At 38.2% G+C, this 72,089-nt stretch overlaps 2 pseudogenes; one reads left to right on the top strand and one right to left on the bottom strand.

Moving 5' to 3' along the window:
• Positions 1–47,404: 47,404 nt before the first annotated feature.
• LOC123324841 lies at positions 47,405–48,346 on the bottom strand (annotated as a pseudogene).
• A 1,708-nt stretch (positions 48,347–50,054) lies between these two features.
• On the top strand, positions 50,055–58,497 carry LOC110591703 (annotated as a pseudogene).
• The last annotated feature ends 13,592 nt before the right edge of the window (positions 58,498–72,089 follow it).

Genomic DNA, 72,089 nt, shown 5'->3' with positions numbered 1-72,089 from the left:
CAAACAGTTGGAATCTTATTCAGGAAAATAATTATGACTCATTTTATTGTTGATTGTTAGGTATTGAAACAATCTTCCTTTTGACATTTATTCTCCCTCTGAGTTCCTAGGGTAACTTATTGTATTACTCATTTGGCACTTACTTGCTGCATTAAAAGTCATTTAACTCTTCCTGTTATTTTTTTCTTTTCAATTGTAATTTAGTTAGAAGCAGATTTCGTTAGTATGCCAGCCAATAGAGGAAATAAAGTGGAAAAATAAAGTGTTTTGGGTCATATATATCATTTAATCTTGTCTTCTCCAATTACCAGCTGCTTGAATTTAGGCATGTTAATTTTTTTTTTTTCAAAATGGGTATAACAGTTCAAATCCTACAAGATTTATGTGTGATTAAACAATGAATTTTAGATTTAAAGATGACCTCAAAACAAAGGTGGATATAGCATCTCTGAATATCTAGCTCTTAGTGTGTGTGTGTGTGTGTGTGTGTGTGTGTATTTCCATAGAAGTGGCAGCAACCTTGGAATGGTGAGGAAGGGAAGGGTATCCCTCACATGGATGGAATTATAGAAACTATGATACACAACCATCTGGTTTTCTATGTTCCTTGGTTCACACAGAAAAGGAAAGCAGCAATAAGTGTCACAATTTCTGAAGAGGTAAAGATGTGTTTTTCTACATGTCTAGATCAGTATTTGAGCAACACCCATCTTACTGAAAGCCTGCTGATACCAGAACAGCAGGTCAGCCCATGGCAACCCTGATGGTGGTCACTGTGGTGGGGGAGGCAGAAGAAACTTTGAGGGTAGCCTGGGAAGGAAGTGGTGACATGGAGATGCAGTCTCTGGAACAAACAGAGCACAATGATTTTAGTAGATCCTGGGGTTGATGTAATAGCCAGAAGAGCTTTTGAAGCCAGGTACCTACCTGTTCACTTAAGAAAGTATTCAGCTTCAAGCCACAGAGAAGATGACAAGGAGTAACTTGAATACTGAATATTTATTTTTTTACACAATAAGAATTCCAAAATAGGCAGTCAGAGAGGTTGGCACAGCTATTCAAAGTGTCATCAGGAACCTAGGTATTTTGTTTTTCCCTAGACATTCTTAGTTGGTGACTTTTTCCCTTATGGTTTCAAAATGGCTGCTGAGCCCCATAGACTTTGCATTAAGGTTCTGGAAAGATAGAATATAGGAAAGCCAAACTCCTTCTCTTCCAAAGGACTTTTTTTTTTTTTTTAATTCAGCAAGAGAAGCCCTTTTGAGAGAAAAACTGGCTGGGAATGAGTGTTGAGTGAAGAGATTGCCACTTTGACCACACAACCCAAACATTATTGATTTACACAGGACAACATAATTAGTGGGAGCTGGTGCAGGTCAGGTGGGTTTCTCCTCATTGTATTAGTGTGGAACCCAAAAATCAATGAAAAATTTATTTCATTACCATTGGAAATAGGTTACATTCACGCATGGATTGCTTTGCTTATTAATGACTCAATAGATGATATCTCTGTATACACTTTAACATAAATAAACTGACATACCTAATAACAAAGCAAATACTGAAAAAAATATCAGCTGTTTTTCTCCCTATTTTTGTGTTTCTGCTTATTCTGCTCATTGTCCTTTTGGTGGCTAAGAACAGAAGCACAATAAATTAGCTCAAGGAAAAGAAGTTACCACTCTTTTCTCTCCACTCCTTTTATTTCCCTCTTTGTTTCACTGTGGGCCAGCTTTCTCTATATATGGGTAATACTGATTACCAACCAGGTCCCCACTACATCAATTTCCTAGGACTCAATTCAATTGTATCAATGAAATGAAAGTAATATAAGCTCTTTCTTCTTCACATGTGTTAATGTGTGCTTTTTAAAAAGCATAAAGTTTATACAAACGTCTGCTTGGTGTTCTTAGCTGTCTCCCACTATCCATTCTTGTTTTTCCTCCTTAGTAATAATCTCTATTTTTAGTTGGGCATATTGTCAATGAGGTAAAAGTCTACACTCCCCATTTTGTCTTACAATCAAGGCTCAGTCATGTGACAAGGTTTTGGCCATTGGGTTTTAGGTGAAACTACTGTGTGTGACATTTGGAAAATCTTGAAGAGGGAGGCCATGTGAGACCTGGAATAAGGACAGGGTGCTGGAGTTCTGGCAGTCATCTTGGACTAAGAGAATGGGGGCTTTATTTAAGGGATGGGGAAGAGAGCAGCCAGGGATGGGGAGAGTTGCTGAGGAACTGGTGGAGATGCCATTTCAGCCCATACATAGGAAATAAAGGGGATTGTTATTTAAGTCCAGCTGGAAATTCTCATTACTAATCAAGCTGACAGCCTAATAAGTAGTACAGAAATTATAGGATGGTCAGCATCTAAACTCTGAAGCTGGAGAATTTTTCTCTGAGGCAGGAGCAGCTGGTGCTATTACATTTGACGTTGATAGTGATGAGTGGTGTATAATGACAGTTTAAGACAAGATGCTCCAGCACAGTGAAAAGAAATTCTCTAAATGTGAATCTCTTGGCACAAAAAAAGAACTTATAAACTCAACCTTTATGGCTGAGTGAATAGAAGGTAAAAATCCTGGCCTGTCATTAATCCTAGAGATGGACCGTAAACTTAGGATTCATTGAGTATTGGATGCTTTATTTTTAGAAATGTTTATCTACCATCATCAGCATTATTTTTGAAGTAACATATAATTTAGTAGAGATTGAATTCATATCTTATTCATTAAGGCTTATGTAATTTAAATACGTATTTTGCATAAAACACTTCAATGCACAAGAAATACTTTTATCTTTAAATCCTCTAAAGCTTTATATCTTAAGACATATACTGTGATTTTTTAAGAAAAAAATGAATAAAAGAAACAATATTTTAAAACATGATATTTAAGTATATTTTAAATGTGGCAAAACATTATTTTTAATTGAACTGACATATCCTTCAACTGCTGACTTGAGAGGTTTTTTTTTTAAATTTTATTTTATTATGTTAACCACCATATATTACATCATTAGTTTTTGATGCAGTGTTCCATGATTCATTGTTTGTGTATATCACCCAGTGCTCCATTCAATATGTGCCCTCTTTAATATCCATCACCAGACTAACCCATCCCCTCACTCCTCTCCCCTCTAGAACCCTTAGTTTCTTTCTCAGAGTCCATAGTCTCTCATGATTCGTCTCCCCCTCCGATTCCCCCCCTTCATTTTTCTCTTCCTACGATTTTTTTTTTTTAACATATAATGTATTATGTGTTTCAGAGGTACAGGTCTGTGATTCATCAGTCTTACACAATTCACAGTGCTCACCATAGCACATACCCTCCCCAATGTCTATCACCCAGCCATCCCATCCCTCCCACCCCCCCACCACTCTAGCAACCCTCAGTTTGTTTCCTGAGATTAAGAATTCCTCATATCAGTGAGATCATATGATACATCTTTCTCTGATTGACTTATTTCGCTCAGCATAATACCCTCTAGTTCCATCCACAATGATGCAAATGGCAAGATTTCATTTTTTTGATGGCTGCATAATATTCCATTGTATATATGGACCACATCTTCTTTATCCATTCATCTGTTGATGGACATCTTGGCTGTTTCCATAGTTTGGCTATCGTGGACATTGCTGCTATAAACATCGGGGTGCATGTGCCCCTTCGGATCACTACATTTGTATCTTTGGGGTAAATACCCAGTAGTGCAATTGCTGGGTTTTAGGGTAGCTCTATTTTCAACTTTTTGAGGAACCGCCATACTGTTTTCCAGAGTGGCTGTACCAGCTTGCCTTCCCACCAACAGCATAGGAGGGTTCCCCTTTGTCTGCATCCTCACCAACATCTGTCGTTTCCTGACTTGTTAATTTTAGCCATTCTGACTGGTGTGAGGTGGTATCTCATTGAGGTTTTGATTTGGATTTCCCTGATGCTGAACGATGTTGAGCACTTTTGCATGTGTCTGTTGGCCATTTGGATGTCTACTTTGGAAAAATGTTCATGTCTTAGGCCTATTTCTTGGTTGGATTATTTGTTCTTTGGGTGTTGAGTTTGATAAGTTCTTTATAGATTTTGGATAATAGCCCTTTATCTGATATGGCATTTGCAAATATCTTCTCCCATTCTGTCGGGTGTCTTTTGGTTTTGTTGACTGTTCCTTTGCTGTGCAAAAGCTTTTTATCTTGATGAAGTCCCAATAGTTCATTTTTTGCCCTTGTTTCCCTTGCCTTTGGTTATGTTTCTAGGAAGAAGTTGCTGCGGCTAAGGTCAAAGAAGTTGCTGCCTGTGTTCTCCTCTAGGATTTTGATGGACTCCTGTCTCACATTTAGGTCTTTCATCCATTTTGAGTCTATTTTTGTGTGCGCTGTAAGGAAATGGTCCAGTTTCATTCTTCTGCATGTGGCTGTCCAATTTTCCCAACACCGTTTGTTGAAGAGACTTTTTTCCATTGGATATTCTTTCCTGCTTTTTCAAAGATTAGTTGACCATAGAATGGAGGGTCCATTTCTGGGCTCTCTATTCTGTTCCATTGATCTATGTGTCTGTTTTTGTGCCAGTACCATACTCTCTTGATGATGACAGCTTTGTCATAGAGCTTGAAGTCTGGAATTGTGAAGCCACCAGCTTTGCTTTTCTTTTTCAACCTTCCTCTGGCTCTTTGGGGTCTTTTCTGGTTCCATACAAATTTAGGATTATTTTTTCCATTTCTTTGAAAAAAGTGGATGGTATTTTGATAGGGATTGTATTAAATGTGTAGATTGGTCTAGGTAGCATTGACATCTTCACAATATTTTTTCTTCCAATCCATGAGCCTGGAACGTTTTTCCATTTCTTTGCGTCTTCCTCAATTTCTTTCATGAGTATTTTATAGTTTTCTGAGTACAGATTCTTTGCCTCTTTGGTTAGATTTATTCCTAGGTATCTTATGGTTTTGGGTGCAATTGTAAATGGGATCGACTCCTTAATTTCTCTTTCTTCTGTCTTGTTGGTGTATAGGAATGCCACTGATTTCTGTGCATTGATTTTCTATCCTGCCACTTTACTGAATTTCTGTATGAGTTCTAGCAGTTTTGGGGTGGAGTCTTTGGGGTTTTCCACATAAAGTATCATATCATCTGCAAAGAGTGAGTTTGACTTCTTCTTTGCTGATTCAGATACCTATTTCTTTTTGTTGTCTGATTGCTGTGGCTAGGACTTCTGGTACTATGTTGAATAGCAGTGGTGATAGTGGACATCCCTGCCGTGTTCCTGACCTTAGGGGGAAAGCTCTCAGTTTTTCCCCATTGAGAATGATATTTGCTGTTGGTTTTTCATAGATGGCTTTAGGATATTGAGGTATGTACCCTCTATCCCTACACTCTGAAGAGTTTTAATCAAGAAAGGATGCTATACTTTGTCAAATGCTTTTTCTGCATCTATTGAGAGGATCATATGGTTCTTGTTCTTTCTTTTATTAATGTATTGTATCACACTGATTGATTTGTGGATTTTGAACCAAACTTGCAGTCCAGGAATAAATTCCACTTGGTCATGGTGAATAATCCTTTTAATGTACTGTTGGATCCTATTGGCTAGTATTTTGGTGAGAATTTTTGCATCCATGTTCATCAGGGGTATTGGTCTGTAATTCTCCTTTTTGATGAGGACTTTGTCTGATTTTGGGATCAAGGTAATGCTGGCCTCATAAAATGAGTTTGGAAGTTTTCCTTCCATTTCTATTTTTTGGAACAGTTTCAGAAGAATAGGTATTAATTCTTCTTCAAATGTTTTGTAGAATTCCCCTGGGAAGCCATCTGGCCCTGGGCTCTTGTTTGTTGGGAGATTTTTGATGACTGCTTCAATTTCCTTGGTGGTTATGGGTCTGTTTAGGTTTTCCATTTCTTCCTGGTTCACTTTTGGTAGTTTATACATCTCTAGGAATGCATCAGTTTCTTCCAGATTATCTAATTTGCTGGCATAGAGTTGCTCATAATATGTTCTTATAATTGCTTGTATTTCTTTGGTGTTGATTGTGGTCTCTCCTCTTTCATTTATGATTTTATTTATTTGGGTCATTTCTCTTTTCTTTTTGATAAGTGTGGCCAGGGGTTTATCAATCTTATTAATTCTTTCAAAGAACGAGCTCCTAGTTTCTTGTTGATCTGTTCTACTGTTCTTTTGGTTTCTATTTCATTGATTTCTGCTCTGCTTTTTATTATTTCTCTTCTCCTGCTGGGTTTAGGCTTTATTTGATGTTCTTTCTCCATCACCTTTAGGTGTAGGGTTAGGTTGTGTGTTTGAGACCTTTCTTGTTTCTTGAGAAAGCCTTGTATTGATATATACTTTCCTCTTAGGATTGCCTTTGCTGAATCCCAAAGATTTTGAATAGTTGTGTTTTCATTTGTTTCCATGAATTTTTAAAATTTTTCTTTAATTTCCTGGTTGACCCATTCATTCTTTAGTAGGATGCTCTTTAGCCTCCATGTATTTGAGTTCTTTCTGACTTTCCTCTTGTGATTGAGTTCTAGTTTCAAAGCATTGTGGTCCAAAAATATGCAGGGAATGATCCCAATCTCTTGGTACTGGTTGAGACCTGATTTGTGACCTAAGATGTGATCTATCTGGAGAATGTTCCATGGGCACTAGAGCAGAATGTGTATTCTGTTGCTTTGGGATGGAATGTTCTGAATATATCTGTGAAGTCCTTTTGGTCCAGTGTGTCATTTACAGTCTTTATTTCCTTGTTGATCTTTTGCTTAGATGTTCTGTCCATTTCAGTGAGGGGCGTGTTAAAGTTCCCTACTATTATTGTATTGTTGTCAGTGTATGTCTTCACATCTTTAGGGACTTTCTTTATATTCATACACATACAAGGTAGTTCTTTACTCCTGAGGACCTTAATCAGGCTATTTAGGAAAATGTTAATGCTTCATTATTTAAAAAGAAATAATTTAGGAGAGAAGCGCTGTGACTGATAGCCTTTTTGATCCCCCCTTCCTCAACCCCCACCCCATCTTGGGACTTGAGCATAGTGCTGGCAATAATTACGGCAGGCATTCTACGTATTACAAAGGAATATAAACATTATACTGCCAGTATTCAAGAGAACTATGGAATATTATGTTTTGCTTTTATCATTCAGGGATTTTTTTTTGTGTGTGTTTGTGTGTGTGTGTATTTTATGTGACATGGCTGCCTAATTCTCTTTTAATTAATACATGGCTCTAATTCTGTCTAACTAGATCCATGTAAAAATATTTTCTCCTTGTTTCTTGAGGCTCATTATATAGGAAGAGCTACACAGTGGACATTTATTCATTCAGTTATTCAGTTATTCAACACTAAATTTCAAATACTGAAGAGTGGACTGAAATCACTTTACATAGTATAAACTGGTGGATTTATGACTGTTTTCACAGAAATCATGCTTTTCTGTAAATTCCATAGCAACAGTCTATTTTGTCCACTACTCTATGCCCAACACTTAGAGTATTCTCTTGTCCATTGTGAGTGCTTAATAAATATTTATTAAATGAATCAATCAAATATTTTTGGCTGGAAATAAGAGAAATCTAAAAGGCAAAAGAGGTTTGGCCAAGGGATCCAACCAAGACTGCAAATTGGCCCCAGGTATGGTTAATATTAACAATAATAGATTCCTGCAGATAACAGATACTGACCAGTCAGTATGGATGCTGACCCAATCAGATTAGGGTTGAGCCATCAACACGTGGTAAGGCTATACTGAAAATTAGCCCATGCCCCAGTAAACCACTGGAAATAGAACTGTAGACACTGACAATTTCTGTCTCTTGTCTTTTATTATATCCTTGTCTCTGTATTTCCTTCCCAATGAAGAGTGGCTGAATCCTAATGGCTACTGACAGCTGGAGAAGCTCACATATATAAACTGTCATTGGACAGATATCATTTCACTCTGTTTTAGTGAAAATTTCTAGGGAAGGAAGGAAGTTTTATTGAGCAGATCAAATGATAGGTGTCCATTATAATATATTTGCCATTAAAATTTTGGTAGTGTGCTTCTCCAAATACAAAAGTCTTTACTTGATTGAAGACATCAAAGAATTCAAATATTAAGCAGTGGTTTAGTTTGACATAGACAAAGTTCATGAAATAACTATTTGTTACCCTGAGATCTTCAGCCTCCCTTGCAATCAAGTTTGGGTCATGTGACTAATTTGGACCAGTGGGTTTTATATGGATATGTTTGTGTGACTCTGGCTGAGCCATTTAGTAACTCTGCACCTTCTCCATCTCTCTTGTGCCCTGCCATGGTGACTGTGGAGTCCATGTGTTCCATTTGGTATAGCTTCAGACTAGAGGAGGACACCTGTTCTATCTATATTAGATCTGATTAGGCTGTCCAGTGGCATCAACCCTCCACTTAAGTCCCTAAAATTCTTTATTTTCCCTTTGTGGCACCTGCCATTAATTATCCTGACACATCTGTTTTAAACATGGAATAGAAAATAATGGAGACGCTGGATTTCAGAGAATTTAAATGAAAATCCAAGCTTTGCTATTTACTGTGGTGTGATCTTTGGCCAGTTCTTTGGTTTCTTTGAACTTCAGTTTTCTTATCAGTAAGATGGGGATGATGATATTGACCATCTCATGAGCTTGCTCTAAACAGTAGATGTAGTAATGATTATAAAACATCTAGCTCTGTGCCTGGTATAACAGTAGCTAGCGTTTACATGACCAGGCACAGGCAGGTAAATATTTTACTTATATTAACATATTTAACCCTCAAAATAGCCTTATGGTGTAGGCAGTATCATCATCTCCATTATAACTGAGGTATAGTGAGGTTGAGTGACTTCCCCTAGGTCGTGAAGTTGAGGTTTGATCCCAAGCTTCTGGTGCCCTCTAAACTAGTGCCTCTTGTGGAGTGTTTTAGAATTAGCGTTCTTAAGTGTGGGTAAGGGTAGAGGTATAGGGAGGAAGGGACTTTTGGAATAAAATTAGCATTCAAGTCTTGCTTCTGGCATGTACTAATCAAGTGGCAGTTGAATAAGTTACTCTAACTTAGTCTGAATTGCTTTCTTTATAAAATGTCTAATATCAAAATAGTACTTATCTTAGATGGTTGTTTTGAGGGTTCAGTGAGTTTATGTATGTTATCTATGTAAAGCACCAGGAACATTGAATGGTAGCAGTGGATATTCTTCTCTGATCAGTGCAGTAAAAATACAGATTGTATTGACTTCTCTCTGGAAGAATCAGTCACATTAAGAAGAAAAATTAATGTATGGGCTTTTACTCATTAAATGCACATGTACTAAAACATAATGTTAATACTCATTTCTGTTAGAATTCTCACTCCATCCATGTTGTTGCATATTTAAGCAGCCCTTTAATTCCCTTAAATAGTCATCAGAGACACAGAAAATGCTTTTTGAACAAGCCTAAGCAATGCAAGGGAGGCAGCTTTCTCTGATGGACAAGTAGCTCTTCAGGTGAAGAGCCTCTCAACTTTCTCTGTGTCCTTGTTCTTTTATACTTAATTTTCTTCATAAGTTATGGCACTGTTGCCTTAGTACAGTGGAATTTGATGGAAACAAGAATGAGAAATAGAAGGAATGTTCTAGATTATCTGACCTTAGGTTGCTGTTTCCCAGGTGGGGAACAGAGGCCTGGCAACTTGTGAGTTGCCTATGAAGACGCAGTTAATGAGCACTGCTGAAAACACCTGTTGTCTTCTCTAGTCTAGCCTTCTCTCTGGAACCACACCTCCCCTTTATTGGTAGCTGTTTTAAATGCTTCTTATGAGTAAATATTCATTGAAATAACGGTCCTTAAAGGTATTTTAGAGCTCAGAAATTTGTCTGTTTTTCTTTGATTCAAAGGATTCATATAGATTCATCTTAGATATTAATCAAAATGTTATCAAAATGTATTAAATGCTAAAAAGCAGGCCTTCACTCAATATATACATACTATCTGAAACTGAAAATGGTTGCTTGTATCTTCCAGGGAGGCTGGAAAGGTTTCTGTTCTAATGTCCAGTCCTATCCTTCTACCTTCTTGGTAGATGTTTCTACAAAGTACTTTTTTTTTTTTCCTTAACAGCTTTATTGAGGTGCTTTAATAGCACCCCAGAGTCAATAAGTCTAAATTAGAATTCTTTCCTTTCTAAAACAGCTTCCCTCTGATCTGTCCTGACTTCCTCATATCTGTCAATAATATCCTCATTGCTCCAGCTGCCCCAGCTGGAAACCTCAGTGCTGTCTTACATGTCTGTCTTCTTCAGCCATATTTAATCAGTCAATATATTCTGCTAGTTTTCATTACCATTCCTAATCCTTATATTATGTTAACCATATTCTCACTGGATTCACTGACCTCAGTAGTATCTCCTTTCTTGCGAACAATCTTAAAACCTTCTTACAAATTGATCTTTCTTCTCTTTAATAATTACAAAACCCACAGTTGCTCCCTGCTGCTTTAAAAGAGTTTCTGAACTTAAGTATGAAAAATAGCTATCTTCTAGGACAAGGTCCTGACTTCTCTTTCTCATTTTGCCTTTTCCATTTTTTTTTTCTTGGACACTGATCTTTTACTTTCACAAATTGTTTTTCTCATTAGTTCTTGAAATTTACCATACCTTTCTAGTTCTGGACCCTAGCTCATATTTGTTATTCCAGCAAGATATTCCTTGTCCTTCTTTTCTGTCCTAGCCTTGATATTTAGCTTAAATTCTGCCTTTTCTAAGAAATGTTCTCCAGTGACTTTTGCACATGCTAATCTCTCTTTCCTTTGAACTGCCTTGATATTTTTAATATATTCTGTCTATTTGGCACTTATTTTGATATTTTTAAATTATATTATTCAATAATTAATTTGTCAATTCCACAAAGGTAGGATTTTTATAATAGGTACTAAAGGTCTTGTCTATAGTTGATGCTACAAAATGAGTTTTTAAAAAGCAAAAAAATCTACAAATCATAAATCTACTATACTGAAAGAGAGATTCTGCATCAGAACACAAAAGATTTCAGAAAGCAGGGCAACTGCAAATTGAAGGTATGATTTTAACGTTTATTGAGAATCTGCAATTTTCTAGCCACTTCACTGGGTGCTGAGGATAGAGAGATAAATTAGACAGTCTTGATATAAATGAAAAGAATGAGAACAAGTAGAATGCAAAGCTTCTGAACATGAAACAGTTTTGCGTGGGGGTGGAGGTGGGTGGCAGGGTGAGGTCACATAGGGTGCTGGCAGACACAAAGGATACAGGATGGGGGACATTTTCCTTTCAAAAGGTAGTCAACGCAGGTTTAGGTTGGTTTCAACATGGAGTAAAATGATGCTGTGTGAGGGCATTACATTCATCTTTATCAAGCCCTGAGCTATGCCTGCAGTTGGGGGCAGCAAGCCTAGTTTTCCATTGTTTATAACAACAAATGATTTACAATGAATAAAAATTCCCTAAGTTCTGTTGTAAGATGATAGTAATAAGAATAACAACACCAAAAAGACACATCAAAATTATCATTAGGTTCAATGTACTTGCCCATCTGTAACTGTGGCCATATTTCAGCATTTTATTGCTTAATTTAGAAAGAGGTAACCTCAGCTGCCAAAAACAATTGAGAATGTCGAGTGTAGAGGGACCAAACATAGCATATGGGCCATAGCCGTGCATCCTAGAGAGTGACCTTAGGTGCTATGCTCCTTTTCATTGCCTGAGAGTTAAAGGTCTCCAGCAACTTACAGTAGTGAATAATTTATCTGCAAGGAAAGAAACTTTATTCATTTTGTATATTCTAAGAACAAATATTACACATTAAGATGCAAATAATATCAATAGTGATTAAGCAAATAATAACAAGAACAGTAATATGCCAACAGAGTGGTGGTTCTGTTTTATAATAGAACTTCTATAGTACAGAAATTTACATCATTCTAGCACTCTTGAAAAGATATTTTTAAGCCCTGATTTCCTTTTTGCTTCATCTGGAGATTCGTTCTTGGTTTTCTTTGCTGACTTTTCTTTCTCCTCTATATGTCCTTAATGTTGCTCTATCCCAGATTTCGTTGTTCAGTTCTTGTCTCCTTTTGCTAGTTACTGTGTCAGTACCAAGGCTTTAAATGTCACCTGTATGCCGGTGATGCCCAAATTTATATTTCCAGCTCTAATTTTAGTACTGAACTCTGTAGAATCTGCTCTCAAACTGCATTCTAGACCTCCAGCAGAATTCATGATTTTTTTCATCCAGAACTATTTTTCCTCCAGTATAACTCTCTGTCAAATGACTCCAGCACCTAAGAGGTATCCCGATTCCTCTGTTTTGCTTGCCTTTCACAAGTGCTGTCAGCATCCGGAATCCAGTTGTGTTGCTCCATCCCTAGAGTTATGGTCTTGTGCCACCACCATCTCTCCTCTGGATTTTGCCATCACCCCTTACCAGCTCTTTCTGTTTTCTTCCTGGCGGGCTGCATTTCATTCCTTACATCACTGCCAAAGGGAGGTTTAAAAATGTATATCAGATCATATCATTTGCTCACTTAGACTTCTCATATGGCTTCTGTTTATACTTAAAGTAAAAATTCCCTACCAGGGCCCCAAACCCCTGCCTCCCTCCCTGTCCCCCCATCACTAAACAGTGTTCCAGCCACACTGGCTTTTTATTCTCTTGGAATATACCAAGCCTAATTTTCCTTAAGGTTTTTATGTTTACTCTCTCTGCGTGGAATCCTCTGCCTCTTCTATTTTTTCATGGCTGGCTTCTTCTGGATATTCAGGGCTTGGCACAAATGCTACAACATCCAAGAGGACCTTTCTGACCATCTAATCTTAAGTGGTCTCATTCTACCCAGTAATCTTTCTTTTTCTTCATAGAATTTAATATTTGAAATCACCCAGTTTATTAATGCTTTTATTTGCTTGTTATGTGTCTTTTTTAAAAAAGATTTATTTGAGAGAGAGAAAGAGAGAAGGACAGGGGGAGATGGAGAGAGAGTCCTCTAGCAGACTCCCCCACTGAGTGTGGAGCCTGACATGGGGCTCGATCCCAGGACCCTGAGGTCATGACCTGAGCCTGTCAAGAGTTGGCTGCTTAACCTACTGAGCCACCTATGTGGCCTGTTATGTGTCTTTTTTCATCTAGAACAGTTCTTCACAACTTTTTTACATGATAGCACACCTAAGAAATAAATTCAGTTGATTTTTGTTATTCATCGTAGTTATATTTAAGAAAGCCACTATAAACACGGACTTAGTGAATACTGACCCATTGCTCCTACGGAAAATATAGGGTTAGGTTCCTGTGAACCTCTGGTCACACCATTCTCAACCCATCATACATAATTTTGTTTTATTTGTTTCTGTTTAAAGAGCCATATTTAAAATATATTGTTGGGCACCTGGGTGGCTCAGTTGGTTAAACGACTGCCTTTGGCTTGGGTCATGATCCTGGAGTCCTGGGATCAAGTCCCACATTGGGCTCCCTGCTTAGCGAGGAGTCTGCTTCTCCCTCTGACTCTCTTCCCTCTCATGCTGTCTCTCATTCTCAAATAAATAAAATCTTTTAAAAAAATATATTGTTGATTTGTAACGTTCAACTCATGTCCAACAGCACTATAATGCCTGAATGAAGCTTTTCTAATACATCCTTTTTTCCCCCTCTGTAAAGCATAATGTACTGAATTAGCACTGTGAGACTGTGCTCGGGAGCCATATTAAACAGCAGACCACCAACTGAAAGCAAAAAAGTGTGGAAGATGTGCCACTAAAACTACAGAAAAAGCACTTATTTACAGTATGAGTAAAAAAAAAAAAAAAAAAAAGACTATCACCTTGTTCAGCCTTAGTCTGGAGTGTTCATGTCACATAACTCAAAATCTTGACTGCTCTGTGCATGTTTGTGAATGACTATAAGAAGCTAGGAGTATTGATTTTGGTGTTAAGAATTTTGATGAGTAAGTATGGAATTATTGAATAATGTGGGTAAACTGTATTTGGTATATGGTGATAAATGTACTAGTGGTTTGCATGCCTACTAAACACCAAGTAATGATGTCTACTATGCAATTTGGTATGTGATTCTAGAGTTCAGTGCTCCAGTCCCCAGACTCCCCCTAACCACCCAAGAGACTGAGAGGATTGATCTTTGGTACAACTCTAGCTCCTTGGTATACCAAACTGGAAAGGAAAGGTCTGCTCTCAAATGTCATTCTCAGGAGACCTTGCCTATCTTCTTTACTATTGTAATCCTACTTCCCAGGATAAAGCTTGGAACATAATATTTACTGAACAAATGGAATGGTGTTGGTTTTTACTCTGTGATGTTGAAATAAAAATAAAGGAGAGAAGAGGAGGAGAGAGAAAGAGGACACTTTTTTTTTTTGTGCATATATTGGTGTATTTATTTGTGTTCTATTTCCCCAAAAGGATAGAGGCAGTTTACAATAAATTATTGACATTATAAATCAAATACTTAATTCTAAATGAAAGACAAAAGCCAGGTAGCAAAAGGGAAAGCAGGAAGAGGGAACTTACCCATCCAACCATCTGTCCATCCATCTATATAGCAGACTGACCAGGGCTCAGTTCTGATTACATCAACACCCTACTGACTCTCTTTCTCTGAGTTCGAGGACAAATTCCTTTTTTAAAATTGTATTTATTTTATAGAGATTATTTCCTATTAAATTCATGCTTCTATAGTATGCTGCTTCATATTGCTTTGAAAAGAGAGGTAGGCATACTTGAATGAAAAAATAAAATAACCTCTATTTGGTTCAAGGAAGAGTAATTTAGCAGAAACAACACTGAGATTTCAGGTAGCTAGGATAAAGAGGGAAGTGCAGTGGATTGCACAGCCTCCACTGTTTGGCAGAAGTGAATATCTAATTTATAAGGAGAGGAAGCTTTCCTGAAATCTTTTTATTTTTTATTTAATAATGTTATGTTAGTCACCATAGAGTACATCATTAGTTTTTGATGTAATGATCCGCAATTCATTGTTTTCTTCATATAACACCCAGTGCTCCATGCAGTACCTGCCCTCCTTAATACCCATCACTGGGCTAACCCATCCCCCACCCCTCTCCCCTCTAATAACCCTCAGTTTGTTTCTCAGAGTCCATAGTCTCTCATGGGTCATCTCTTCCTCTGATTTCCCCCCTTCATTTTCCCCCTCCTTCTCCTAATGTCCTCCATGCTATTCCTTATGTTCCACAAATAAGTGAAACCATATGAAAATTAAAATTGACTTTCTCTGCTTGACTTATTTCACTTAGCATAATCTCCTCCAGTCCCATCCATGTTGATGGAAAATTTGGGTATTCATCCTTTCTGATGGCTGAGTAATATTCCGTTGTATATATGGACCACATCTTTTTTATCCATTCATCTGTTGAAGGGCATCTCGGCTCTTTCCACAGTTTGGCTATTGTGGACATTGCTGCTATGAACATTGGGGTGCATATGGCCCTTCTTTTCACTACATCTGTGTCTTTGGGGTAAATACCCAGTAGTGCAATTGCTGTGTCATAGGGTATCTCTATTTTTAATTTTCTGAGGCACCTCCACACTGTTTTCCAAGGTGGCTGTACCAACTTGCATTCCCACCAACAGTGTAAGAGGGTTCCCCTTTCTCTACAACCTCTTCAACATTTGTTGTTTCTTGCCTTATCCATTTTTGCCATTCTAACTGGTGTAAGGTGGTATCTCAGTGTGGTTTTGATTTGAATTTCCCTGATGCTAATGATGAATATTTTTTCATATGTCTGTTAGCCATTTATATGTCGTCTTTGGAGAAGTGTCTGTTCATGTCTTCTGCCCATTTTTTGACTTGATTATTTGGTTTTTGGGTGTTGAGTTTGAGAAGTTCTTTATAGATCATGGATACCAGCCCTTTATCTGTAGTGTCATTTGCAAATATCTTCTCCCATTCTGTGGGTTGCTTCCTAGTTTTGTTGACTGTTTCTTTTGCTGTGCAGAAGCTTTCTATCTTGATGAAGTCCCAAAAGTTCATTTTTGCTTTTGTTTCACTAGCCTTTGGAGATGTATCTTGAAAGAAGTTGCTGTGGCCGATGTTGAAGTTGTTACTGCCTATGTTCTCCTCTAGGATTTTGATGGATTCCTGTCTCACATTGAGGTCTTTCATCCCTTTTGAGTTTTTCTTTGTGTAGGGTGTTAGAGAATGGTCAAGTTTCATTCTTCTGCATGTGGCTGTCCAATTTTCCCAGCACCATTTATTGAAGAGACTGTCTTTTTTCCATTGCATGTTTTTTCCTGCTTTGTCAAAGATTATTTGACCATAGAGTTGAGGGTCCATATCTGGGTTCTCTGTCCTGTTCCATTGGTCTATATGTCTGTTTTTGTGCCAGTACCATGCTGTCTTGGTGATCACTGCTTTGTAATATATCTTGAAATCGGGCAACGTGATGCCCCCACCTTTGTTTTTCTTTTTCAACATTTCCTTGGCAATTCAGGGTCTTTTCTGATTCCATACAAATTTTAGGATTGTTTGTTCCAGCACTTTGAAAAATGTCTTTGGAATTTTGATCTGGATGGCATTGCTCTGGGTAGCATAGTCATTTTAAGAATGTTTATTCTTCCGATCCATGAGAATGGAATATTTTTCCATCTTTTTGTGTCTTCTTCAATTTCTTTCATGGGTATTCTGTAGTTCCGAGAGTATAGATCCTTTACCTCTTTGGTTAGGTTTATTCTGAGGTATCTTATGGTTTTTGATGCTATTGTAAATGGAGTCGTTTCTCTAATTTCTCTTTCTATAGTTGCATTGTTAGTGTATAAGAAAGCAACTGATTTCTGTGCATTGATTTTGTATCCTGCCACAGTACTGAATTGCTGGATGAGTTCTAGTAATTTGGGGGTCAAGTCTTTTGGGATTTCCACATAAAGTAGCATGTCGTCTGTGAAAAGAGTTTGACTTCTTTGCCAATTTGAATACCTTTTATTTCTTTTTGTCGTCTGATTGCTGTTGCTAGGACTTCTAGTTCTATGTTGAACAATAATGGCGAGAGTGGGCATCCTTGACGTGTTCCTGATCTTAAGGGAAAGGCTCTCAGCTTTTCCCCATTGAGGATGATATTCGCTGTGGGTTTTTCATAGATGGATTTTATGAACTTGAGGAATATTCCCTCTGTCCCTATACCCTGAAGAGTTTTAATCAGGAAAGGATGTGGTATTTTGTCAAATGCTTTTCTGCATCAATTGAGAGGACCATATGGTTCTTCTCTCTCCTCTTATTAATGTGTTCTATCACATTGATTGATTTGCGAGTGTTGAACCACCGTTGCATCCTGGGGATAAATCCCACTTGGTCATGGTGGATGGTCCTTTTAATGTATTGTTGGATCCTATTAGCTAGGATTTTGTTGAGGATTTTGTAATCTATATTCATCAGGGATATCTGCCTGAAATTCTTTTTGATGGGGTCTTTGCCTGGTTTGGGGATTAAGGTAATGCTGGCCTCATAGAATGAGTCTGGAAGCTTTCCTTCTGTTTCTATTTTTTGAAACATCTTCAGGAGAATAGGTATTATTTCTTCTTTGAATGTTTGATAGAATTCCCCCAGGAAATCCATAAGGCCCTGGACTCTTGTTTTTTTTGGGAGGTTTTTGATCACTGCTTCAGTCTTGTTACTGGTTATTGGCCTATTCAGGTTGTCAGTTTCTTCCTGTTTCAGTCTTGAGAGTTTATAGGCTTCCAGGAAGGCATCCATTTGATCCAGATTGGTCAGCTTATTGGCATATAGTTGTTGATAATAATTTCTAATAATTGTTTCTATTTCCTTGGTGTTAGTCATGATATCTCACCTTTCATTCATAATTTTATTAATTTGCGTCCTTTTTCTTTTCTTTTGGATAAGTCTGGCCAGTGGTTTATTGATCTTATTAATTCTTTCAAAGAACCAGCTTCTAGTTTCGCTGATCTGATCTACTGTGTTTCTGGTTTCTAATTCATTGATCTCTGCTCTAATCTTAATTATTTCTCTTTTAATGTGTGGCTTAGGCATTGTTACTTTTTCTCTAGTTCTTTAAGGTGTAAAGTTAGTTGGTGAATTGGGGATTTTTCTGTTTTTTTGAGTGAGTCTTGGATGGCTATGTATTTCCCCCTTAGGACCGCCTTTGCAGTATCCCATAGGTTTTGGACTGATGTGTTTTCGTTCTCATTGATTTCCATGAATTGTTTAAGTTCTTCTTTGATTTCCTGGTTGACCCAAACATTCTTGAGCAGATTGGTCTTTAGCTTCCGAGTGTTTGAATTTCTGCCAATTTTTTTCTTGTGATTCAGTTCCAGTTTTAGAGCATTATGGTCTGAGAATATGCAGGGAATAATCTCAGTCTTTTGGTATCAGTTGAGACCTGATTTGTGACCCAGTATGTGGTCTATTCTGGAGAAAGTTCCATGTGTGCTCGAGAAGAATGAGTATTCTGTTGTTTTAGGGTAGAATGTTCTGTATATATCTATGAGGTCCTTCTGGTCCAGTGTGTCATTCAAAGCTCTTGTTTCTTTGTTGATTTTCTGCTTAGATGATCTGTCCATTGCTGAGAGTGGAGTATTGAGGTCTCCTACAATTAACATATTGTTATCAATATGACTTTTTATTTTGGTTAACAGTTGGTTTATGTAGATGGCTGCTCCCATGATGGAGGTGTAGATATTTACAATTGTTAGATCTTCTTGTTGGATAGATCCTTTAAGAATGATATAGTGTCCTTCTGTGTCTCTAACTACAGTCTTTAGTTTAAAATCTAATTTGTCTGATATAAGAATTGCTATCCCAGCTTTCTTTTGAGGTCCCTTGGCGTGGAAGATGGATCTCCATCCCTTCACTTTCAGTATGGATGTATCTTTAGGTTCAAAATGAGTTTCTTGTAGACAGCATATGGATGGGTCCTGTCTTTTTATCCAATCTGCAACCGTGTGCCATTTTATGGGAGCATTTAGGCTGTTCACATTGAGAGTGATTACTGAAAGGTATGAATTAATTGTCATCATGTTGCCTGTGAAGACTTTGTTTTTATAGATTGTCCCTTTAAATTTATTTTCTATATCACTCTTGGGGTCTTTCTGTCTTTCTCCTTTTATAGAATCCCCCTTAATATTTCTTGCAGGGCCGGCTTAGTGGTCACATATTCTTTCAGTTTCTGCCGGTCTTGGAAGATCTGCATCTCTCCATCCATTCTGAATGACAGCCTTGCTGGATAAAGTATTCTTGGCTGCATGTTCTTCTTGTTTAGTACCCTGAATATGTCTTGCCAGGCCTTTCTGGCTTGACAGGTCTCTGTGGATAGGTCTGATGTTATTCTGATGTTCCTCCCTCTGTACGTAAGAAATCTCTTCCCCCTAACTGCCCTTAAGATGGTTTCCTTGGTTCTAAGATTTGCGAGTTTTACTATTACATGCCGGGGTGTTGGCCTGTTTTCCTTGATCTTGGGAGGGGTCCTGTCTGCCTCTAGGACATAAATATTTGTTTCATTCCCCAGATTAGGTAAATTCTCAGCTATGATTTGCTCAATATATCTTCTAGTCCTCTTTCTCTACACCCTCAGGGATTCCAATAATTCTGACATTGGAATGTTTCATGGTGTCACTTATTTCTCTGATTCTATTTTCATGGATTCTGAGTTGTTTTTCCCTGGCCTCCTCTTTTCCTTTTTTATCTATTATTTGGTCTTCTAGGTCACTAATTAGTTCTTCTGCTTCGCTTCCCCTAGCTGTTAAATTATTTAGATTAGGTTGGATCTCATTGATAGCATTTTTAAGTTCTGCCAATTCAGCTTTCATTTCTGCCCTTAGAGACTATGTTGCCATTAATCGATTTCTCCATTCTAGTTACTGTCTTCACAATTGCTAGCCTGAATTCCATCTCCAACATCTTGGTTATATCTGAATCCATTTATAAATCTATGGCATAAGTCATAGTCTCTGAGTCTTTCCTATTTTGGGGGTTCCTCCTCCTAGTCAGTCTTTTGAGGGGTGGTTGAGGGAATGTATAGAGTTCAAATTATTGACCACAACCCAAGCAAGATGCACCTGTTTTTTGTAGGGACCTTAGGGTTGCTGGCCTCTTGTTTTCCCAGCCTGTCTTCTGGGGGAGGGGCCTGCCCCACTCTTACTTAGGCAACCCTATTTGGGCAGAGTTGCCCTGCCCCCCTGTGGGGGGGATGGCCTCAGTGAAAACCGTTTTTGGGGGGCTTTTGTCTCTGGCGGCTTTCTCTGGTGGCTTTCCATTGTCTCTTCTGAGATTCAGAGCAGAAAAGACCAATTCCAACCCTCTGCCTCAGAGCAGAGATTGCAGTCTATTCTTTAGTGAGCTCTCCTGGCCACACTATCTCCATTTCTGTCTGTGCTGCTATAAACTGCAGCATCCTGGGTTGTGTTCCCCTCAGCAGTGCTCCCAGTCCTCACCTCCAGGTCAGGGCACGTCTCCACCCTTTTTGCTTCTAAACCTGCAGCCACCCCCAGTTTGCACGCAGGCCCCACTGCTCTGGTTTCCCTCCAGGGGGCTGCCCTGAAGTCCTTTCCCTGCTGCTACCGGTCTGCGAGTCTGTGCCTGTTCCCAACGTGCGAGGCTATCGCTCATCAGCGGTGTAGGATCCCCATGGCCAGGTCCCTCCCGCTGCCATTTATCCTCCAATATCTGCCTGTGGAATCATGGCTCCCTGCTTCTTACCTCAAAACCAACTGCCTGCGATATTCTGTTTGTAGAGATCCAGATCTATCTTCTTACATCTCAGCCTGATTTTGTGGGTGTTCAGAGTGGTCTGGTAGGTATCCAGCTCAATTCTGAGGACCAGTTGGAACAGGGTCTTCTACTCCTCTGCCATCTTTTCAAAATCCTTGACCTGAAATCTTTTCTTGAATGAAATTTGTTCTTAGGCTCTTTGAATAAGGGAACTTCAGTAACATAAAAAATTGAGGGAATAATGCTAATACATACTGAGTTTTACTAAATTCCATATGATTTATTAAGCTGCCCTTAATTTCTCTCATCCCTCATTTTAATCTGAATAGCAAATCTATGAAATATATAGTAATTCTCTCCCGAATATATAGATAGTGAAAGGACAAAAGACTTGGTAGATCTTCATTGGCCCTTACTGAATATTGAAAAAGTAGTTATATATCTTAGATCTGCAAAGAGTTCTTTGAGAAGCCAGAGTGATATAGTCAAGGTATATAGCTTACTGGGCTTTGTTAAACTATGGGGTTAAAGCTTTAAAATGAGTATTTTCCAAGGAAAATACTCTTCTATCTTTCCATGCCAGAAATAGTTTCATTGGTACTAAGGCTGCATTAAAGAGACTAATGGCACTGGAACTTATCTTTGTAAGAAAGGTGAGACCTCGCCATTCAGAATTGGTGTCAACTTGAGTGGGTGATTCTAAAATATCACTCCATTGAAAGCAGATGATTCATGGATGCACTGAAATACATTTAGGAATCCTTTTCATCCAGCTTGCCATCATTGATATGCTGCTGAGCTGACCATGCTGAGGTGCATGTATCCTAGGGTAAAATTGAAATTGAAGTGGACGTGACATGAGAAACTTGGTACTGATGTGCCAGGGAGCCTGCAAAAGAAAGGAATTATTTTCTGTTACCAGAATGTCAGAGACAGAGGGCCTGGTTGATTGAATGGCTGTTCTGAGTAAAATAGAATTCTCTGTGTGTTTAGAACTCCTTCACCTCTTCATTTCCCTTCCTAGAGAATTTTCAGGAGCCAGATATGAAATCTGATGACAGGGAGCCTGAAATGAGACAGGATTTGCAGTAGGGTTGGGTGTTGCCTCTGTTTTGCAGTGCAGTGGAGGCATTATGCAGCACAGAAGAGCATGGGCTGTGGAGCATTATGGTCCTGGGGTAGAATCTTAGTTTGGTCAGCTTTGGGTGAGTTATTGGAGTCAGCTTTTTCATCTATAAAATGGAGACCTAATATCTATCTCAAAGACTTAGGTAGGATCCAGTGAAACAATGTATCTTCAGATTCTGTCACATTCCAGCATTCATTCAACCAATGCTAATACAGTTCTACCTTCCTTAGCAAAAGGTCTGGACTAATTAACCATGGGCACAACCTTCCTTTCCAAAGGTTTGAGGTTTTTATATCAGATGGCTGCTTTGCTGTGCCCCAAAATACTGGTTCTCAAATGTAGCTGCACACTGGAATCACTTGGGTGAGTTTTAGAAACTTCTGATGCTCCCATCTGACTTAGTCTGAAGTATATTCTAACATCAGAATTAAAAAAAAAAAAACTCACCACATGATATTAATATGCAGCTCAGGCTGATAAGCTGAGGTCTGAAGGATTATAATAGGGGGTATCCTACTTGTCATCCAACATATACTTATTATTTTTTATCCCAGGGTTGTGTATTCAAAGGGTCATGGTATTTTGCTTTTTCTTTCAGAGTCATAACTTCCATGAAAGCCCCTACTCATTTCCTCTCCAGCCCAAAGTCACTAGGTTAAACAGTTGGTACAATCTTTGTTGTGGGGAACTGACAGGACCCAAAAGATCTGCTCTATTTCATACTCAGGTGAAGGCAAAATAAAGAATATACACGCTCTCAAATACTGAACAGATACAACAAAAGGAGATACTAAAGTTCAGAGATTTGGAGTGAAGAAAAATACCTGAAAGACAAACAAATGAATAGTAATGTTTACGAGTTACCAAAATAATTCACGTCTGGTATTCACCTAAGGCAATCATCAGTAAGTGGGAAAAGATGTATGTAGCTGCATAGATTTTATAAGTTTATATAGTATATATATAATAAAATCATATATATGAAATAAAGTGGCCCAAAACAAATTATCAATTATCCAAAGACTTATTTAAAAGTTTATAGATGTTCTCTAAAGACTTTTAAATGTAGTGCATTTGTGAAAGAAAAGTTGCTATGACTCAGGGAGTCATCTATATATTGGCAGGCAGCTTAAGTTTGGACTCGTAGTAACCAGTTGACTCTACCGGGTACTTACTACAATTCAGGAGTGCTGTTGCCCTTTGATTAATAGATGGAGAGCTCACAGGAGTGAGGAGTGCCTTTTGTCAATGAATTTGTCTGACTGACAATGGAAATTTGGGAGGGGCACAAGTTGAGTGTCATAAGATGCCTGAAGAACATAAAGAGATAAGGAGAGGAACTTTCAAGACAAAAGTCATTGAATTAAAGCCATTGAGTTAAAGACAATGGCCAGCTAATTTTCCTCAATATCCCCTTATAATGTTTCTACTATAAATATCAGAAATTTTTGGTTAAAGAAAGACTTGTGAATTGAAGGGGCATTGTGAAATTGAAGAAAAATATTTTCAGGTTTTTATTTAAAGTTGATTTTGCAACTAGGCTGGGTACATCCATGCTCTTGCTTTCCTGATGTCTTGAGAACTTCAATGTCTCCAAAGATTCTGTGAGCCAGACTACTTTTTGTCTTCTTTTAGGCTTTCCCAACATCAAAGGGACATACAAGAGGTTTAGGGACAAAAAATATGTATTACAAGCATAATAAAAATACCCCATAGGTCTATTTGAATATGTGTGAATATATATATTTCCCTCTATATCTGTCTACCTAGCTGTCTATTTATATGGAAAGACAGAGGGAAAAGAGGGAGAGAAAGACAGACAGACAGATATACACACTCACCTGCAAAGAGAGCAGCTCTGTGAAACTTCATATATTCTTGCCTTAAATAGCCATCAAATTCCCTCATTCATAGATGTAACTAACTACAATGAGACCATCAAAGACAGGGAATAAATGAACATTTGGGAGTAATCTCTATGAGCCTGTCTTTGTGCTAGGAGTGAGACTGATGGAAGTAATCATGACACTAGAAGTTCTTCTGGCCCTCCTCACTTGAAGGCACTTGGGTAATTTCCTCAGTTTCTCAAAGAAACTCATTCCATTTTTGAGTATATGCTATTAGAAAGTCACTCTTTTGTTCATTGCGGCATTGTTGCCGCAGCTAAAATCAGGAAATGAAATGAGCATCCATTAGAGAACATTTAAATAAATTTTGGTATACCCATATGCATCTGCTAAACAGAATGAAGATCTATCTTCACATGAAAATATAAAAAGCTTTCAAAAATACATACTTAAAAACAGCAACATGCAGCACAATGAGTATGGTATCATTCATAAGGTAGACATTCAAATTTCTGGAGAGATAAACAATATTCGCTACTTATCTCTGGAGAATGAGAATGTGGAGCTGAGGGGAGTGCTGTTATTTCACATCTTTTTGATAGTAGATTTTTTTAAAACCACACATGCAAAATATTTTTAAAGAAAAAAAATGAATAAAAACAGGAAGTTTTTTTCTTTTTAATGTTGAAACAAATGTTTATGGACTCGAGTTTTAACAAGTCCCTAAAGAGGTTCAATTCCGAAATATAATCTCTAAATTTGCCTAGAAAAAATGTCTTTAACAGCAGAAATTGTATTTTTGGTCAAGTACAGTGATTTGATCCTAATATATTTTAGTAAATACTAGTCTCCATTGAAATTGCTGTTGGCCTAGCAAGTATCATTTCTTCATCATCTATTTGCCCAGTGGTTCAGGATTGAAAGAATTGTAGTATTCTAACCCTGAGTATTTGCACATGGGAAATAAGGTGGGTTTCAGATGTTTATTTATTAATATTAAATTTATTTTTGTATATTTTGGCAAGACTCTGATTACAGTGTTCATATAACTCTGTCATGAATGTAAAAGGCAACTGTGTGCGTTCTGACAAGCTATTTGCAGCCCTCCAGTTTTGAAGTCAGATTCAATTGCATAATTAAAGATAAGTCTGCTTTTATGATCTGATATGTCAATCAATGAACTGAAAACTACCTCTGATTTTCATACAGGGCAAAATGAAAAGCTTATTAGATGATTAATATATACCCACAAAGTGGAGAGCAGACTATGTCTGTTTTGGAATATTTGACCTCTTTTTCAGATAGGTAACAGAGACCACATATGTTTGTCGTGGCAAGGTACCATTGGCAAGTGATCTTTCCAGGTTAGTTATTGGATGATGTGCGGTCCATCAGTAATTTGACAGTGCTTCATTATGAGAGATTCAAGTAGGCAGATGTTTCCCTGAAGAAATCAGGAAAGTGCAGCGACAACTTTATTGTAGAATGACAAGAACTCAGATATCTTCTTTAGATGGAATTGCTAGATAAGCTGAAATGCTAGCAGTTCAGTTTCTTGTGTGTATTATTGGTAATCGATCACTTGATGGACATAGGAAGGAATCATAGTAGAGAGTGTCACTAATCTTGCTATTAATTAGAACATCAAAATATCACCAGCTTAAAATATATCCCCCAAGGATAATGCTGGAAGTAATGCATTGAAAAGAAAGGAGATGGAAAATAAAATATATAGCATTAGTTTAACTATACCTTGGAGAATATTCAGGATTTCTACTGCAATAGATTTTAACTGTATTCCCACTCAGATATATTATTACCATCAACTGGTTGCCAGTAGCTGCAGGAATAATTTTCTTTTTTTACTGCTCACTGGACCCAAGCCTATTCAGTTTAGTGTAGTTGGCTATGGCACCTCTCAGTTTCTTAAAACACAAGGCTTTCCAATTTCCAACAATGTTTATAGTATCAGAATAATTTGAAACAGGTGTTTAAGCCTTACGCCTATGCTGTGCAACAGAAGGTTTATATATTTTTCATTATATATTGAGACAGATCACAACACTTGGAATGACCATCTGTCACCAAATGCATGTTAGGTGCTGAGTGTAAGAGAAATGGGATTTTTCACTGCAAACTCCTCTGAAAGTAATGGGATGCATTCTCCTGCCTTTTGAGTCCTCGCTCACTGCTTTGGATAAAACCAAAAAATATTTTTGTTTCTTTTCTCAGAAAATGTTACCAGTGAGAGATCCTTAGAATACTGTATAGCATTTCTATTTGGTTTGGTCACAAAAATTGTAGCCTTCAAACTTGAGAGAGCATCTAGCCAGTGGATTTCTCCCAGACGAGTCTCATTTCAGCCTCTATATTCTCTGTTTCACCACATTAAGCAGTCTGGGTCTTAAGTACTAGTTCTCTTTGCGAGAATCTGGGCGCTGAGTCCTAGTTGCCAACCTAAGTCCTCATAGAGACCAGGAAGGTAGTGTGAATTGACGAATCTGGCAGGATACCAATTGTGGCCACCTGGAGAGACCATCTTGTGTCAGGAGGGAGCAGGTGATAGATATGCTCACTTGTGCAGAAATTCAGGCCCAGCACCATCTGATTTCTCTGTCATTGAGAATAAACTGGAAATCTGGATTTTTACATGCTTTCTCCTAATATTTAAATATTGACATTGCATTGAAAGAACTAAAAGACCATGTAGGCCAAACAAATATGTATGTAGTTTGAGATCTGCCAGTTTTGAGCCTCTTGCTCAGACTAAAAGTCTTGTGGTTTAAGTAGATCTTCTTTTGGAGTTAGTAAGACATTCTGTGCTTGGGGCATACACCTATAATTTGTTATGGCAAAAATTTTCCAAACCAGGTATTATCAACACCTTGATAATGATGGTAGTAGTGATGCTGATAATGTTTGGTAATATTGGTAATCAATTATTTGATGGACTTAGGAAGGAATAATAGTAGAGCGTTATCTACTTCTCTTGTTGCCTGACAGGTAGACTCAGGTCATTCACATTTGCTCTCTTATAGACTTCCACACTGAAGCCTCACTGGGACTTGGAAAACAAATAAGATAGTCTGGAGGTAATCCTGGAACTGCAGGGTGGTGACACTGCTCAGTAATTTGGGAGATTGCAAAGGAATCTCTTTTATGGATTATTAGGTAAAAATTCATTATTTGCCACCAAATATTTATTAAGTGCCTACTGTGTGTTAGGCACTGCTCCATTTATTCAACACGAGTTTACTGAGTGCTTACTGTGTACCAAGCATTGTTCTAGAAAATGAGGGTGTAATCAGTGAGGAAACAAAAATCCAACAGAATCTTTATCTTTCTAATGGGGCTGTGGGTGACAAATATTTGGCAGAATAAATAGGTAAAATATATTGTGTTCTATGATGATAAGGACTGTGGAGAAAATATAGCAGAGAAAGGTATAGGGAATGTAGGAGAGGGAGGGAATTAGAAGTAAAAGATGATGCCACACTTGGGCTCAAGTAACCAGGTTGTCAAGTTGCCATTGCTGAGATTGGAAAAGATTGAAGGAGGAGTATGTTTGAAGATGAAACTCAGGAACTCAGTTTTGGATATGTGTTGGATGCCTAATAGATATTCAGTGGAGATATCAAGTGGGCAGTTGAATTTCAAGGGTGATGTCCAAGCTGGAGCTATAAATACGGGAGTAACCAGATGGTATTTAAAATCATGAGACTGTGGGGAAATGAATGTCGATAGAAAGAGAGGAATTTTAAGGACCGGGTCCTGTGGTATTTACAGTGACTTACTAGTCAGCAGATAAAAAAGAACCAGCAAACAAGACCGGCAAAGAATAAACAATTGAGGTAAGAGGAAAACCAGGAGAATTTGGAATCCTGTAAAATGTAAAAATCACCTTGAGGGCACTTCATGAAATTCAGACTCTGACATTCCACCCTAGAACTCATTCTCTCTCTCTCTCCCTCACCCTCTATACCACCTGATACACTTTGATTCTGCTGGTCTAGATGGGGCCCAACAACCAAGTGATTCGGATGCAGGCATTCATCAACCATACTTTATCAAACTTCAAATAGATGAACAATTCTGGGGGTGTTCTGGCTTGTCTAGATGTTTCAGTGATAGGAAACAAAGAATAGGGAGCTGAAGGAGAGGTGAGGGAAGTGAATCTCAAGAGACTAGTACTTATCAAGCAGTAAGTCAATGGCATTGCTGATTTGAGGGAACTAATTTAATTGGGCCCTTTATTTATTCCAGGTATTGGGAGACACCCCAGTCTATAGGTGGGGGTTGAGTAATTACACATGCCAAGGTAGAGCATATGGGACTGGGAGTCATGCAGGCCATGCTACAGGATTTGTCTGCCAAATCAATATAAAACCAATCCCAAATCAATGGAACAACAGTCAAACTGTGTGCTCTATTAGCTCAACAATCTGCTCAAACTGGTTTATACACCCGCTGAGTTGTATGAAGAGGACACTGAACCTTTTTCATCCGTGCTGTCCAGCTCTTAGTATGGTGTCTGACACTTTGCAGGCTCAGAGTCAGCATTTGCCAAGTGCATGAAGGTGGACTCAGCCAAAGAGAAGTGGACATATGATGTATTTATGGAGATAGCTCACTCTCAAGTGCTATTTTGTGTATATTTCAAAAATTCTTTGTTTTTTGTGTGCTGCATAAATATGGTTGAACTAGGAGTTCTGGAAGAACACTGATTTGATTTTTAGCTATGATTTTTCAAGTTATCAATAACTCTTTACAAAGATGGTTAGTTACTGAGGCCATGTCAACTCCAACAGCAAATCCTTGACAGCCCTTTGATTATAACTGGCTTTTCCAACTTCAGTGTCACCTTGGGCTAGAAGCCTACTTAGCCTGAGGCAGAGGAAACTTTTGTAGAAGAAAAAAATCATTATTAATGAGATTGATGTTCATCTGGACACCAGCAAACGATGTTCCCATTTGCCCCTCCCACACAATCTGCTCAGATTAGATATTTTATAATTCTAAAACAGAAACATTTTTTTCTCAACTTCAGGCCTCATGCATGATTTGAATTTTTGAGCTATTTCTGTGCATCCTGTAGAATGACATAGTTTTGACTCTCCTGCTTAGAAGATCTACTTTAGTGCTTAGAACAACAGAGCCACTCTTCATTTCATGTGGGCGTGCAGGGTATTCTCTCTGGCTCTCTTCCCTTCTTCTCAGAGGCTTTCTTCTCCTCAGAAGTTTTCCCTCTATTGGTTGACAGACCAGTTTTCTAATTACTAAATGAGGACTTTCATTGAATATACTAGGTTCTATATCCTGAATTCTTATATTTTTCTATGTAATGGTATACTATCTTGATTATAATTTTAATTTTGCTCTTCTCAACATGTGTCTTCTATAAGCACATTTTTGTTTTCTGCATCCCTGAAATTACAACATTTTATAGAAAAGAAAGTTATTGTAACCAGAAATTATTTAGTATGAACTGACAAGCTTTAGTATAAAAATTGGTTCTCACTCAAATGTCCCTTTTTGCTCAATGTTAGTATCTCTGGCCCACTGTTTCAACATCTTTGAGGATCACTCTTGTTAGAACTGAGGACAGTACAACAATGAATGAAATCCAAATGATTATAAGGTGAAATTATAATTTTCATAAGAGTTACTGGATAAAGCACTTGCAGGTAATACTGGTAAATTACTTATATCAGAACAAAGCTATTGACAAGCAAGGATGTGGAGGTTAAACCAGAAACAATAAGATAAAAATTGGCAAAGGTGAGAACAAGATAATTATTTTAAAGAGGATGATTTGACTTTGAAAGTATTATAAAGAGGACCTTAAAAATTAATGAAGCCCTTGAATACATCTGTGAAACTGACCCTTATTTGTAGTCATGCTATGAAAGTTAAATGTGAAGGTGAAGTTCTGTGGTGCAATCAATTAAAAAAAAAATCAGCTCTGCCCCATTGGTATATTCATAGTTTATTTTAAGAATACAGGATAGTTTTAATTATAATGTAAATCTTTTAAACACAAGATAAAAATTAACATGGTATTTTGGTATTACTTGCTCAATATAAAATCTTCATTAAACATGTAAAAATTGTTATGAAGTTTTGGTTTTTCATTTTCTATGGATTCACTTTAAGTGGTCTTTCTCAGTTCCAATTATCCTTGGGAAACAGACTTCCTGTACTTCCTTTCACTATTTTGCTGCTCATCAGGGTGTATTTCCCTTCCTTGCTCCCTCCCATTTTTATCACACAAGTAAAATCAATTTTAATAATATATTTTATTTAACCCAATATATGCAAATACAATTTCAAAATTTAAACATTTTTTAGGAATGGAGAACCAGGGAGCTCACTTGTGTTTCTCAGACACATAAGCAGATTGTTGGGAAATAGGGGCCAGAGGGGCCTTCTGCTGAGAAAGAGTAAGCTGAGTTAGTAAGAGCATATGTGAACGGGAATGCGGAAGAGGCTGAGGTGATGGGTGCAGGTGTTTCCTTAGATGTGTTCACTCTGAGTACAAACAGTTTCTTACAGTTGTCCAACGTGTGTACACATTAGCACTACATTCAAGACCTGGAAAAGTAATAGGTCAAGAACCTCTTTAATGCAGCCTTTCTAAAATGTATATATTTTCTTCGAGAAAACAGCCCCTCTTGCCTCCTGTTTATATTTCTTGGATTCTATCTCTTCACGTGTTTTTTTTTAATTATTATTATTTAATATCTAGTTTTATTTATTACTCTTAGAAAAATCTCATTTTGACTGGACTCAAATTTAGAGGTGGAAGCTCTCAGAAAGGACAACCTCATTGTCTTGGAAATCTGTTCTGATGCTCTTCTTTGGCCTCCTTTATTCTCCTGAACGAAAGTTCATCATATTCTGTAGCTTCCTTCTTGTTTTTCTCAGTATGCTATTTCTTTAGAGCAATACACCGACATTTGTGTTGCAGGACCTGTGGAATAACGAGTTGCTAAATCTTGGGTGCTTTGGTCCTAGGTTTCTTACCTTTTTTGTTTAGGGGCTTTCTCACAAAATACTGGAAGATATCTTCTTTAGAGGGCTTGAAAAATTTGAAGATTCTGCTAGCTCATTTGCGCCTCAAGCAACAAGGTATAGTAATGTGTAATCAAAGGGAAAATTGAGATATTTTACTTTTTTTTTCATATTAAGTCTTTGAAATCTGGTGTGTATGTTATACTTAGAACACATCTCAATTTGGCCCAGACATATTTTAAGTGTCTAATAACTGTGTTCAGTGCCACACTGGCATCAATGTGGACAAAAGCATTGTGCTGGGAAGGAGAGAGAGTGTAGTCAGGGAAAATGATTAGAGCCCTTGCAAGAATCTAGTCCAGAGAAGATGAGTCCTTGAACTAAATAAAGCCAAGGCAGTAGGGTTAGTAAGGAGGAGACAGAATTGACAGATAGTTAGGGGATGGTGAAATGTAATGGAGAAGAATATGGACTCTGAAGCCAGATATCCTGCTTAAAATCATGGTTTTATACCTTTACAGTTGTGTTTCATGCAGTTACTCAACCCATATATCTCTTATTGGGTCAGATATAAAGTGAGGATAATAATAGTAATGTGCCTACAAAGTAGGGAGGTTATGAGGATTCAATGAGTTAACAGATATAAAACTCTTAGATGGCTAATTGGCACTTTTAAGCATTTAGGTATATTAGTTATCATTATTTAAATTAATAGGACTTGGTGATCAACTGAGTGTGGCTAGTGGGTTTAGAATAGGAGTCAAGAACTCCTCCAAAGCCTAGACTGTTCCTCTTGTTATACCCCAAAACTGATTCATAATAATCCTTTATAGGAGTTCTAAACCAGTGCTCCATATTCTTGGTTAGTTAATGGATCTTGATGACCAACACAACAATGCCTTTCTCCTCCCAGGACTTTTGTCTCTACTGGTCCCTGCAGGGGAGGAAGAAATTTTCATTTACTCAAGATTCTTCTAGCTGGACTAAGAACTAATTTGCATGAGATAGAATAACAGGAAAAAAAACTCCCAAGTTTCATTACATATGCATGGAGGCCCAATAATGAAATTGATGACTAAAGAAATTACCAAGGCAGACAGTTCTTATACTTTGTAGACAAAGAGACAATAAATCTGTGAGGTACTGAAAGGACAAAGGAAACTTAACTTTGGGAGCTTCAATTAGTAAGGAATTCTAGGTGGAATTTGGGCTGAGATAGTAGATTAGTAAAAAGTAACAAGCTTTGTTTATACAGCTTTCTCAGCTTTAACATCCCTATCTCTGGTGATAAAGATGTCTATTTACTCTTTAGTACAAGGAGGGTACTTTTCTAGAGAAGATTTATTTCTTGCATTCAGGGGGATAGAGGAGGGTCTGAAAGCCCTTGTGCAGGCTGTCTCTTGAGTAATTTTTATTTAAAAAATAATCAGTATTGTCAGAGTGGCACATTTTAGGTGGTCTGCCCTTGCCTTTACATCCCTCTGCTGAGAATGCACATTCCCCAGCTCTTTACATTGTTGGCTTATGGCCTATTCTCAAGTGTCAGCTTGAAATCTCAAGTCTTTAAAGAGGACTTTCTTGATCACCCAGCTATATCTCAGCCACCTTCACACCTCTTACCATACTCCATATCTATCTTACCTTATTTATTATCTGTCTCTCCCACTAGATATAAGATCTGTGATATTTATGATAGCTTGTCTATATTGTTTATTACTGCATCCTACTGCCTAGGAACAGTCCCTGGCATAAAACTGATGATATAAAATGATGTGTTCAATGAATAAACAAATGCTTAATTTTTTGTGCTTTTGAAAGGTATGAAATAGAATGAATATTAGAACACCAAACACAACTGGTAGGATGTAGGGAAAATCTTATTTTATTGTTTGGACATTATTTTTTTCTTATTTTATTAAAGTACTGGTGCTAAGAAGAATACATTTAACACCCTTGTGGTTAAGGTGTAGATTATCTTAGCACTATAGACCTTCATCATATAAGATCATAAAGGCAAGACTTAATACTGGAAGCCCACATCCAAAATTCATGTAGTCCAAGCATCTGTCTTTTCTTTTTTTTTTTTAGATTTTTAAAATTTATTTATTTGAGAGAGAGAGAATGAGAGATAGAGAGCACGAGAGGGAAGAGGGTCAGAGGGAGAAGCAGACTCCCTGCTCAGCAGGGAGCCCAATGTGGGACTCGATCCCGGGACTCCAGGATCATGACCTGAGCCGAAGGCAGTTACTTAACCAACTGAGCCACCCAGGCGCCCAGCATCTGTCTTTTCTACATCTGACATCAATTCTAAAGAGGTAGAGTGACTATAATGCATAAAGTGAGTTAAAGTCAGAATGATGAATTTAAAATCAGATCTCTGGGCTCTCAAGCATCTGTTATTTATATAATATTACATTGACATTAGTGTGCATATATGTGTGTATATATGTATATATGTATGTATATTCAGATATATGTAATAAAGTATGGTGGTGGGGAATTGTTACTATATTTTGTAATGCATATTTGTGTCAATTAATTTTGATAAAATAGATATTATCCCATTGAAGTGAATGTAGAAGGTTTCTAAAAACTCTTGTTCAAACTAGAATTTTACCATTTGATTGTTGCTTAAGAAGAACATATGGTTAGGTTACTTAAGCAAATTTTTATTTTTTATTTTTGCAGTAATAGTGTTTGGTAAAATATATTTGACTACAGGTAAATTTACTATATTGGTTCTAGGAAAAAAATTGAAATTTTCACTTAGAAGTTTTTCCCAACTTAAATTGTATTTCAGAAATCATGATGGAAGCACATAAATAATTTGCAGCTCAAGTGCTGAGCTGCTGCTTTTCTCTAACTTAAGTTGTTTTTTATCAGAGTCCTTTGGGGAATCAATTGCCTACTCCCTCTAAGTAGTTTTTATCTAGTGCAGGTAGAGTTAGGCTCACCAGGCTTACTCCAGGTCAAATCATTTTGAAATGAATTAGTGACCCGAGGACTGGTTAAGTAATTTGCTATTTTGGCCCAAATCTACTTTGGCATCTGTAGCCACTAAAGGTTTTGCATCATTTCTGAAATCAGACTCCATTTACCCTGGTGATGCCCTACAGTTGAAAGAGTTGATTAGCTTTTGTTAGGTTGTTATTCATGATCATAGTAACTGGAAATGAAAATCCTAAGGAGCTAGAAATGGTTATGGAAGCCCATTAGACTGATTAATCTCATTTTTAAAATTTGAGTGAGAAGAGGCACATTTTTATTGCTATTACTTCTCAATGCAAGATTGTTTATGAAATATTTTCTTATTCACTCTTACTTTTACTCTTAAGCCTACTCCTAATTTGTGTCGACTCTAGATGCCACCTTTTTCTAGTTTTCACATAGAAGTTTCAAGTTTGAGGTATAATATTAATTTGTTCATTAACAAAGAATTCCCAAGTGAGAAACATTGTGTTAGGTATTAGGTAGAGGTGACCTATGAGTAGGGAATTAGCAATTGATGAATACCTTAAGGCTGATGTATTCATATATTACCATGAGAATTCAGTAGGAGAAACTTATTTCCAAAAAGGTTGGGTAATGAAGGTGGTGATGATGGCAGGTTTTATGGAGGAGATGGTTGTGTTGGACATTAAAGGATTAGGAGAATCTTACTGGGCAAAGTTAGAATCTCATGAATGGAAGAGTCAAGAGAGTGAGGAGAAGACTTGAGGTAAGACATCCTATGAAATTCAGTTAATAGATGCAGTCCTTTTGGCTAATAGTGTAGCATAGAGGATGAAGATCAAGGTGAGGTGAGCCTGAAAAGAGAGGTTGAAAGCTAGTAGTGAGATACTTGAATATCATGTCCTTGGACATTATTTAGTGGACTCTGTTGAAAGCCAATACACTCTGGGCTGATCCATTCAGTTATTTATGATGCTGTTCCATTTACCTGACATGTCCTTATGATTTCATCTTGCTCAGAGGATCTCAGAAGTATAAATATCTCTTAATAATGATTGGGAGAAAGATTAAAAGGAAAGATAGAGGTTGTATCAGGCTTGTACAGGAATTTACATCTAGCCTTATCACCAGTTTCATTATTTGGTTTATATAGAATGGACGTTTGGGTTGAATCAAGAAGATAAATTTGGCAGCAATAACTGTGCACTCTTGTATTTAGTTCATAAAAGTCAGCACAGTGCAGGATAGGTTTGACAGTAGACCATGGGAAAGGGGAATTTATCTGACTAGAAGCTAGATAAGGAGTCATGTGACTGCTAAAAAAAAACAACAACAAAAACATAATTCAGCTTTCAGGGAAGATGGGACACTCACATGACTACTGTATTGGTAAATTACTTGATGGAAAAAAATCCAAAAATTCAGTCAAAAAACTTTGCACGTGTTCCCATATAATTTTAGTGATAAGTGTAGGTAAGAGTATAGAACTCCTTAATGCCCAATTTATAGTGAACTGATCTGTTTGATCCAGTTATACCCGCTGAAGGAAAGAGGTATGTGGATCATGAAAAAAAAAAAAAAATTTACATATGAAAAATCCCAAGCTTTGAATTCTGATGGATTTTAGGTGTATAATTTTAAATAAGACAACCCTGAATCTATTTTCTCTAGGGATGCCATGCAGTTGAAAGAGTTGATTAGCTTTTGTTGTGCTGTTATTCATGATCAGAAACTAGAAATATAAACCCTAATGAGGTAGAAATGGTTATGGAAGCCAATTTGTAAAATATCTTTCCTATCTCCCTCAGAGGATTGTTGGAAGAATCTAAAACTCATGAAAACATTCTATATACTGTGGGGCTTGAAAAGATACATGGTTTTCTGATTAATAAGAGGACATTTGTGGTTCTCCTTCTGGCTCTCAGCTTTGGACAGTCAGAAGGGTTGTTGAGGTCAGATTACTGAACACGTAGTCTGCCTTTGGGAATGCCTCGCCTCTCCCTGGGATGTTGCCGGCAAGTAAATACGTAGTGGCTCTCAAAATGTGGTTTGGGAATACCCACATAAGAAAAATACAGAGTGGTTGTAAAAAAAACAAACAAACAAACATGTAGATCTCTTCAGACTTGCTGAATCAGAATTACGGGGGTTGGGGGGGAAGAATTGCTGGGGGATGGGTCTCAACAATCTGTATTTTCAACAAACTATCCAGTGGTTCTCAAATGGGAGTAATTTTGTCCCCAACCTCAGGGGGCATTTGGCAAAGTTTGCAGACATTTTTGGTTGTCACAACTGAGGTAGGGCATGGGAATTGAGGGCATGTTGTGGGCAGAGACCAGAGATGTTACTAAACATCCTAGGAAGCACAGGACAGCCCTCCATGACAAAGAATTTTCCAGCCCCAAATGTCCATAGTGCTGAGGTTGAGAAATCCTGTTACACACAGAACAATTTAAAATCTGCTTTTCTAGCAGGTATCACCTATATTTGGCAATTTCAATTATTTAATGTATGTATTCATCATTTGTTTATGTATTTTCAGAACTCTTTTTCAATGATCTTTACTGAAAAGGTAGAAAGATGTAGAATTTTAAGTATAATGTTGGGACTGGGATTAATTAGTTTGGGCTCATTTCTGGATTCTTTAAAAAAAAAATTCCTTAAAATTCTTCCACTGAAAGAATAGTAATCAAGAAATTTTAAGCTAGTTAGTTCTTTGCACACACTGAAAAAACTTTCTTAATTTGTAGTGGCCAAGAGGGTAATCTGACTTTAGGAAGAGTCAAATTTATAGAATATTTTAAAAATATAATTTAGTTTTGTTAGGTTCAAGGGCACAGAGATATTTTGTTGATGGCTTTCAGGGAGGAAGAGGTGGGCTATATATATCTTGAGAACTTTTTACATACAGATAACAATCATTTGTAATTAACAATTCATTGTTGAATGCAAACACTGCTGTTAAAGTGGTGATTGAAACAGTGGTTGTCCTTTACTCTCCAGTAGAAGAAACATTTTCTTCCTTTGCACTATTGATTTGCTAACAAATCTCTTTTATATTTGATGGGATAAAGATAAAATCTGCCCAGCTCTTCTAAAATATCCTAAATTCTTATAGTCCTTACAAGTGAACCACAACACCTATATTTATTCACTTTGCTTTCATTAAGCAAGAGGATTAGTATAGTATAACAGTCATCCTTATTACATATTTAAACCAAATTCAAGTTTAACTTCATAAGGTGTCTCCAGCAGATGTTATCTCATAATGATTTCTATGGTGACTTTCAGTTCTGAAAAGCCTTGAATCTCTAATGAAAAATTTCAAAGTAATACGATGGAATAGAAGCACTAAAACATACTTGGAGATAGAAATTGAAATCATTTTGGCTAAATGTATCAGGTTAGAAGTTGCCCTAGTTACTGATTGCTGCTATTAGATATTCCCCTTGTGCAAAGAAAGCAAGTTATTGATTTTTGAATTTGAATTTCTTTTGAAATAATTGATTGCCTCTATTGTAGATCCTTATCTCAGCTTATGAAAAACCAGTGTAATAGGAGTCACCTGCTTTTCTAATGCTTTCCTGATGTTTTGCCTAATTTACTTACCCCTGCTAGCCTAGAAGTTATTAGAATATACTCTTCATGCAGTGCATAAAATTAACTAGTGTCCCATTATGTACTGATGTAGTGACACTGTATTTCAGCTACTGTTAATGATGGCCTGATTTACCTTAATCAATTCATTTCAAAGTTGTAGTTCCTGGCATCTCAGTTCTATTTTTATGTCCATAAAATTTTATTTAATGACATTACTCAGAGACCTATATATATATGTAGGTCACTGGTTAAAAAGTAAGTAAGGACAAACATTCAGCAGCATGGAAAAAATCAATGCATCAGTTGGACTCCTATTTGTCATTTTATTGTACAGTTTAAAAATTATTCCATGCTTTGTGAGAATTTGCAGTTTGATTGAGACTAGGCCTTGGTTGTTGATACCAGACAAATACAGTGTACACACTTGTGGAAATGCAATTAACTGGTTTGTTATACACAGTATTCTGTTTTAGTCCCGTCTGGGGAACGGCAGTTCAGTGCACTTCTGATGCTGACAACCCAGAATCAGGATCAGGATCCACAGGTTTAAGGATAGAGTCCCTATTCAGATACCCTTACTTTAGAAGCCAGTCACAAGTTCCGGGGGTCCTGAAGCCACTCACATTTCTGACCAACTAACTACCAATTAGGGAGTTCCATATATATACATATACGTGTGTGTGTGTGTGTGTGTATGGCATACACATAGAGCAAAGTCTGAGAGGATCTTGAATACTGAGCTTCCATGCCTTCTACCTGAAGAATTGAGGTGGTTCACTCTCCCAGCATATCAATGTGATCACCAATCAGGAAAAGGTACCACTGAATTTCACTATAAAGGCACAATTGATTAAATCAATGGCCAAGGCATTGAACTCAATCTGCAGTCTCCCACCCCTCCCTGGAGATTGACGGGGCTGAAAGTTCAACCCTGTAATTATTTGGTTGGACTTTCTGGTGACCAGCTCCAACCTGAAGCTACCTAGGAGTCCACAGGAGTCATCTGATTAGCATTGCAAAGACTCCTATCACTCAGGAATTTCTAAGAGTTTTTGAAACTCCTTATTAGAAACCTAAGGCAAAAAACAAATTATTATACTACCCACAAGTACACCAAATACATAAACAAGTAAATTGATTCAGTAAAAATTTGAGTGTCTACTGTGTACTAGGTGTTACTTTAGTAATGGACAAATAAAGCCACCTACCTGTATAAAACTATAAAACTCCTAGAAGGTAACATAGGAAAAAACCTAGATGACCTTGGGTGTGATAATGACTTTTTGGATATAATATCAAAGACACCATCCATGAAAGAAAGAATTGATAAGCTAGTTTATTAAAATTAAAAACTTCTGGGGCGCCTGGGTGGCTCAGTCGTTGAGCGTCTGCCTTCGGCTCAGGTCATGATCCCAGGGTGCTGGGATCGAGTCCTGCATTGGGCTCCCTGCTCGGCAGGAGGCTTGCTTCTCCCTCTCCCACTCCCCCTGCTTGTGTTCCTGCTCTCGCTATCTCTCTCTCTGTCAAATAAATAAATAAAAATCTTTAAAAAAAAATTAAAAACTTCTGCTCTGTGAAAGGCAATGTCAAGAGAATGTGAAGGCAAGCCACAGACTGAGAAAATATTTACAGAAGACACATCTAATACAGGGTATTACACAAATATATATAAAGAACCTTTCCAACAAAACGATAAGAAAACAAACAACCTGATTAAAAAATGGGTCCAACAGCTTCACAGATACCTCACCAAAGAGGATATACAGATGGCATGTAAGCATATGAAAAGATGCTTCACATCATATGTCATCAGGGAGATGCAAATTAAAATAACAATGAAATACCATTATATACATATTAGAATGGTATAAATTCCAAGCACTGACAGCACCAAACGCTGGCAAGGATATGGAACAACAGGAGCTCTCATTCATTGTTGTGGAAATACAACACAGTATATCCACTTTGAAAGAGAGTTTGGCAGTTAGTTACAAAACTAACATTGCCTTACCATCCAGCAGTCCTGCTCCTGGGTACCTACCCAGATGAATTGAAAACTTATGTTTCCACACAAAAACTTGCACACAGAGGTCTATAGCAGCTTTATTCTTAAGTGCCTAAAGTTGAGAGCAACCAAGATATCCTTCAGTTAGGTGAGTGGATAAACTATGATATACCCAAACAATGGACAATTATCCAGCACTAAAAAGAAATGAGCTATCAAACCATTAGGAAATGTGGAGGAATCTTAAATGCATATTGCTGAGTGAAAGAAGCTAATCTGAAAAGGCTACACACTATAGGAATCCAACCATATGACATTCTGCAAAAGGTAAAACTATGGAGACATTAAAAAGATCAGAGGTTGTGGGGGTTGGGGGATGGATAGAGCACAGAGGATTTTTAGGGCAGTGAAAATATTCTGTATATTTTAATGATGGATACATGACATATATTTGTCCAAACCCCTAAAATATGCAACATCAAGAGTGAACTCTAATATAAACTATGGACTTGTGTAATTATGTGTCAACATAGGTTTTTAGGGCAGTGAAACTATTATGGTCCATACTATAATGATGTATACATATCATTATACATTTGTTAAAACCTGAAGAATATACAACACCCACAACTTAAGTCTAACGTAAACTGTGGACTTTGGGTAATAATGATGTGTCAGTGTATGTTTATCAGTTGTAACAAATGTACCCACTGTGGTGGCAGATATTGGTAGTACAGGAGATTGTGTGTTGGTGGGGCAGATGGGGGTATATGGAAACTCCAGGTACTTTTGGCTACGTTTTGCTATGGACCTAAAATTTCTCTAAAAATAAAGTTATTAATTAAAAAAAAAAAGCCCTGAAAATGTGTGCTTTCCTGAGCAGGTGTGCAGCTTTGCAGGGTTAATGTAGAATTTTCTAGGAGTTATCACAGAAGGTGGGCTGAGCCCTGAGATCAATAAGGTGGTATATTCACAAAGACCTGGAGTAAGCTTTTGCTTTTTTTGTGGATGGGTCTCACTCTAGTTGGTACTGTTTATTGAGAATTCACTGTATGGAGAATCAAATCTAGAGCCTGGGCTTCTTTTCCATTTTTGGTGAAGCTGGTAGGAGGGAAAAACTGATGGAAATTTTTTGACAGCTTGTTCTATGAATGGTGAATAAGCATAAATTTATTTGTGGGGAGGAGGAAAAGAGTGTAGATGGTGCTTGGTCTTTAAAGCTTTACAGTTTTCTCTCCTTATATAGCTGGTTTTGCTGTCTTGGGTAAATTAACTACGCGGCCAGATGTGAGACTTTTCCTTTGGTCCAGGAAGTTGAGCTAAAGCTCAAATTTGAGGAAAAAGTCTCTTGTACTCTAAATTCTAATGGAAGGTACCAATGATACACAGTATTTGGGTCCAAAAAAAGAATCTTTCCTTTTATTCTCTGGCTGGATGAATACTGAACAAAAGTCTATGTAGACCAAACCTGGTTCTGTACTCTGATTTTGTGAGAGAGCCTGATATGGGGTCCTCTGAAGTTGGAGGGCATTGATGAATTTAAAGACTAGTTCCCTCTTACACATTTCTGACGGCAGGAGAATTAAAGGAGCTTTCCGGCAGAGCTTAAAGGTATTCTAGAGTAACGTGGCAGGAGTTGGGGGTAACCTCATCCCTTTCCAGTTCTCCGCAATCCTCAGACATCATAGAAGTGGACCTTGAAATATGCAGGTCTCCCCCGTGGGGGAGTGGAGGTTAGAGGAGGGACATTGGTCTTTCAGACAGGTTCAGTGACAAGGAGTCGTTTTTTCAATCTGGGGAGGCATTTTGAGTGGAGTCCACTGGCAGGAGACCAAGGGAGGTCCGACTTCCCTTCTCTTGGGGGAATCCTCAGCAACTGAGGAGGGCTGGAGTGAAGTTGAACATTCTTGAGAAAGGCATTAGTGCCACTTTTGTAGACTGAGTAAAATCAGACCAAGTAGATCATACCTCCCACCACGTATACCAACATAATGCTATCTCTGGGTCTCCTTTTCCTCTTTACAGAACCCAATACAGAAATCTAGACCTTGAAAAAAGTAGGAAAGACAGAACTTTACCCACGTTACTCCAAGCAGGCAGGGCCACTGCTGTAACTTGTACTGGGTAAGAGGAGGATCTTTAAATTGATAGGAAGTTAAAACTGTGAACTAGATAGGACTAAGTTTTCATAACCGAAACTGTTGAGAACATTAAAGAAACTCTCTAAGGTTTAAAAAAAGCTGGAAAAGGGATAAGTATGACTCAAGGTGAGGGGTCTGTTGCTGAGTTATAAATCTTCACAAATTTAGTGGCTTAAAATGGCACGTGTTTATTATCTCCCAGTTTCCAGAGGATCAGGAGTGTGGGAATGAACTGGGTCCTCAGCTCAGGATCTTACAAGACTGCAATCAATGTGTCAGACAGAATGCATTCTCCTCTGGAGCTCAGGATCTAATTCCAAGCTCAGTCAGGATGTTGGCAGAATTCAGTCGCTTACAGTTGTGGAATTCAGGCCCTCAGCTGTCCCTCTCTATAAGCAGTTCGCATCACGACTGTGTGCTTCTTCAAGGCCAGCCAGAAAGCAACTCTGCTGCTTCAGGAAGGGCCAAGACACTCTCTGAATGAACATCGATGATTGGGTCAAGCCCACCCGGATACTGTCCTTTAGAATAGCTTAAGGTCAACTGATAAGGAACTTTAATTGAATCTGGAAAGTACCTTCACCTTTGCAATATATCGTGACTCACCAGTGGGAGTGGCATCAATCATATTCACAGGTCCTAGTCACAGTCAAGAGGAAGGTTTTAAACGTTGGGTGTGCCCCTGTGGGTGAGGATTCAGGGGCCATCTTAAAATTGGATTCTACCTGCCACAGAGAGTATGGAGTACAGTGACAAGTAAGTGGTGCATGCTTCACATACACTCAAATTCACTTTTATTTTAAACTCTACAGGCAAAACAAAGTACTGCTTAAGTTTATAGGCTACCAGTTTGTAACTCCTAGTGTAGATATGGGAAAAATTAAATCATTTCATGTTCATAATCCATTGAATTTTGACCCCCCTCAATAAACCTGTTACAAATAAGTAACTGGTAACCAATGGATAACTGGTCAGATTGAATAAGGTGTTTGTTCATATTGAACTAGTCCATGTGCAGTAAGTAATTTTGATAAAATGTATCTGACTGAACTCTTTCAAAAATCGGAGATTGCAAGTTTTCTTACTAGTGATTTTAGAACCTTAGATATTTAATATCCACAGATGTACTCTGCTGAGTTAATGTCTCTCAAGTATCTTAACTCTATTCCTGAATGATAATGGAGAGATCTTATTGTTATTCTTACAATATCACCAGCTACCATTTTATTACTCAATGGATATCAATTATTTGAAAGTACATATTTAAGTAGGTGAAGGGAGAGTTGGCAGTTTATTTCAGGAGCAACAAAATAAAACCCGAGTCTGGGAATGATAATTGTGTGTTCAATGAATTTATTCTCTCTGGAAACAAAAATTTGTATTTATCTTTGCATTTTTTTTTTCTGGAAAGAAAAGGGTTAGCCACAGAAATTTTCCATAAGTGATTTCTGCTAAGCCTTTCCTTAATTAAAATAATGTGTTTGTGACTACCAGCAGTTATTAAAAGCACATAATATAAATATCTTCTCATATTTATTGCTCCTCTTTGTTATTTAGAAAGAGCACTGGATTATTACCACATAATTTATTCCCTGATAATTCTCTTAATAAGGGAATAAACTTCAGGAAGTGCTTTTAAAAGACATTATGGATGAAAAGTGTTAGTGAGAAGTTATAGACCTAGACAGCTTTTCCATTTCTTTGAATTTTATGTTTTTAATAATAGATTGAATAGTTAGTTGCCTGCTTGACAAGTTTATTGTCCTTATCCAGTTGCCAAGTGAGAAACATTTTCAAACTGACAGCAGGTATTAAAAACACCTACAAGTGATTTAAGCCATTAAGTCATAAAACTTGAGATGGGGTGTGAGCTCGGCTTTGCTGTTAGCCAGGCTTTTTCTCAGAGCACAGGCCCCCCCAGCTGTTGCAAGTTGAGGTAGCAGACATTTCAAGGTGAAAGCTCAATTTGTAACTGGAACTCTTAGGCTACTCCCCAAGCAACATAAAGTGTTTTCCTTATAAATATTTGAAGCTGACTCATTAGCTAATCTGGATTAAGAACAAAGGGAGTCAGGGATTGCTCTGTATTCCTCTGAAAACATCCGAGTGGTACTCATAAAAAGCGGTTCTCTTGTGACTTACTGAACCCATATTTTTTCTTTTATATTTTGTTAGAGTCTCTAAAAGGTAGGTATCAGGTCAGATTTCTTTATAATGCTGATGCTTAACACTTGTTCTATCTTTGTTAAGAGTTGGGTTCATTTAAAAGGTTCTGGCCTCCGTTTGCTGAGAATTCCATACAAGGATTGTTGTAAACCCCAATCACCTACAGGGTCCAGGGAGATAATGTAAATATGTAAATCAAGAAGAGGGTTGTGAAAATAGGGAGTATGGGATCTGTTTCGAACAGGCCAGTGTTGGCCTAACCTAAATGCATGTTCAGATTTATTTTAAACACAGAAGCCAAAAAAGACTGCTTAGGTGTATAAGCCATTAGTTTAAAATCAGTGGTTGATAAGACACCCTGATACTCCCACAGGATGAAAGGAAATGGGTTTAAACATGAGTACTTCTTGTAAAAGATTTAAAAATTTACCTACTGGGCTAAATTACCTCTTTACTTTAAAGCACATACATACAGTACTTTGAAGCATTGTTTGACTAGTCTTAGCAAGGACTTCAGCCTTTTTTGGAGTTGTAATCCTACTCTTAGGTTTATCTCAGAACATTCCTTTAACTTTGCATCTGATAAGTACTACTTGGGAAATCTTTTTTTTTTTTTTTTTTAAAGATTTTATTCATTTATTCATGAGAGAGAGAGAGAGAGAGGCAGAGGGAGAAGCAGGCTCCCAAGGAGCAGGAAGCCCGATGCGGAACTCGATCCCAGGACCCTGAGATCATGACCTGAGCCGAAGGCAGACGCTTAACCATCTGAGCCACCCAGGCACCCACTACGTGGGAAATCTTTACATTAAAAATGAAAGATACATTTATTTTATGCTTTTTTTAAAACTGGAAAAATAAGTGACTTTTTATTGAAAATGGTGAAAACACATATTTATGCTCCTTTGCAAATTTCTCTAAAGTAACAGTAATTACATTTTCTTTCTTTCTTTTTTTTTTTTTTTGAAGTACACGTCCACAAGAGCACAGGGAAAGGAGGGGGCAGGTAACAGTGGGTGAGCGTTGGTAGGGTCTTACATTTTTTTGAAGATAGGAAGTGGACAGTTGGGTGGGAATGACAGAGTGCGAGAGGCTAAAATCTGAGGAAAGACAGACGGCTGCTCACCAATGACAATTGATTCACCTGTCAAAACTGGAATAACTCAGAAATTCAAGGAACCAGGGCACTAGAAAGATGGAGGTGAGGGATGTGATGAAAACTGGGGATGGAGGGATCTTTAGAAGTGCTGAAAAGATAAGCTAAAATCCCTGGTACCCATTCCTATTCCACACAGTAATGTGATTAGCCTAGCCCTGTCCTCAAGACAACTGGCTATTTACTTTCAGGAGCAATCATATTCTGGACTCAGGGGCACCAGACATGTAAAGGGGAGAGGTGGAGGTGTTCTGCTGGAAACAGGTGTCTGGGTTTAAAGGTACTTATGGCTGGATAAATACCCCAGGCAGGAGATTGGAGGTTTAGAGAAACTAAATCCTCTGAGAGAGAGACACAGATAGTGGTATTTGGGACTCCCTGACTAACCATGTAGCAGTGAAGCTCAACGTTCCCCAGAGTTTCTAGTGCATGTAAAAATTTTTACGTAAATAGGTATGTAATAATTATTAAAATTCCAAGTAATAGAAAAGCAGAGAAAATAACAGACCCATGAATATTACCAAGATTAAAAAAATGCTAATATTTGCCATATTAGCTTCAAAGTCTCCTCTTTATGAAGAATAAATTAGGTACTGTGAAGGTGGCATCACCTTTATTCTCAATTCCTTCCACTTCAGGGGTAACCACTTTCCTGAAATTGTCCTGTATTATTCCCATGCAAGTTTGTCTATTTTTACTATATACATGTCCCCATAAATGTTATTGTTTCGTGTGTTTAAAAATATTTGTAAATGGTATTATCGTGTTTCTTGGGTTAACTCCAATAAATCATTATATATATATATATATATATCAATATCTATCTATATATAAATCTTTATATTGAAATTGATATATATATCTTTTTAAAATGTTAATAAGCATTTTTCTTTCTAAGTTGTAGTTGGCCTTTTAAATATTTGACCCTACTTAATGATTGTCTAATATTTTACAACTTCCCACTTTAATTTGTGGATGCTACTTATACCTTTATTTATGAGGATTTTCAAAGATACATACCTTAAAGCTCTTTACAGATTTCTTTTATCTCTGTTTTCTTAGACAGAAAACCTCTTATTTGTAGATATTGAGTACTAACTTACATGGTGCAGGTGTTTCTCTAAACTTTATTATTACACTTTATGAGCTCAACTTCCAGAAAAGATTTCTCTTTTGTGTGCCTTGGGTTGGGTCAATTTCTGCGTATAATGGTCTTATGGTTTGCTTCTCTTTTTCTCTCTTAATTTCTTATTTTCTTTCTCTGTTTCTTTTCCCCTTTCCTTTCTTTCCTCCCATTCGTTATCCTTTTTTTTTTTTTTTTTTTTTTTTAAGGAGAGATATTGCTCTTTTTAAACTATAGAGTTTTTCTTTTTTCCTTTCAAGCAGAGGCAGGTATTTAAAAAAAAAATCTAAAGAACTTTTTTAAAAATTATTTATCATTTCTGGGTTTATACAGAAAAAGGAAGCTTTTAAAAATATACCTTCTTGACTGAGAAACCAAACCACTTTACTTTTATGTTAAAACTAACTGCATTAATACAAATGACAAGAAGATAAGGTACAAAAAGTTTTATTCTGTGGAAAGTTCTTCAATGGCAGATTGTCATTAAGATATTCCAGAGTCGGGGCGCCTGGGTGGCTCAGTCGTTAAGCGTCTGCCTTCGGCTCGGGTCATGATCCCAGGGTTCTGAGATCGAGCCCCACATCGGGCTTCCTGCTCCGCGGGAAGCCTGCTTCTCTCTCTCCCACTCCCCCTGCTTGTGTTCCCTCTCTCGCTGTCTCTCTCTCTATCAAATAAATAAATAAAATCTTAAAAAAAAAAAGATATTCCAGAGTGTGGGGTACATCAGAGAACCTATAGCTTTATATTTTAGTCTGAGAGATACACATGAAGAAATTGGTGATTGGAGAGACACATGAGGGAGTGATGTAGTGTATAGAGATAGTAATGTGAGAAGAACAAATAAAAATATTTTCTTTTTTCTGCTAGGCCACAGGTTGCTGGATTTTGCATTTAAAGAAAACTATTATTATTATTTTTTTAGCAAAAGAATATTTTAGGTAGGCTTTAGGGGAACAGACCCCAGAATTCTTGATTCCAAGCAGGGGAAACAGTATATTATGTATGATGGTGTGATGACAAAAGGGTTAGTTGGGAAAACTTTTTTTCTTAGTATTCTTCTTAGAATGGATGTTTAGAAATATGATAAATGATGTGTGCAAATAGAGTGAAAGTTCTCAATCGTTATAACTATTTGAAGATTTCCAGAGGGCATTTTCCTACATTTTCTAGTATGACTTGGATTATTGAAGTTTTGCAAAACTTACTGCAAAATATAGTTTATCTGTTAATTTTATATTTGAAGGTCCATCTCTCTCTCTCTCTTTTTTTAAAAGACATTTATTCAGCATCATGATCAGACTATTACATTTAGCAATCAACAGCATGGGTACAAAAAAAAAAATCTACATTAAAACCATTTGTTGGAATGCTTTACACTTTCCACAGAACAGAAATTAAAATAACCTGTTATACAATTAGTCACAAATACAGTCCTCGAGTTTTTTGCCCATACACATGAGTATTGTCTAGAACATGTCTTCTTTGTAGCAGCTAGGCCCTGCCACCACTGTGCTTGGCCGAGTTCACAAATCTGTTGTAACCTGTAGCTTCCCTGTCACTTCTCTGGCTCTCCTCTCCTGCTAAGCTTTGTTTCCTGGCAGTAATTAAAACCTCCTGTCACTGCCGTAGCTCCTGCTGCTGCAGGAACCACCATAGCCACCTTGGTTTCGTGGTTTGGCAAAGTATTGGCCTCCACCACCATAGGGGCCAGAGCTTCTGCCTCCAAAATTTCCTCCTTTCAGGGATCCAAAATTTGAGGATTGATTGTTGTAATTGCCAAAATCATTATAGCTTCCTCCACCTCCAAAGTTGCTTCCATCATTACCAGATCCGTTATAACCATCCCCTCTGCCACCATATCCACCACCACCTCGACTGCCACCAAAGCCACCTCAACCACTGAAGTTCCCTCCACGACCAAAGTTATTCCCACCAAAACCACCTCCACGACCACCACCAAAGTTTCCAGAACCACTTCGACCTCTTTGGCTGGATGAAGCACTAGCCATCTCTTGCTTAGGTAGGGCTTTCCTTACTTCACAGTTGTGGCCATTCACAGTGTGGTATTTTTGAATGACAGTCTACAGAGTCATGGTCATCAAATGTTACAAAAGCAAAACCTCTCTTTTTGCCACTGCCTCGGTCAGTCATGATCTCAGTCACTTCAATTTTCACATACTGTTCAAAATAATCTCTTAGGTGGTGTACTTCAGTGTCTTCTTTAATGCCACCAACAAAAATATTTTTCATAGTTAAGTGGGCACCAGGTCTTTGAGAATCTTCTCTTGAGACAGCCCTCTTTTGGGCCACACCTTGTATGGCCTTGCATTCATGGCTGCATCCACCTCCTCCACAGGGGCATACGTGACAAACCCAAAGACTCTGGAGTCCTTGGTGTTTGGATCTCTCATTATCACATAGTCTGTAAGTGTTCCCCATTGCTCAAAATGGCTCCTCAGACTCTCTTCGGTTGTTTCAAAGCTCAAACCTCTGATGACGAGCTTCCGCAGCTGTTCAGGCTCTTTGGGAGACTCTGACTTAGACATGATGGGGGTGGGAGGGGAAACTTTAGTGATGCTTACTCGGTGGCGTCCACGGGCAAAAAGGAGTAATCTAACGAATGTATCTCTGAAGGTTCATATATGTCTTAAAACTCAATATAGACACCAGATTATATATTATGGCCTTGTTCCTTAAAGTGATTTTCATACCCAACTCAACTCATAATACATATTTATTTTAGTAGTTACCTGTTATTTCCTATTTTTCATGTCACATACTTAAAAAGAAATACCCTATCAGTAAGTGTGTGGCATTGCACCATTTTTATTAAACTCATTATATCCTTAGGTGCAACTTCCAAAAGGATTGTAAAATAGTGTCCAATTAGTTTAGAACAAGGTTAGAACAACCTCAACTAGATCAATATAATAAGTACTCTGCATTCATAACAGAACTCTTATTTGGTTGAATGGAACCCACAAAATTCAGATACAGTGAAGGTCATTAAAACTTTTTTTTTTTTTTTTAAATAAAACCGTTTTCAAGTCCCCATGCAATGGTGTTGATAGGAAATTCTATATTACTTAATACTGGCTCCTTCTCTTTCTCCATTAGCCTGTAAGGATATTTTAGGGCTTAGGTGCACCAAAATGGCAATGGCCAGGTTAATTACTATTTTTATCACCATCGCCACAGTTGGGAACTTTGTGAGACAATGATATGCTCATATCTGGCCATAGACATATGGCAGACATGGTAGTTGGGATATACAACAAGCTTGATTAGATGGAAACACTTGCTATTGTGTTCAGAATCCAAAGCATCCAGCAACTCCCTCTGTATCCGGGTTTCTGCATGCATCGAGTACATAAATCTATGGATTTTGTAGAGCTTGCCTCTGTTTTTCAGGTCTTCAGGAATCTTGGTCTCTGAGTCATGTCATTCTTTCCGAGGATTCCAGCACTAGACACTTACTTACTTTTTTTTTTAATTTTTATTTAAATTCCAGTTAACATACAATATTAGTTTCAGGTATAGATTTAGTGATTTATATGTAACACCTGGTACTCATCACAAGTGCCCTCCTTAGTACCCATCACCCATTTAGCACATCCCCCTGCCCACTTCCTCTCCAGTAACCCTCAGTTTGTTCTCTATAGTTAAACCATTTTATCTTTGCCTCCCTCTCTCTTTTTTTTTCTTTCCCTTATGTTCATCTGTTTTGTTTCTTAAATTCCACGTATGAGTGAAATCACTGGGTATTTAAATTTCTCTAACTGAAGGTTCCTGGGTGGCTCAGTGGATTAAGCATCAGGTCATGATTCCAGAGTCCTGGGATAGAGTCAACATGGGCTCTCTACTCAGCAGGGAGTCTGCTTCTCCCTTTGCCCCCTCCCCACCCCCCAGTTGTACACATGAGCACTCTGGTGCTCTCTTGTGCATGTGCAAAAATAAATCTTTAAAAAAATTAAAAAAAATAAATTTCTCTGACTGACTTATTTCACTTAGCATAATTATTCTACCTCCATCCACATGGTTGGAAATGGCAAAATTTCATTCTTTTTTATGGCTAACTAATATTCACTTGTATATATGTACCACATCTTCTTTATTCATCAGTTGATGGACATTCGTGTGCTTAATCTTATGATCCAAGAGCTTAGTGGGTTTTTTTTTTTTCCAGTTATGCCTATGAATCTTAAGGCAGCCAAAAACTTGACTCAAAGGCATAGGTAATAAGGAACCTAGACCATGGACACAAGTCTTGGCTGTTCTTCTCAGGTGAAGGTAAAAGAGAAAATCTGTTATTCTTTCTCTCCTGTACCAGCAAGACTAGGGTAGAAATTAATATCTCATATCCTGCCATAGAATTACTGTTCCATATGTGTAGATAATAAAAGGTTACCCTTTCTTTCTTTCTTTCTTTCTTTCTTTTTTAAAGATTTTATTTATTTATTTGAGACAGAGAGAATGAGAGAGAGAGAGCACATGAGAAAGGGGAGGGTCAGAGGGAGAAGCAGGCTCCCTGCCGAGCAGGGAGCCCAATGCGGGACTCGATCCAGGGACTCCAGGATCATGACCTGAGCCGAAGGCAGTCGCTTAACCAACTGAGCCACCCAGGCGCCCAAAGGTTACCCTTTTTGAGCACTTGCCTTGTGTAGGAATGTATTTAGTGCTCTATATCTATTAACTTCACATATATTTACATTACATGTGTTAATTCATTTAATTTTCACAAGAAGCCAGTGAAGTAGATACTGTTGTTAACATTTTATAGATAAGAAAATTGAGGCAGGGTGAGGTTGACCTACTTAGCCATGTTCTACACTGGTAGGTGGTAGAGGTGGGAATTGAACCTTGGCAGTGTGGTGATGGTGGTGTTGGGGCTCTTAATCACCATATAAGATGGTCTTCACAGAGATCTCCAACAAAGCCTGTTTGAATTTTAAAAGACCAGGTACTCTTCATTCATTGTTTTCTCTATTTGTCAGTGTGATAATCTTTATTTTTTTTCTTCGTTGAATTTGACTTTCCAAGAACGAATATTTATTGAATACTTTCTGTGAGCCTGGTACTAACTACAGTTTTACCAATATCATTTGTTTTGACCCTCTGAGGCCTATCTTGTAAGTGATACTACTTCCGATTTACAAATAGGAAGCTGAGATGAAGACTCATTATTATCTGTCATCCAGTCCTAAACCCTCAAGTAAAGATCTATTTTCTCCAATTATATAAAGACAGCATTCTGCTTGCTCAATTTTACAGCACCTAGTTCTGGTAACATTTTCCTTATTTCCTTCCATTCTTATGCTTTCAGATTTCACTCTGCTCATCCTCAAGCAAGATTTTGAGAATTATTAAAACTACCAGTGGAAATAAAAAAAAAAAAACTACCAGTGGAAAATAATTGAAATGTTTAGAAAGCACAATTTAAATTTTTTTTATTATGTTATATTAATCACTATACATCATTAGTTTTTGATGTAGTGTTCCATGATTCATTGTTTGCATATAACACCCAGTGCTCCATGCAGTACGTGCCCTCTTTAATACCCATGACCAGGCTAACCCATCCCCCCACCCCCCTCCCCTCTAGAACCCTCAGTTTGTTTCTCAGGGTCCATAGTCTCTCATGGTTCGTCTCCCCCTCTGATTTCCCCCCCTCCATTCTTCCCTTCCTGCCATCTTCTTCTTCTTCTCTTTTTTTAACATACAATGTATTTTTTGTTTCAGAGGTACAGGTCTGTGATTCATCAGTCTTACACAATTCACAGTGCTCACCATAGCACATACCCTCCCCAATGTCTGTCACCCAGCCACCCCATCCCTCCCACCCCCCACCACTCCAGCAACCCTCAGTTTGTTTCCTGAGATTAAGAATTCCTCATATCAGTGAGATCATATGATACATGTTTTTCTCTGATTGACTTACTTCGCTCAGCATAATACCCTCCAGTTCCATCCACATTGTTGCAAATGGCAAGATTTCATTCCTTTTGATGGCTGCATAATATTCCATTGTTTATATATACCACATCTTCTTTATCCATTCATCTGTCGATGGACATCTTGGCTCTTTCCATAGTTTGGCTATTGTGGACATTGCTGCTATAAACATCGGGGTGCATGTGCCCCTTCGGATCCCTACATTTGTATCTTTGGGGTAAATACCCAGTAGTGCAATTGCTGGGTCATAGGGCAGCTCTATTGTCAACTTTCTGAGGAGCCTCCATACTGTTTTCCAGAGTGGCTGCACCAGCTTGCATTCCTACCAACAGTGTAGGAGGGTTCCCCTTTCTCCACATCCCCACCAACGTCTGTTGTTTTCTGACTTGTTAATTTTAGCCATTCTGACTGGTGTGAGGTGGTATCTCATTGAGGTTTTGATTTGCATTTCCCTGATGCGGAGCGATGTCAAGCACTTTTTCATGGGTCTGTTGGCCATTTGGATGTCTTCTTTGGAAAAACGTCTGTTCATGTCTTCTGCCCATTTCATGATTGGATCATTTGCTCTTTGGGTGTTGAGTTTAAGAAGTTCTGTATAGATTTTGGATACTAGCTCTTTATCTGATATGTCATTTGCAAATATCTTCTCCCATTCTGTCAGGTGTCTTTTGGTTTTGTTGACTGTTTCCTTTGCTGTGCAAAAGCTTTTTATCTTGATGAAGTCCCAATAGTTCATTTTTGCCCTTGCTTCCCTTGCCTTTGGTGATGTTTCTAGGAAGCAGTTGCTGCGGCTGAGGTCGAAGAGGTTGCTGCCTGTGTTCTCCTTTAGGATTTTGATGGACTCCTGTCTCACATTTAGGTCTTTCATCCATTTTGAGTCTATTTTTGTGTGCACTGTAAGGAAATGGTCCAGTTTCATTCTTCTGCATGTGGCTGTCCAGTTTTCCCAACACCGTTTGTTGAAGAGACTTTTTTCCATTGGACATTCTTTCCTGCTTTGTCGAAGAGTAGTTGGCCATAGTAAATTTTTTAAAAAAGATTTTATTTATTTATTTGAGAGAGAATATGAGCAAGAGAGCGCAAGTGGGGGAAAGGTGGGGGGGCAGAGGGAGAGGCAGAAGCAGACAGGGAGCCAACTCAGGACTTGATCCCAGGACCCGGGATCATGACCTGAGCCCAAGGCAGATGCTTAACTGACTGAGCCACCCACGCTCCCCCACAATTTAAATTTTTTAAGCATTATTTTTAGCTTTGAAATAGGAGGAAAGGAAAGGAAGTGCATTTTTTCCCCCAGAAGCATTCTCTTTTCAATATATTTGAATAAAAGTCCATATCATGTTCTATTAAAATTCATGTTTTTAGCAATCAACTGGTTCCATATTTCTACAATGTAATAGTGACTGGTGCTATGCTGTCTACGGTCTTTGGGGGAAACGTAAGGTAGCATGGAGTACTTTAGAGGCGAATTCACCTTATAGGAGGTCCTTAGGCTTAATTTCTCTCCAGGGTAGATATTTTTATGAGTATTCATTCATTTACTTTTCCATTTAGTCTTATATACCTGATATAAAGATTAGAAACGACATATGAAAAATACCCACAGTACATGTCACAGTGGTTTCTGTGATTCCTGTTTTTTCTTCCTGCCTCTGGATCCTCTTTCTCCTAATCATCTTTGCCAAAATCTCTTCAACCCCAAATGTGAATGTTGGATTTTCCCAGGCTTATCCATAACCTTCTTTCCTCTCCCTGCTTCTCTCATCTATGGACATGAGTTCATTTTCTGTGTATGTGAGGATGGTTTCCAAGTTCCTATCTTTAGTCTACTTCCCTTCTGAACACAAGATCTTGTTTATGTACATTATAGCTGTACTTGGATGCCTTTCAAGTACCTCAAACTCAACATCCTCAAAATGGAGCTAATGATCTCCTGTCAGTATTTCCTTACTCAGCATATTGTCACGCTGACCATTCAGCTGCTCCTGCCAGAACCCTGAGATCCACTCTCAGCACCTCTCTTACCCCAGGCATCCACGAAACCACCAAATCTATGGAATTCTAACCTCCCATCAGTTTTCTCAGGTCATTTTCTCTCCATCTCCATGGGCAAATCTCTAGTTCAAGCCAGTGTCACCTCTGTCTGGCACTCTGCGGTTGTCCCCTAAATGCTTCCCACCAGGAGCACACTCTTACCACTTTGTGATTCATTATTCATAAAGCAGTCAGAATGATCTTTTCAAAAGACAAACCTAACATTGTTACTCTTTTGCTTAGAATTCTACAGTGTCTTTCTGCTGCTCCTGTGATAAAGCCCCAAATCCTTACAGTGACTCACAAGACCCTGCATAATATGATCCCTGCCAACACTCTCAGCAATCATCCCATTTTCCTTTTATTCTTATGATTCAGCCATGGTGCCTTTTCTTTTTCCTTATTTCCTTATTTAAATGGACACAGCTTTTCCTACTTCAGGTAGTAGATGATACCATGAAGCAATGCTATATAGGGGACTTTTAAGAAATTAATGATCCTTCTAGTGTATGTATATATTTTTTTTTTTAGAAAAAAAGCAAATGCCGTGCACTTAATTTGTATATTTATTTGTTTTATTTACAGGGATGACAAATTGGGTTATGACTAACTTTAATAAAGTGTGACCTTTACTTTTTTCTCCATAATGAGTCATTTATAAGTCCCACTAACATATGTAATTCTGTCAAATTTATCCAAGGCTGTATTACATTATGAAAATTGAATGCTCCTTCTGCCTTATCCTAATACCCTTTGATTTGTGATCACTAGTGAGGTTTTTCATTTTCTAGAACTCCTTGTCAGCACAATCTCTCTTCAAACTGTGGTTCAGTGTGACTTCTGTATTTTCTTCCTCCCCGAGATGTTCTTCCTTGCCTTGATGTGCTATCAGTGCTGGATGAACACTGCCTTGCAGTGCATCTTGCCAACTCAAGGTGTGGGGGCTTAAGTTGAGGAGGAGGGTATAGGGAAGAAGCTGTGAGATTAAAACTGGAAACGATTCCCCCCCACAAACTAAAGCTTCTCTCTTTCAATTTACTGATTGCCTCTGTCTCATCTGCTACTCGTGGCTTTTAGGGAGAGACGTTGCTTGAAGGTAAGACAGATGTGCTATATTCAGGCAGTTGACACATTCTCATGAATTGAGGGTAGTGAATTAAAAATTCAAAGGAAGAGTGCCACTCCCCTGTCTTTGTCCTCAGGCAAGGTTTAGTCTCTCTGAGAAGTTAATCAACCTGAGACAGGTTGGGGTGGCATAATGTCATGCCTAAGGGACTGAGGAGTCTTAGTTTCCTCATCTCTAATACAGGAATGGTGAAACTCACTCCATGGCCCTGAGAAAATATAAAATGGAATGGAAAATATGAGGTGTGTGACACATGCTGTACAGTCAGTGGATGAGTTCTTTTCCCCTTGCCTCCCAGCTTTATCATCTGGCAATGCCTTTTCAGAAGCTCTTCTTTGCCCGAGCCTTGGAGAATGTTGTGTTTTGTCTTGGTTCAGACCTTATCTTCCTTAACAGCTCAGTAATGGTTGATTGGGATTTGCCTTGTCCTGTAAGGTCAGTTGCATGGACATTGTTCTCTCTTTAAGAAAGACCTGTCTTGGTGGGGATATGCATGCAATGTATGTGCTGGGGTTAGCACAAGGGTGAAAATGCACTACCTATCACATAGCAAAACTGCCTAAAATCCGGACTAGACCTCTCTCCCGATCACACTTTTCCTGGCGTCTTCACCAGCCCTTCTGAGCCTTCAGCCCACTGCTGCTCGCTCTCAAAGTTGCTTTCAATTTCTCTCTGACACTCTCTCCTTCTCTATTTTTCCTTTCTCCTTTTCCCTTTCTCTCCTCTTTCCATCAGTATTTCTTTTCATGCCTTTAGGATCTTTTCTTTCCTCCTGTGTGCATATTTTCATTCCTTTTCTTGTGTAAATACATTCACAACTTGGCTATTTTCCCAATCATTCGATTCACTTACCCCTTTTCTGCACCAAAAAGCTATGTGGTCCAGAGAAAGAATCTCCTCCAGCACTTGGGGAGTCTGAGAAGACTTCATTCTGTCGCAGATTTCACATTATTAGGCCCCTTGAATGGCTGCCTGTCCACTTCAAAACATTGATCTCTTGACTGCAATCTTCCGACATATGAATATATTCATTTCTACTCTGGTGCCTGCTTTTTCCTTCAGGTAGGAAGCCTTTGTAGCACATATTATATGTGATCGACTCTGTACTTGTTAAGATACCTTCCCCACTTTATTTTCAAAACTCTCCTTAACATCCGTTTTCTTTATTCAATTTTGCCAGTGAATTTTTCCTGACTCCCTTTCTCATATGCTTCTCTGTAGCAGGGCATTTTAAACATTATTTTATGCAATTGATATAATTCTAATGATATGTGCAAAACAGTGATATAGTCAGATTCTATTTTAAAAGCACAAAGACATTTGTTAATAAATATAATTCGACTCTGAATACATTTGCACACATGCATTTATTATGAAAATTAGAACCCCCATGCCTAATTGACCATTATGTAGGTCTCAGTTTTCATCTTGTATATCTGTTTAAGGTGGTTATACCCAGAGATATTTTTTTATGCTATAGTTCCACCTTAGAGATACTGAAGATACAGCTTTGTTCCTTCCTTCAGCAACTAGCAGGACACTGAAGACCAAACTACCTCCCCACAATGCAGCTTACTGTCTACTTAACATGATTTTACTATTCCATTGCCTTCATTAGCATAATCTTTTAATTCTAGGAGCCTTTTGATCAGGGAAACTTCCGGAAAGACCCATTCATTCTTCAGTGGGAAAGATCAACTGTTGAAGCCCCAAACTCCCAAACCTTTGGCCTTAAAATCCTTATCCTGCCGTTTCCAGCAATTCTAAACTGTGATATTACCGTCTGTGCACAAAGAATCCTAATCATTCCCTTGCACTGAAAGGTCCAATGAAACCAAACTTCAAATTCTCCATAAATTCTGACCTTGCCTTTTCCCCTCTGAGACACAGAAATCTTTGTCAGTCTTTACCACAGTGAGCAAAAAATTCAGAATTGTCATATCAGCAGAGGTTGTGTTGGTGATATTTGGGGAGCTGGTATTCCATTGCACTTTACACATAGTTGATGCTCCATAAGTTAAGTTAGAAGAACAAGCAAGCAAACAACTCAGTATTTGCTAAAAAATAAACCTTTATAAGTTTTGGTAATTACAAAATGTTAATGCATTTGGACTCTGGAAGTTAGCAATTGGAGCACAGAGGCCATAGTTTAAGCTGACACAAGCCTATTTAATGTTAGTGTGCAAATGCTAAGTAACAGTGAGTGTTAAGTGACCGAACAGCTCGTATTTCACTTTGTGATTGGAGTGCACTTTGATACTTGTTTCATGAAAGCCTTTGTAAGTTATAGGCAGAGGTTAACAGTAATCGCATTTTTTTCTTCCTCTGGTTTTAATAAATGCCTTTAGGGCATTTCATTCTATTAAATCAAGCAGCAGACAAAAATGTAATGCACTGCTAACCTCTAAAGTGTGTGAAAAACTTAGTTCATAAAATATGTATGAGGAACACAGCGTTGCAATGATAATGATACTTCCTTTCCGGGTTATTCTGCTGAAGGAGTTGATGCATCAGCGTCTCTAGTTCTTGATTTCTTTTGATTGGAGTTGCTCTTACTTCATATTGTATTTAGTTTTCAATGAATTTTCTATTAGCATACACAGACATACAATGGTTGTTTGGGGGCAGGGGGTACCAGTTGCCATGGCTATAGATTTGTTGTATTAGGAACACTTAGAAATAGCATTCTTCTCTAGCAAGAAATATTTAAAAAAGGAATTAGTGTATATTGAAACATCAAATTTGTGTGTATATGAGTGAAAAATATGTCATTGTTTTGATCTAATTCTATTATGGTAAATGTGCATTCATATGGGATAGTTTCTTATATATATACTGTTAAGAGCCACCTGTGCCTTACGTGAATGAATGTTTTACATTCTCTGCAATGGGGGAAAAACAACAACATACTCAATATGTTTGTAAATAAACTTATGGCATGGAAAAAAAAATACATTCTCCACAGTGTATCTTTTCCTTTTTTGGTGAAAAACTATAAAACCATAGCTTCTGAGTCTCCGCCGAGAGTCGCCGCGGGTTCCTGCTTCAACAGTGCTTGGACGGAACCCGGCGCTCGTCCCCCACCCTGGCCAGCCGTTCAGAGCCAGCCCTTCGCCATCTCCTCATAGCGCCCTGGGACCGCTCCAAGCACTGCGGCCGCCGCTCGCCGCCGCCATGACGACCGCGTCCCCCTCGCAGGTGCGCCAGAACTACCACCAGGACTCGGAGGCCGCCATCAACTGCCAGATCAACCTGGAGCTCTACGCCTCCTACATCCACCTGTCCATGTCTTACTACTTTGACCGCGGTGATGTGGCTTTGAAGAACTTTGCCAAATATTTTCTTCACCAATCTCATGAGGAGAGGGAACATGCTGAGAAACTGAAGAAGCTGTAGAACCAACGAGGTGGCCGAATCTTCCTTCAGGATATCAAGAAACCAGACCGTGATGATTGGGAGAACGGGCTGAATGCAATGGAGTGTGCATTACAATTGGAAAAGAGCGTGAATCAGTCACTACTGGAACTGCACAAACTGGCCACTGATAAAAGTGACCCCTATTTGTGTGACTTCATTGAGACTCATTAGCTGAATGAGCAGGTGAAATCCATCAAATAACTGAGTGACCACGTAACCAACCTGTGCAAGATGGGGGCTCCCGAATCTGGCACGGCAGAGTATCTCTTTGACAAGCACACCTTGGGAAACAGTGATAGTGAGAGCTAAGCCTTAGGCTGTCTTCCCATAGCCACAAGGGTGACTTCCCTCATCACCAAGGCAGTGCATGCATGTTGGGGTTACCTTTACCTTTTCTATAAGTTGTACCAAAACATCTACTTAACTTCTTTCATTTGTACTATTCTTCAAATAAAGTAATTTGGTACCCAAAACAAAACAAACAACAACCAACAAAAAACCATAGCTTCTGCTTCTTCACTACTCGGTCATTATATTATCTCCACAGGATTCAGATACACTTGTTTGATGGTATGTTTGGAATTATAAGTACGCTAATCCCATTTTAAAATATAAGCTTACATGACATAGGGTCACTAATTTATAGTACATGAAAAATAAGATAGAAACATGGATGATATCTTGATAAATTCTTTCTTCATTTATAGTAGGTACATATAACTGAAGAATGCTTTTAAAAAATTAAGGAGCAGGGCACCTGGGGGGCTCAGTCACATGTCTGATTCTTGATTTTGGCTCAGGTCATGATCTCAGGTGTGATTGAGCCCCAGTCTGGCTCTGCACTCAGTGGGGATTCTGCTTGAGATTCTCTTTGTTCCTCCCCCTGCTTGCTTGTATGTGCTTTTTTCCCCCTCTCTCTAAATAAATAAAATCTTAAAATAAGTAAGGAGCAATTTAAATTTCCTCTGAAATTTTTAAGACAAGATTAACATCTGGATCAGAAAAAAATTATTCCTGGCTGTATAGTTAAGAATAAACTTTACTGTGCCCCCCCCCCCCCCCCCACCAAAAGGTCTGGACTTTGCCTTCAGCAAAGGAAGTGATCTCTGAGCCCTTAGAATGCTCTGCCTAAGGAGAGTACCTTTGTTTACTTGGGGTCCTAGATCACACCAGATAGTCTAACAATACGATTTATTGTGCGGGCTTTGGGCCACACAATATGAGCTCTATCAGGAGACTACAGGTCCATCACATGGGCAGTCAACCATGTTTACATACTAGAGCCCTAATAAAACTCTGTACACCCAAGCTCAGGTGAGCTTCCCTGGTTGGCAATTCTCCATGCATGTTATCACACATCATTGTTGGGAAAATTTAGCATTTCCCACAACTCCAGTGGAAGAGGACACGTGGAGGTTCGCTGTGTGTGACTTTTCTGGGCTCTGTTCCATCTGTCTCTTCTCTTGGCTGATTTTAATCTGTATCCTTTCATATTATAAACCATAACAATGAGCATAACAGCTTTCAGTGACTTACTTGAGTCCATCTAGAAAATTATTAAAGTTGAGGGTGGTCTTGGGAACCCGGGAATTGCAATTGATGTCAGAGTGAGGGTGGTCTTGGGACTGCCCCCTAACTTCGTGCTGATGATTTATTACAACAGGCCTTCCAGGGATGTAGAAGAGATAGCATTTCCTCTCTCTGGCATTTATTGTAACCATCTAGCTTTAAAATGGTAGTTTATAATCTCAGTTTTTTCCTAAATCAGAATGGCCTGTAAGTCAGTCCAAATAACTGGAGTTTCTCAATATTATGGGTTTTCATATAGTCAGCATACAAAGGTAAAATTTTTGATGTTACCCCTCTGTGCAAATTAGGGTTTTGGCATGTCTGATGTTCATTTTATTTTAACTGAGAATTTCTAAACTTTGCATGATAGTTCACTCTAAGACCTTTAGAGTCAAAGTCTCATAAGGCTCTCATCTCCTATAGATGGTGCTAGGCATTGTGTTACGGGAGTTGGCTAATAATATTTTCAGCATATAAATAAGAGAAATGCCAAATATCATTTTAGTTTCTTATATCTGTCCCTTCCTCTTGACTACTGATCATAATAATTTTTAAACTGAGACTTAAGGGAAAGAATATGCTATAGTTTGGGGTCAGGGTCTCCCATCATAGCCTTGCTGTAACTAATTCCTTAAACTTTCTTGCCATCAGATTCTCCAAAAGCTTGCTTGTTTCTCTGTGAGCACTCCCTGGTCTCACGCATACCATACAACCTGCCTCTGTCTTCAAGTCCTTGCTCTTTCTGTAATAGTATGTACCCATAAAATTTCAAGACACACTAATGGTTATCTGCCACTGAGATGGAAAAGAAAGAACTTTGTACATGAGAGCCATTGAATCAAAGTAGTTTGATGAAGAATGTACTATAGCTGAAATATTGAGAGAAGAATTCTTAAAAAGTCATTAGCTAGATGGACGTCTTGGCTCCTTCCATAGTTTGGCTATTGGGGATATTACTGCTGTAAACATCGGGGTGCATGTACCCCTTCGGATCCCTACATTTGTATCTTTGGGGTAAATACCCAGTAGTTCAATTGCTGGATCATAGGGTAATTCTATTGTCAACTTTTTGAGGAACCGCCATACTGTTTTCCAGAGTGGCTGCACCAGCTTGCATTCCTACCAACAGTGTAGGAGGGTTCCCCTTTCTCCACATCCCCACCAACATCTGTTGTTTTCTGACTTGTTAATTTTAGCCATTCTGACTGGTGTGAGGTGGTATCTCATTGAGGTTTTGATTTGGATTTCCCTGATGCCGAGCAATGTTGAGCACTTTTTCATGGGTCTGTTGGCCATTTGGATGTCTTCTTTGGAAAAACGTCTGTTCATGTCTTCTGCCCACTTCTTGATTGGATCATTTGCTCTTTGGGTGTTGAGTTTAAGAAGTTCTTTATAGATTTTGGTAATAGCTCTTTATCGGATATGTCATTTGCAAATATCTTCTCCCATTCTGTCAGGTGTCTTTTGGTTTTGTTGACTGTTTCCTTTGCTGTGCAAAAGCTTTTTATCTTGATGAAGTCCCAATGGTTCATTTTTGCCTTTGCTTCCCTTGCCTTTGGTGTTGTTTCTAGGAAGCAGTTGCTGTGGCTGAGGTCGAAGAGGTTGCTGCCTGTGTTCTCCTTTAGGATTTTGATGGACTCCTGTCTCACATTGAGGGCTTTCAACCATTTGGAGTCTATTTTTGTGTGTGGTGTAAGGAAATGGTCCAGTTTCATTCTTCTGCATGTGGCTGTCCAGTTTTCCCAACACCGTTTGTTGAAGAGACTGTCTTTTTTCCATTGGACATTCTTCCCTGCTTTGTTGAAGATGAGTTGACCATAGAGTTGAGGGTCCATTTCTGGGCTCTCTATTCTGTTCCATTGATCTATGCATCTGTTTTTGTGCTAGTACCATACTGTCTTGATGATTACACCTTTGTAATAGAGCTGGAAGTCCGGAATTGTGATGCCACCAGCTTTGCTTTTCTTTTTCAACCTTCCTCTGGCTCTTCGGGGTCTTTTCTGGTTCCATACAAATTTTAGGATTATTTGTTCCATTTCTTTGAAAAAAGTGGATGGTATTTTGATAGGGATTGCATTAAATGTGTAGATTACTCTAGGTAGCATTGGTATCTTCACAATATTTGTTCTTCCAATCCATGAGCATGGAACGTTTTTCCATTTCTTTGTGTCTTCCTCAATTTCTTTCATGAGTATTTTATAGTTTTCTGAGTACAGATTCTTTGCCTCTTTGGTTAGATTTCTTTCTAGGTATCTTATGGTTTTGGATGCAATTGTAAATGGGATCGACTCCTTAATTTCTCTTTCTTCTGTCTTGTTGTTGGTGTATAGGAATGCCACTGATTTCTGTGCATTGATTTTCTATCCTGCCACTTTACTGAATTCCTGTATGAGTTCTAGCAGTTTTGGGGTGGAGTCTTTTGGGTTTTCCACATAAAGTATCATATCATCTGCAAAGAGTGAGAGGTTGACTTCTTCTTTGCTGATTCGGATGCCTATTTCTTTTTGTTGTCTGATTGCTGTGACTAGGACTTCTAATACTATGCTGAATATCAGTGGTGATAGTGGACATCCCTGCCATGTTCCTGACCTTAGGGGGAAAGCTCTCAGTTTTTCCCCATTGAGAATGATATTTGCTGTTGGTTTTTCATAGATGACTTTTATGATACTGAGGTATGTACCCTCTATCCTTACACTCTGAAGAGTTTTGATCAAGAAAGGATGCTATACTTTGTCAAATGCTTTTTCTGCATCTATTGAGTGGATCATATGGTTCTTGTTCTTTCTTTTATTAATGTGTTGTATCACACTGATTGATTTGCGGATGTTGAGCCAAACTTGCAGCCCAGGAATAAATCCCACTTGGTCGTGGTGAATAATCCTTTTAATGTACTGTTGGATCCTATTGGCTAGTATTTTGGTGAGAATTTTTGCATCCATGTTCATCAGAGATATTGGTCTGTAATTCTTTTTGATGGGGTCTTTGATTTTGGGATCAAGGTAATGCTGGCCTCATAAAATGAGTTTGGAAGTTTTCCTTCCATTTCTATTTTTTGGAACAGTTTCAGAAGAATCGGTATCTATATACAATGGAATATTATGCAGCCATCAAAAAGACTGAAGTCTTGCCATTTGCAACGACATGGATGGAACTGGAGGGTATTATGCTGAGTGACATAAGTCAATCAGAGAAAGGCATGTATCATACGATCTCACTGACATGAGGAATTCTTAATCTCAGGAAACACTGAGGGTTGTTGGAGTGGTGGGGGGTGGAGGGATGGGGTGGCTGGGTGATAGACATTGGGGAGGGTATGTGCTATGGTGAGCTCTGTCAATTGTGTAAGACTGATGAATCACAGACCTGTACCTCTGAAACAAATAATACATTATATGTTAAAAAAAAAAAAAAAGAAGATAGTAGGAAGGGAAAAATGAAGGAACCATAAGAGACTGTGGAGTCTGAGAAACAAACTGAGGGTTCTAGAGGGGAGGGGGTGAGGGGATGGGTTAGCCTGGTGATGGGTATTAAAGAGGGCACGTATTGAATGGAGCACTGGGTGTTATATGTGTTAAACAATGAATCATGGAACACTACATCAGAAACTAATGATGTATGGTGATTAACATAACATAATAAAAAGTCATTAGCTGTCATGTAAAGGCCACTTACCTGAGAATTAGGGTAGCCTAGAGGATGCCAAGAAAGAGCAAGTCGGTTGTCAGGAATCCTTGGTAAGTGACAATGTTCTTACCAGAATTACTGTCTGATTACATTTTCAGACCCAGTATGTGGGGTATTAGAGTGTACCTTTGTTGTTGTATTTGTTGTTATTGCTATAGGGACCTGGAATTAAGTGTGGGGGATTTTGCCACATCGGTAACCTAAAGGATTTGTTTTGAGCTCCCTCAACCCCTCATACATTCAAGTACTATAGAAGGTATATGGCTTAGAGAACTGACGTGTGTGTGTGTGTGTGTGTGTGTGTGTGCACACGCATAGGCATGTGCACATGGGCATGCACAAAGAATTAGAGTTTGAAAGATGACAAGGTAAAGATTTGTTACAGAAAGAAAAATTTAATAGGAATTAGGAACAGAATTATATTAGGAGTTATATCAAGAGAAATTTGTGTTATATACTGATTAGTCATTGTTGGTTAACTATATTAAATGAAAAGTTAGTTAAGATGTTTACTTGTATTGAAAATGGAATGAAATTATAGTTTGGATTGGGTTATTGTTAATTTAGATCATTACTAATTGAGGGAGAAAGGCATTGTATCCTTTTACTGAACTGTCAGTGAAAATTTTGAAAATTGTATTGGTCACCCCAATTTTAAGCAGTGCAAATAATGCACATAGTTAGTGGCCTCAAAGAAGATCTGGAAATGCTGACATTTGCTTACTGATGCAGAACTTCATTTCAGTTAGCTTTATAACAGAGTCTGGGTTACTGAGTAAATTAAATATAATCACAGGGCCATTGAAAAGGGTTTTCAAGCAAATAGAGGATCACTTCTTTTTAATAGAGGAGTGGGAAAATAAAAAATTATGAGTTAAAGAAAGTTCTTTTTTTCTGTGGCTTAGGTCAGGTTGACAATTATTATTATTATAAATGGTCAGTGCTCACAATCACAGTTATCAGCATACCTTATCACAGAATGACTATAATCCAGATTGTTTGAGTTATTTATTCCATTTTCCTGGGGAGGCAGGAAAAGATAAAAAATGAAGCTACATGAATAATACACCTGACATGGCACATGGCAATGGAATAAATGCTCCAGTTAAAATGTGTTTAGCTGGATGATTTTAAAAAGCTTAATTAAATATTCATGAGTGGGAATTAATAATTAAGCTCCTAATATTTTTCCCCCCTCGATTTGCTATTTACCCTTCAGGCACTAACTACTTGAAGTTAGTGCGGACCTTGAAGGTTGAGGTCATGGCCCTCTACAAAACTCCCCTTACTTCAGACACCAGCTGCAAGCGCCAGGGTTCCCAGGCTATAAATTCAGGGTCTTCCACCATCCCCTCAGGTCCAATAATTTTCTAGAATGACTCAGAACTCAAGAAAGTGCTATACTTATGATTACAGTTTTATTATAAAGGATACAGATCAGGACCAGCCAATGAAGAGACGTACAGGGTGAGGTCCCAAAGAGTCCTGAATGTGAAACTTGCATGTAAATCCCAAGGCTTAGATGCTCCCTTCTAGGAACTCAGGATGAACACCAGGCAAATTCGTTCTTACACAATGTTCCCTACATTTTGTTTTCCTGATATATTGGGTTTTTATAAGAAATGGTATGTTATTATTGAAAGGAAAATTCTTTCCCAAGCACACATACGCCACGTTGAATATTCTCCTTTTCTCTTTGAAGCTTTCTTTTAAGTAATGAATAAAGACAATAAGTAGAATCCAAAGTAAGAATATCTTGTCCCAGAAAATTCTATCTGAATTTCCCCTCCCAAGCATGAGTGCTTTTACTACTTTTCATTTTTGGTCATTTTGCATCCCATGGGGATATGTTTTTGGTGGAGAAACTGAGGCCCCTGACCTAGTATGCTACGTGCAGGACTTAACATTTGCTCTGTGTGGCCTCCTGGGATGTTGTGGTGAGGGTAGGCTTGTGTATGGGGGGAGTTGAGACAGGGGCAACTCAAACAACTATTGGTTGGTAGTGACCTCTCCTTAACATTATTGGCTGGATGTTACCGGTTTTAGAAATTTAGAGTGGTGATTAATTCCTGGGACAAGAAACTAATTAGAGGGAGCCTCTTTTTTTGTCATGATTTTCTGAAAATTTTTAAAAGGAACATTACATCTATGGTCTCTTGCAGGAAACACCTTTGACAAAGTGTATTTGATACCAAGCAGCATTACTCAGGGTCCAGTAGGGACCACGCACTTACTACATCAAATCTAAACTTCTAAACTTGCTGTTAAAAGCCTATATAGTAATGAGGTTTGGTCATTCTTGTTTTTCGATTACAGTATATGAAATTACCTTCAACCTAACTGCACCTTGGCTCACACACACACAATAAACAATGAATTATTTATTAATCACTTACTATGAACACATGTGCCAAATACTGTGAGGAAAAGAGATAAAAAAAATATTCACAAGAAGGAGGTTGGGATGTAGTGGGAGAGGAAAACTAATATGTGGGAAGGAATAGAGACAGAGGGAAAAAATGGGGGACTGTACATTTCCAAATAAAAACTCTTAACATTTTGGTGAGTAATATTTACCAATTCCATCCCGGCAGTATGGTCAATGGCAACAAATTTGTCTTGGCCAGTAATCCATAGAGCAGTCTGGAGGAAGGAAGAATGACCTAGTTGACAGTAGAGAGCTTAACCGCATACAGCTTGTCCTGTGCTGGTGAACGTATGTGGTGGCCTACACATAAAGGTGTATGTTCAATTTTACTTTTAGTAGGCATTGGATAATATGTTGGGTTTTAATGAGAGTATACAGAAAATGTATATGTTCGAGATAAGAAACCTATTCTGTATTAACAGGTAATGTTTCTTCTTAAGAATAAGTAGAATATCTAAAGAAGCTAAGTCAATAGATTTTACCTTTAAAGAAATTACTTTTTTCAACACTTCTTTCCAGGAAAGTAGAGTCTATCAGGTTTCTTGTCCTGGAATGCCATTATCTTACCTATTGCTCTAATATCAGCCTTGAGTGAAAGTATAAACTCTCTAGTGAAATATTAAAATGAAAACCTCAACTGAAGGGAAATGGTAATTTGATTTTATTTAAAAGTATTTAACTTACTGATATTTTATGGTAAATGAATAACTGAGAAATTAAATGAATGGAGGCACATGTGTTTCTTTTTAAATCTGAGAAAATAAGACGTATTCATTTCATTAACATGATCTTTAATAAAATTAATTGTTGTGGAGCAAGAATTCCTGTCCTCTTCAGGGTCCTTCTAGCTGAGCTAAGAATCAAATTGACATGAGACAGATTAACAGGAGAAAATCAAATTTAATAGCATATGTATGAGGAATTTGCACAGATATAGAAATTCCCAAAACAGGCAAAATAAGGTATACATGTCATTCTGAATTAAGGAGAAGAGGGTAGGGGTCTGGGTCTTCAAAGAGAAGGAATGCAATCTTCAGGGAGAATGAAAAAGAGTAAATGTTTGGTAAACAAATATTTGCTGGCTGCTGAGAAGCCATGGAACATAGAGGACTTTGATCAAACAGGTCTTTCTATGTTCCTTCCTGTCTACCATGTCTAGTTCATGTCGTAATGTAATTAAATCTATGGTAATAGCTCCTTCGTGGAGGATCTTCTCGATCTAAATTCTTTTTAGGCAGTTGAGGGGGAGGTAAAGAGCTTTTCCTAAATCTGCTGGGTTTTGATTGCTCTTTAACTCAAAATAATCTTTATGCCAAAGTGGCCTTTCATGGACGGGGTGCCCTTGGTTCCTTCATTATAATGGTTTCCTTGAAATTCAAGTTTTCCTCTGATTTATTTCCCTGACACCCTCTCAAATGGTTAAAAGAGCAGTGATCATCATTTCAACTAGAGAACAATAAATGAGTTGTACCCCTTCAGGTTACCCAAAGCATCCCCTGGAGTCCTTTATTAAAATAGAGAACAAGAAGTACATTGGGGTTAAATGAAGAGTTGCCTCTTCCAACCCATTTAAGAATCTTCTGTCACATTAGTCTCTTTCTGACCTTTCTTTATTGCTGTGCTTTCTTTCTTTATTGAACTCCTACTTTGTGGATGGTAGTTTATTTGTTGTGAGGGAGATGAAGAATATAAAATTCTGGTCCCTGTCCACAATGATGTTCTTCCCATTCCCTTGCAATGTCCTCTAACCGAGTATATGACATAGTGCCCCTTTAAGATCTTACCCTTTTCTTGCTGAAAAATGTTCTCCTTCATTGGTCTGCAGCTAGACCCTCTTATTTTGTATAGATCCTTATTTGGGATTCTCTCTTTTTGGCATTCTTAAAGGCAGAGGGGAGAGGGGAAGAAGGAGGGGGAAAAGTAGAAAGGGTCTAGAAAGCCATGTGAAGCGCCCTGAGAAAGGTTTCCTCAAATTCCTAAGAATAGATTTGGACCTCGAGGCAGTTTTCTTCCTTTCTCCTCGCCACACTCAGGGTTGTGTAGCCCAAGAAATGGTGTGAGTAAGGCTTCCAAAAACTGCAGCAAGGTTCTCCTAATGTAAGGGTTCCTACTACCTGTATCTTAGCACAGCTCAGGGCCAACTGTGAGCAGTCAAGCAGTCAAAGACAAAATGAAAACAAAGTAATCGGATGTCCGTAAGGAAAAATATAACCAAAGAAACTCATTAAAACGAAAAAGAGGAGGGAGGAGAAGGGGAGGGGAGAGAGAGGAAACAGCTATTGTGGCACTGGAATCTGGTTGCGAGTGCTTTAAATAATTCTACCTTTTAGCTTAAGATATTCCACCCCCTCATGATTGCTTTTGGGGACTAGAAGAAAGATCTAGGAGCAATTCAATCCAATTAGAAGGGAAAAGAGAGATTTTCTCTAGCAATTGCTATGCAGATGTGTATGTCATGAAACTGAAAAGGTGACACTAAGCAGCACATTTGGTTGTTGACTACAGAATTCCTCTTATTTCCTCCCTTCCAAAGCATTTTAAAGGAAACCTTAAGCTCATAGAAAGCTGTCCTCAGTAGTCCTGTCAAGGTCAGTGCCAGCTTTCATCAGCCCCTGTAGAAGGGCAAGCTAGGCCTGGAAAAAACCACCTGGGGGCAGCTTCCCTCCTCACTTTATATTCAGTTGTCATATTCATGTTTCCAGTAATAGGAATTGCTGGTGTGTAACACTTTTTGAAACTCTTGGTATTGTGGTCTTATAGAACATTTCAATGGGTAATAGTGTCAGACAGTGGTAATTAATCTTGGAGGAGAAACCTGTTTCTGAATTGCAGCATTGCTTAAAGGTAGGACAATTTGGTGTCTACTCATTAAAAGCTGTGCTTGGGCTTCTACCTTTTACCTATAGTTTAAAAAACAATCATGTTAAAAAGACCTTTGCAGTTGGAATTTGAATGTTATGAGCCGTGAGCTCTGAGTAGCTCCATCTAAACTTAAATTCTTAGTCCTGCGTTTGGCAACAAGGCTGTTGAGTCTTGTGTATGGTGTTAAGGGCGGGGTGGAAGACTGGACAAGTCGAAGATGGAGACGACCCTGAAGATCCCTGAATCTCGAGCAAAACCCTCATTTACAGAGACCATGAAGCCTAGAGAGGTTAGGAGACTGACCCAAAATCTGCTCAATAATTAATTATCAGACAGAAATCTAAGGTCTTATATTTTCACCCCCCTCCCCGCCACCCCATCCCCATGGAAATGCCATCATTTCAGTCCTGATTTCCACCTCTAAAAACCAGTCTCTCAGAGGCAAGCAAGAAAATTCTAGGGTATCCATGGATAAAATGGAACAGTGTAAGCACATCAGAACAACTGTATTTTTACGAGCACTAGAAGCAGAGTGAGGCCAACACAACTAAATAGAGAACAAGAATGGAGTGCTTACTACAAGCCAGGCACAATCCTAGGGATGGGGCCCAGAGGCAGGTAGGAGGTACAGATACAGAAGTATGGAAAACAGAGAAAAATAGAGTGCCGTCAGATGAACAATATCCTTCAGACTTTACCTATTGAAAAATAGCCACTACAAGTGGGTACCGAAGGTAGTCATAAATAAAAATAAAAACGCATTTTTTCAATGCACAGTTTGATGGGATTTTTATGAAGTTCTAATCATCCTGGTATTTTCAGTATCAGCGTGAAACCGAGGTGTAGTTACTTTAATATCCTTTTCCTCTCTTCTTTATGTAAAACGTGGTTATGAAATCTCAGTGGCAGTGATGCTGTTACCTATTTGATGCAGATTACATGCATAAGTTATGTCCCTGAGACCTGTTCCATTTCAACCTTGCATGCGCATTTACAAAATATATTTATAGAATATATTGTATAGCTTTTTGGGTTCTCAAATAGATACATTTTCTATTCTGTGAATGTGTTCAGAATATGGGAACAAAATGGATTGATTCAGTCACCTCTTTCTGCTTCTCTTTATTACCGTGTGAAATTTTTGTTGCTGCAAAACTTTTGGTGACCGAGACTTCCAATCTTTGGGTTAAATAAATGTAGAAGGAAGGATAACTTTACAGAATTCTGTAGCTGACAATCCTGTTGCAGTGGAATCAATCCTGGGATTTGAGCCCAAAATTTCTTTACAGCAGAGCCAGGACACACAAGCAGTTCAATTGAGCAGCCGGCAGAAATGGGAAATGCCAGTGGTAGGAACTTGTTTTTACCAAATGAGGGTGATTTCAGCCTGTGCTTTAAGTCAGCATTTAGGGTTTAAACATCAGAAAAAAAAATCTGTATATACAAAGAGTTTACCTTGATAAAACTATTGCAGAACTTACGTTTGATGAAATTCACATCTAGAGTAAAAAAGAACAGTTTGGCAAAATTTTTTAAAAAATTGATTTTTATCTATATCGTCTCATTAATGGATAAGCCTTTTTAATGTTAAGCGACAGCTTTAATACAGGGTGGTCCACAGATGAAAACTTGGGCATTTGGAATTTGAAATATTTTTCATTCTGAAAGGAATAGAAACCTCATTTACTGTTGGTTTTTTGCTCTTTTGTTCCTATACTAAAGGGAAATAAATAGCTCCTAAACATTTTTTAAAAGTTTATGTAAATATTTTTTATTATACTACAATTTATATTTTGTAGTAGTTCTTTATTTGAGAATGCAATGCATACATAGGATTTAAATAATTTCAGCTCCAGTTAACATAATACTGGACGACGACTTCAACAGGAAGTTATATTTAGCAGAGCAGTGATTCTCATGCTCTGATGTGTCTGTGATTCACCTGGGGATCTCCTCAACATGCTGTTTCAGATTCAGTAGGTCTGGAGTGAGGCCTGAGCTTCTGCATTTCTAACAAGCTGTCAAGTGATGCTGCTAACTCTGGTAAGAACATACCTACCTACAGTCTTAGATAACAAGAGATTGGGAGGTTCTGGCTTCGATTTACTATTTCCCCAAGGTCAGGATCAAAGTCTCTGTGATTCATTTTTCCAGGTCTGAATGCTGTAAGATGTTTGCTTCTGCTACGGCCATCTGTCTGCATTGATGGCAGAACAAGACAAAGGGAAAAGGCAGTGCTGTGCAATGTATTTATCGGTGACTTTTTTTTTTTTTTTTGAAGTGAAATACAGGCTCCCGCTAGTTTCACAGGGAGTCTAGTGTAGGTTATTTGAGATCCATGTCTTGGGGCTAGGTACATTGCTGTCCTGAACAAAATCACTGTTCTTTTGGCAGGAAGGGGTGAATAGGTATTGGGTAGCAACCGACAGTGCTGCCATGATGTACCTGGTGAGGAAAGGAACAGTTTCAAACAGTACAGAAAATACGCAAGGAAAGATCTATCCTCAACGTTTGGTCTTTTTTCTGTAGAAGTAATAATTACTTACCATTTCCTGGTGTGTACCTTCACAAATTGTCTGCATACCTACAAATAGATAGATGTGTATATTTAAAAACGCAACGGATTTCAAAATAACCTTTAAAAATGAGGCAAAACATGATTTTTCTTAATAAACTTAGCTTTAAAAAAAAAAAACAACAGGGTGTTTATTGATATTTTGGAAAATTCAACACAAAGGTACATCTCCTTGCCCTTCCTATGTTTTACCCAGTAGTTGGTGGCTTTCTGCCATCTAAAAATACTCAGTAGATGACATAAGTAGGTTTTCAAACCAAAGTGTATAAGATTTAGAATTTCTTTTTTCACGCATTGGGCAAAATCCCATTCTACATTATTGGTGGCTCTTGGTGTTAAAGGTAGGTGCTCACTTTATTTTTATTTTTATTTTTTGAAGATTTTATTTATTTATTTGACAGAGAGAGACACAGCGAGAGAAGGAACACAAGCAGGGGGAGTGGGAGAGGAAGAAGCAGGCTTCCCGCTGAGTAGGGAGCCCAATGCAGGGCTCGATCCCAGGACCCTGGGATCATGACCTGAGCCGAAGGCAGATGCTTAACCGACTGAGCCACCCAGGTGCCCCAGGTGCTCACTTTAAATTGAAAACTATCCATATCTACTTAAAAGGTGCAATGGAATTGACCCATTTATAGGTTCAGCTCA

This window comes from Neomonachus schauinslandi, chromosome 1, assembly GCF_002201575.2.
Source record: "Neomonachus schauinslandi chromosome 1, ASM220157v2, whole genome shotgun sequence".
NCBI classification, from domain to species: Eukaryota; Metazoa; Chordata; class Mammalia; order Carnivora; family Phocidae; genus Neomonachus; species Neomonachus schauinslandi.
The sequence above is the reverse complement of the archived record's forward strand: the minus strand, read 5'-3'. Positions and strand labels throughout refer to the sequence as shown.